Raw genomic sequence first — 72,089 nt, 5'->3', positions numbered from 1 at the left:
AAAATGCGCCTTACTTTGGTGCATTTTTGGTGCACAATGGCAAATCTCAGCTCTTGTGCCTTGCTTGCCACTTTTTTAGACAGTTGGCAGAGCAGACTGGAAATCTAGTTGGACTAGAATAGGGATGCCCTAGTCTGGGAGACTTACTATAACTCATGCTAGAAAACTGGCATAAGTTATACTAAAAATCTAAACCATTTCATGTCTGTTGTAGATTTGCGTTCAGGCACACCTACAAACACAAGAATTATTAAGAAGCCGGAGCCACTTAAAAATTCAAAAGCATCTTGGGCTTGTCAGGGAATAAAATAAGACTGGCATAAAAATCACTAGTGTTAAAAAAATTCTCCAGCCCCTTTTGTAAGAAACTTGTTATTGTTGATATATTGTCAGTATACAGTTATAACTATTCTATGATTGCGACATTTATTTACAGTGAACTGTTCCTGATCAGTTGGTGTGTAAGCCATGTATCGGGGTGGGCTCCCCAGGATACAGTTAAGTCATGAATAAAGGAAGTGAGTCCAACTCAATTTAGCAAAGACAATATTTTACTTAGTTTAGTAACCCTCTTTACCCAAAAGAACACTCCCAGATATTTACATTCACTCAGCCTGGAAGCTGAGATCCTGGTGCTGTACAGCGCGGTGCCCACTAGTGTGGCCTTCAATATGCTCCAAGCTTTTACCTATCTGCAGACTGCACCTATACAGCTGCCTGTTACCTTTTATTACCCTAATAAACAGGAACAATTCAGTGAGTGTGACACAGGTGCCGGCGGTGTAACACCAGGGTTTACAATCTTATTGCAATACTACTAATCCCCCCAAGCAAAGTACAACCAAGCAAATATAATAGCAAATTAGCTTGTAAGCCAAACAATGTGAAGTTAAACTGGATGTTGCTCCCAGACTTCCTTAGAAGTCCCTTTCTGAGAGATATAACTCTGTAGAATCCTCTGAGTCTTAGTCCTTTTACCAGACAAGTAGATATTTCACCAGTAATGCAGCCTGTGTTGCTGGTTATGCCTAACTATCTAACTACAGGCTCTTACTCAGTCCCAAACAATTTGGTGCCAAACTTGCAGTGTGGTGCGTGCACGGTTACCTCTGTTAGGTACCTTTTAGCCTTTGTTTGCAACAGTTGGAAGAGGGGTTCCTCAGACAGCATGCGGTCTCACTGTGTCACCTCTCAGCCAAGTCTCTGATAGCAATCTTCTCCTTAGGATGGTGTCTGGATAATCTCAGGAAGTCTCTAAGTCAGCTCCACTTGCTGTAGCTCCAGCCCTCCAAGGATCTTCTCTACACAAGGATGCCACTGCAGTCCTTCCTTCTACTTCAGATCAAAGCACACACTGCCCAAAATGGCTGCTGCACACTCTCCTCCTTCTGAGCCTACCTCCCCCCGAACAGGGTCTCCACGCCAGTACTCCAGGGGCATACAGCCTTTTCCCTTTGTCTTGTGGTCTTGTAACAGTGACCTCTTGTAGTCAAACAACAAAATGTCAGATTATGAAAAAACAAAAAACTTATTTACAGAAACAGGCACATTCACTACACAAGGGCTGTTTCACTCTCTTACAGGTGTGCGGTCAAAGCTGAGCTAGGACAGATATAAAGCTATTATACTAGCTGGATAAAGCAGTTAAATAACATATTTATTGTTTAGTTCTTAAAAAATATGAATGGTTTTCATCTACATGATGTTAAAATAGGATTTAATGAAAAGTAAAAGTAATATACGGCGCCACCCGTCATTTGAAGCTTATAGCAATGCAAACATCTACCTAATAATGAGCTCAGTCACTCTCTGCACAGCCAATTCTCTGCCTTCTGATCCTCTGCTCACTGCAAAACAGCAAATAACCTTCTGCTTTTTTTATTAGGGAGAGAGCAGAGCTTCTACAGTAGTATGGCACTAAGGCCGGTTACAGATGACTGTGCTGCAACCGGCCTCCCATGAGTTAAAAACACAGGCTGCATATGGGGGACGTGGGGATGTACCATATCGGGTAGCACCAATATAGTAGAGTACTTAGTGGTACAGTCCATATGTTTCCAAATGGTGAAGGTATGTTTTAAACATCTCTATTCATCTTGCTTTCCCCCTCTCTACATATAGTATATATACTGTAAGTACATTGACAAGTACACTGGGGAGGAGATTTATAGAAGCACCTCTTGGTGTGCCAGTAGTCTCTATAAGCTCCTTTTTCCAGCACTGAAGTTTGAGTAATTTGAATACTGTCCTTGTCAAGAAAAAGCACTTTTTAAACTTAGAAAGAAAAAAAAAAGGTGAAAATTTGTTAAAAATGCTGGTCTTGATATAACTTAATTTGTGTTGAGGTACACACTAGAGATGAGCGAACACTAAAATGTTCGAGGTTCGAAATTCGATTCGAACAGCCGCTCACTGTTCGAGTGTTCGAATGGGTTTCGAACCCCATTATAGTCTATGGGGAACATAAACTCGTTAAGGGGGAAACCCAAATTCGTGTCTGGAGGGTCACCAAGTCCACTATGACACCCCAGGAAATGATACCAACACCCTGGAATGACACTGGGACAGCAGGGGAAGCATGTCTGGGGGCATAAAAGTCACTTTATTTCATGGAAATCCCTGTCAGTTTGCGATTTTCGCAAGCTAACTTTTCCCCATAGAAATGCATTGGCCAGTGCTGATTGGCCAGAGTACGGAACTCGACCAATCAGCGCTGGCTCTGCTGGAGGAGGCGGAGTCTAAGATCGCTCCACACCAGTCTCCATTCAGGTCCGACCTTAGACTCCGCCTCCTCCGGCAGAGCCAGCGCTGATTGGCCGAATTCCGTACTCTGGCCAATCAGCACTGGCTAATGCATTGTATTGGCGTGATGAAGCAGTGCTGAATGTGTGTGCTTAGAACACACATTCAGCTCTACTTCATCGGGCTAATAGAATGCATTGGCCAATCAGCGCTGGCCAATGCATTCTATTAGCTTGATGAAGCAGAGTGTGCACAAGGGTTCAAGCGCACCCTCGGCTCTGATGTAGCAGAGCCGAGGGTGCACAAGGTGTAGTTGAGCTAAACACACACATTCAGCACTGCTTCATCACGCCAACAGAATGCATTGGCCAGCACTGATTGGCCAGAGTACGGAATTCGGCCAATCAGCGCTGGCCAATGCATCCCTATGGGAAAAAGTTTATCTCACAAAAATCACAATTACACACCCGATAGAGCCCCAAAAAGTTATTTTTAATAACATCCCCCCCTAAATAAAGGTTATCCCTAGCTATCCCTGCCTGTACAGCTATCCCTGTCTCATAGTCACAAAGTTCACATTCTCATATGACCCGGATTTGAAATCCACTATTCGTCTAAAATGGAGGTCACCTGATTTCGGCAGCCAATGACTTTTTCCAATTTTTTTCAATGCCCCCGGTGTCGTAGTTCCTGTCCCACCTCCCCTGCGCTGTTATTGGTGCAAAAAAGGCGCCAGGGAAGGTGGGAGGGGAATCGGATTTTGGCGCACTTTACCACGCGGTGTTCGATTCGATTCGAACATGGCGAACACCCTGATATCCGATCGAACATGTGTTCGATAGAACACTGTTCGCTCATCTCTAGTACACACGTATAAATTAAGCATATCCTCCAGGAGTCTGCTCTTAGCTGGTGTAGAATTAAGTTATCATTTAAGCCAGAAAGCACAGGACTGCATTGATACTGCTGGATGTGGAAAGTGAATAGCCTTTAAAAAGGTTATTCAGGCACTGCTAATCTTATTTTAAACCCCGGTCCAGTTTTAAAATAAAACTATAAAAACATATATGTAAATCATACTGGAATGTGCACGGTGGGCGGTCGTGCACGATCCGATGTCATCTTCTGGCACGCCTACCTCTTCTTTCTTCTTGCAGCGACACCCTCTGGTCCTGGCTCTTCCAAGCCTTCAGCGTCCTCTTCTTCCGGCGTGATGGCTTCAAATCCCACGCCTGCGTAGTAGTGCTTCCCTCCGGAGCGCTACTGCGCAGGCTTCGGCGCTAATTTTAGCAATGGCAGTTCGCGAGCGTACTGTGCATGCGCTTTCATGCGAGTGAGAATTATAGAAGTCATGCTAACCAAACAACCCTATTTAGGTATACAGAATAAAATTTAAGTCTTTCTCAAATATGTCAAACTTTTATGCAACTTAATCTTATCAATAAAGCAACTAACAATTCATAAACACATATGTGAATGTTTACGGTTGTTCAAGATGTAGTGATTACTAGAGAAGAAAGTCTTCCTATGCCAAGCATCAAATGGTTTGGGAAGAGATATAACATCTTCCTGCACAGCTAATATGATGGTCAATTTCTTCTTCTTATGCAAATTGTAGCTGGCAGCAGGCAAACAGACCCTGCCCTGTGTGACCTTATTCCTACCTGGCACATTACCTCATTTTCACATGTTTGACTTCCATGTATTTGCTTTCCCATTATTGCACTAGAGTGTACTGATATGGAATTGGCACTCGCTCAAGCTTTCTAAAATAAGCACAGAACACTATTTATTGATCCGCCTGCTGCTTAGCACTTTTCTCTCAATTGTTTGCAACATTCGTCATGTTTTCAAAGACATGGTTCCACTTAAATGAATGGAGTCAGGATTGAAACACTGCTTATTCTTAAAGCCCAGCTCGTGCTAAAATCAGCCTCAGAGGAATTTTCATATTCCGAAAGAAAGAAAATGAGTTAAAGTCTGCATTGTTTTACACCAAGAGAATGTCATCCTAAGAATATCACAGGTACTGATGGCATTATTATTCTCCCAGTACATAACATTTGTTGTATCGTGCCTATCATCTGTCTTCTCTCCGTCTCACAATAATAAAAGCATTGCCATGTATATCTAGTCTTTACCAAGGCCGAGACGCTTATTAAATATTTATATCTTTTGTGTGAGAACAGACCAGCACCAGGACATGCTCGGAGTATCTGTTAAAACAATTATATGAAACAAGGTGCTTGTAATGCATTATAAAAGGCATAGAAACAATTATAGAAATATAAATGTTATTTTGTCCATAATAGGTTTCAACATAATTGAATATGAGAAAATAAAGTTCTACTAATGTTCTGATGATGGAGAAACATTATAGATAATTTTCAACAAACAGAGCAGATGATAATACACAGTTGCAGTTGTGGCAGCCACACACTAAGGCGGTTTGTTCGAGATGCGCCGGAGGTATGCGAGACGCCATGTTCTTCTGTTTGCCGCCCGATGGCTAGCGCCGCCCACGCAGTACCGCCAGCCAACTGAGTGAAAGGCTGAGGGGCCTGGGATGACGTCATCTCAGGTCCTTCAGCGACTTATTCCGTGAAAATCACCAGTCGCGGCGGCAAAGTCCGGTGGTGTACATGGACTTAAAGTAGCCTATCTTTCAATCCCGGACCCAAGTAATGTGTGTGGGAAATTTCAAGCTAATCTGTTCGTCCGTGTACGCGTGATTGAGGAACAAACATCCAAACACACAAACCTGCAAACACACAAAATTAGTAGGATGTGAAAGTTTGTATGTTTGGATGTTTATGTGTTTGTTCCTCAATCACGCAAAAACGGCTGAATGGATTTGAATGAAATTTGGCACATGGATAGTTTGATAGTTTCCAACAACACACTCCCAACAACCTGCAGACGAAGTCGTGGGCAGAGGCTAGTAATAGACTATTACGAGGGAGTCTCTGAAAGCTGGAAGCATGGGAGACTTGGAAAATGTAGGGTACTGTAGACAAACGTAAGGTTATACTCTTTATAAAGGGACACTGACGGCAGGGGATTTTTATAAAGGGATCCATAACATCGGTGAAATACACTTTAACCAACCTCTATGCCCTGAACAAAGGACAAAATAATTGGCTTATACACTTTACAGGTTTTGAGATCATTTAAAGAGGGACATCCGATTATAAATGGAAATTTCAACATCACTTTCCATCACCTCACTGATTCTTCCTCTTCCTCCACCCCCTTTTCACAGAAGTTGTTGAGTAGATTAATGAGATCCCTCCAAGATTTGCAAGTCGTAGATGTTTGGAGGTCATTCTACTGGAAAATACTACACCTTCTACTTGCATGAGGGACATTCCTACCATTGGCTGGATTACATTTTTCTGTCGCAAGAACTCCTGCCTCTCTTCAGTGATTCCCGTATTGGCTCTATTACAGTTTCGAACGACACTCTGATCTCAGTGTCTGTTGAGGTGAAGGCACTTCCAAGGAGATAGTGGACTTGGAGTTTGAATGAATCCTTGCTGGATCTAGATGTCAACGTGGACACTCTTTCCAAACAATTATTAGAATTCTTCTCCATCAATACCACCCCAAATGAGTGCCCAAAAGTTATATGGGAGTCACATAAGGCCTATATGAGAGGAGTTTTAATGGCCTTAGTCTCCAAAATGAAGAATAGACAAAAAAACAATGGACTCCAAGCTGTCACGCATCGCGGAACTAGGGAGATTACACAAGCGATCATTGATGCTTCAAGTGCAAACAGAACTCACATCCCTGAGAGAACAATTACTGGATCTACTGGACGCAAAAATGGCCAAGCATTATCTTCACTTTAGGAAACTACTTTACGCCCATGGGGATAAAGTTAGCAGACTTATGACGTCACTGATCCAGAAGGCCAAGGCTCGCTCATTCATCCCATCTGTCAAAATAATATCTGGGGAACACAAAACTTAGTCTAAAGATATTGCTGCAGAATTTGTCTCCTTCTATTCCAAGTTTTATAACCTACGAGATGAGTCCACTCACTTACCAAACTTAGGAAGGGGAAATCTTATTGAGGACTTTCTATCCTGCCTTTCTTTGCCTACAGTCCCAGCAGATGCAGCCTCAGCTCTAATGGAACCTGTATCACTTTTAGAACTCAATACGGTCATTCATAGCTTTCCTCTGGGAAAAAGACCAGGACCAGATGGTTTTTCCCTGTTATACTACAAAAAAAATTTAACAACATTCTGCCTCTGTAACTCTTTCTAGTATTTGCCATTTTCATGGCCCAATACTGTGAAAGCCCTGTAAGGTCAAAGTACTCACTATACCTCTTGATAATTTCCTTGAGGGGTCTAGTTTCATTCAAAATGGGGTCACTTTTGTGGGGTTTCCACTGTTTAAGTACTTAGGGGGCTCTGCAAATGGGACATAGTACCGGAAAACTAATCCAGTAAAATCTGCCCTCTAAAAGCCAAATAACGCTCTTTCCGATCCAAGCCCTGCCATATGCAGTTTACCATCACATATGGGGTATTGCCATATCCAGGAGAAAAGTTAGCTGTCTTTAAACCTTTAACCCTTTGTGAAGATGAAAAATGTTTGGTTAAAGCAAAATGTTATTGGAAACAAAATTTTCATTTTTACATCCCAATGGTAATAAATTATATGAAAAACCTGTATGGTCAAAATACTCACTATACCTATTAATATATTCATTGAGGGGGTCTAGTTTCCAAAATGGGGTAAATATTGGCACCTGAAACTGATCAAAGCAAAATCTGCCCTCCCAAAGCTCATTAGTGCTCCTTCCGTTTTGCATCCTGTTTTGTGTCCATACATCAATTTACATAGAAATGTGGGGTATTTTGGTAGTTGGGAGAACTTGCTCAACTAATAATTGTGTATTTTCTCATTTAATCCCCTTGTGAATGTCTAAATTCTAGGGTTAAATGAACAAATTAGGAAAAGAAATTTAAATGTATAAATTTCACCTCCATTTTGTCTTAAATCCTGTTAAATGCTTATAGGGTTAAGATTAGAGATGAGCGAGTACTGTTCGGATCAGCCGATCCGAACAGCACGCTCCATAGAAATGAATGGATGCACCTGGTACTTCCGCTTTGACGGCGGCCGGCCGCTTAACCCCCCGCATGCTGTCTACGTCCATTCATTTCTATGCGAGCGTGCTGTTCGGATCGGCTGATCCGAACAGTACTCGCTCATCTCTAGTTAAGATAATTTGTATATGCTGTTTTGACTCATTTAACAGTGTAGTTTTGAAAATAGGGTGTTGTATGGGGGTTTCTAATTCAGAGGCCTTACAATACACCTTCAGAACTGAATTAGTTCCTTGAAAAATTGGTTTTGGAAATTTATTTGAAAAATTGCTGTTTGACTTATAAGCCACAATTTATGTGTTTTTGTTTTTCCACCTGCTTTTTCAGAATTGACCACAGGTTCTTAATGGAGATGAGCGAGTACTGTTCGGATCAGCCGATCCGAACAACACGCACCATAGAAATGAATGGATGCACCTGGTACTTCCGCTTTGACGCCGGCCAGCCGCTTATCCCCCCGCGTGCCGGCTACGTCCATTCATTTCTATGTGAGCGTGCTGTTCGGATCGGCTGATCCGAACAGTACTCGCTCATCTCTAGTTCTTAATAGGTTGAGGTCTAGGTTATCCTGGTCATGGACCCAAACATTTTGTTCACTGAGCAACTCAGCAACCAGTTTTGCTTTGTGATATTGTGTTCCATCATGCTGGAAAAAAGCAATGTTTTTCATCAAACTGCTCCGTTATGATTGGGAGAAGTTACTCTTGGAGGATGTCTAGATACCATTCTTTATTCATGGTAGTGTTGAGTGAGTCTATTGGTGATAGGTGTCAGAGACCTGTGGCACACATTTTTTTATTTTCTATATATTATTTTTTATACGTTTCAATTTTGCAATTAGTTAACACCATTCTTAAATTTTCTAGCCTTCTCATCATTGGTATCCCTATTTTTTTCTGAAAATTCAAAGCACATTACTTCCTCTGTATCAGATATGCATACATTCTGACTTACATGTGACCAAAACCTTAAAAACAAGCATAATATTTAAATTTCATGGAGTTTTCCTCATTATGACATTATGAAGTAGTGATTATATGTAACATTTACAAATTAGGATGTAGCCAAGCAAGAAATGCCAGTTATTCATCTAGATTATTTTAATATGCCATTGCATATGTTTAAGAATAGTATATGTAAATGATAGTTTTCCCATTTTCTTTTATAAAGATCAAGTGCCTTTCTGAAGATTTCTTTAACTTGATGTGGCTTTGCAAAACATATTAGTGTACTGCACTTAGAGTCTTCAAAAAAGACTTGTCGTTCACTCTTTGCCCCACTGCTGATTCTGCAGGGAACAACAGGCTCATTGAAATATTACATCACATAACCATAACAGCTAATCTATACATACCCATGGGCCATACCCATGATTGACTGTGATGATCAGGTGACATTAATTATTATTATTATAATATATTTATATAGTACCATTAATTCCATGGTGCTTTACATTTGGGGGTTACATACAATACACAAAATATACAGGTAGATATAATACTAACAGTGACCGACTGGCAAAGTGGGGTAGAGGGCCCTGCCCGCGAGGGCTTACAATCTATGGGGGAAGGGGAGAGAGACAGAAGGAGAGGGGGAGACTGTATAGATGGTGGTATGGTGATAGTGTTATTGGAGGTTGTAGGCCTTCCTGAATAGGTGAGTCTTCAGGGCCTTCTTGAATCCTGTGATTGTGGGGATCAGTCTTATGTATCTTGGTAGGGAGTTCCAGAGTATGGGAGATGCACCGGAGAAATCTTGGAGGCGGTTGTGTGAGGAGCGGATGAGAGAAGAGCGGAGTAGGAGGTCATTGGAGGATCTGAGGTTACGTGTGGGCAGGTAGCGGGAGATTAGGTCCGAGATATATGGAGGGGCCAGGTTGTGGATGGCTTTGTATGTTAACGTTAGTAGCTTGAACTCAATTCGTTGGGCTATAGGTAGCCAGTGGAGGGACTGGCAGAGGGGAGCAGCCGATGAAGATCAGGGGGAGAGGTGAATTAAGCGAGCAGCACAGTTTAAGCTGGACTGGAGGGGGGTAAGGGTGTTTTCTGGGAGTCCATGGAGAAGGGTGTTGCAGTAGTCTAAGCGGGAGATTATGAGGGCTTGGACAAGCATCTTGGTAGTTTCAGGGGTGAGGAAGGAGCAGGTTCGATGGATGTTCTTGAGCTGGAGGCGGCAGGAGGTGTTGAGGGTTTGAACGTGTGACTTGAAGGATAGGTCAGAGTCCAGGGTTACTCCAAGACATCCGGCCTGTGAGACAGGGGTAATTGTGATTCTGTTAACTTTCATAGATGGGTCAGGTGGAGGGGCCACATTGGGTGGGGTGAAAATGATGAACTCCTTTTTCTCCATGTTCAGTTTGAGAAAGCAGGAGGAGAGGAAGGAGGCTACGGCCGCTAAGCAATCAGGAACTCTGGCCAGCAGGGAGGTAATGTCTGGTCCAGAGATGTATATTTGGGTGTCATCGGGATAGCAATGGTATTGAAAACCATGAGATTCTATGAGTTGGCCTAGGCCAAGGGTGTAGATGGAGAACAGGAGGGGTCCTAGGACGGAGCCTTGGGGGACAGAGAGTGGGCACGGTGAGGAGGTGGTGTGCGAGTGGGAGACGCTGAATGTGCAGTCGGTGAGGTATAAGGAGATCCAAGAAAGGGCCAGGTCTGAGATACCAAGGGATGAAAGAATTTCTAACAAGAGGGAGTGGTCAACTGTGTCAAAGGCAGAGGAGAGGTCAAGGAGGAGGAGGACAGAGTAATGGCGCTTGGCTTTGGCGGTTAGAAGGTCATTGGTGACTTTTGTTGGTGCAGTTTCAGTGGAGTGCCGGGGTCTGAAGCCTGACTGAAGTCTGTCAAAGAGCAGGTTGGACGAGAGATAGGAGGAGAGACATGATGTGACATCACTGCCTGCAGGATTAGCGGTGCGGCATGCAATGGGCTTTAGTGCTAGAGTCTTTTACAAGACTGTAAGTACAAGAAATGTATACGTTTTTAATAAATACAAAACAATCTCTGAAAAGTGTTTTAAGGCAGTCTGTCACACTGGTAGTCCAATACACATGTATCATCCTAGAGAACAGAAGAAGCTGAATAGAATATGTCAGGATCTTGATTTGATTAACTCTTTGTGTTGCCAGTCTTGGTCCCTTAGTAAGATGGAGTTTTGTGTATTTTCTGTCTTTGGCCATCTTGGTTCCTGCCTGTTGATCATTTGATCTCCTGCACCTGATCACTCAGTGCCCGAGTATTGTTTGAATCTTCTATCAATCCTTGAGCTGGGATCGATTGTTCCTAATTGGTTCTATACTAATGCTACACCGCTAGTCCCAGCTACTAGAGATGAGCGAAAAGTGAAATATTCAATATTCGATTCGAATTGCCCCTCAATATTCAACTATTCGAACCAATATCGAATCCCATTATAGTCTATGGGGGAAAAATGCTCGTTTCAGGGGAAACAACTATTCGTCTCAGGAGGGTCACCAAGTCCATTATGACGCCTCAGCAAATGATGACAACACCTCAGGAATGCAACTGGGACAGCAGGGGAAGCATGCCTGGAGGCATCTAACATGCCCAAGTCACTGTATTACCCCACTATCACAACCTATCAACTACACACTTTCCACACTCAAAAAAACCTCTATGAAAGTGGAAAAATACTTGGAAACCTTCTTTCCTCCCCAATTGTATGGACTGAAACCCAAATTTTACGCTAATGAAACCTTAACAAGCACCCTTTTAAATCACGTTGCCCATGACAACCACAGATGGAATAGACAATGGAAAATCCAACAGTACCCACCCTGAACTGTCATTGTGGAGATGTGTGTGTGTGTGTGTGTGTGTGTGGAGTTCATCACAAGGCTGACAGAGACAACTCCAAAAGCTGCAGCACAAGCAACCAGCAGTCAGCCTAAGATTGTCTCTTCTTCAAGTAAGACACAAGATTCTTTGGAACCAGAACAGGAAAACCCAGTGATTGCCATTGCAGCAGTGCCTAAGCCATCTTTCTGTTACATTCATGTCTATGCCCAGACCCAGAATCTGGACTGCAGACTGCACTGCTAAGGGAACAGGGAAAGGAGACTTTCCCTGACACTACGACGGCTAGCTAGGCCCTGCCTGTGGGTGGTGGTCAGCTGTTCCCAAGCTAGCCTTGGCTCCGACAACTCCTGGCTCTCTAATACGAAGACCTAGCCGACAGATAGGGTGAGAGCTACCAGAGAGTTAGGGACTGGGGATACTAAGGTGGTCACCCCTACAGAAACCAAGGTGCAGCTGCAGACAACACAAACAGGATGGGAAGTGCTGGACAACAGACACGCAGCACAACACAATACGCAACAAGAGAATGAGGAGAGGGACAGTGGAGAGGTGAGGAAAGGGTTAACACAGGACTGGGGCAAAACAAACTGGAACCCAAACCTCACAAATAACGAGATAGTGCCAGGCAAACAGAACTGAAGGACAGGGTAGAGTAGAAGTGTGGAGAGACAAACCAGACTCACACATAAGCTAACACTCACACCACTTCCTAGTCAGTTGTAATGCCACAAATTCCAGTTGGTAACAACGAAAACCGGCAACGAGTGAAGCCAGCCCTCCTCCTAATAAAGGCCCCAGAATCGTCCCATAGGATAATCGTAACAACCAACACCTGAGGTTCGATCCAAAAAACCTCAAGTAAATTCTGAAGGCCGATGATCAATGCCAAACAGATGGCTCAATGGCAAGGAAACCACCAGAAAACCCCAGACCACCAGATCAAAACCCTGACCAAACCCCACCAGAAAAACACACAATTTTTTATACAAGTCTTCAGGTCGTGACACTTTCAGAGCAGTTCATTCAGAGACTGAATTGGAGAAAAATAAGAACATTTACTGTGATAGAGTCTTCATGCACATTAGTGGGCATGGGCAACCTAACGTACAAGAACGTCATGCTGAGCTGGTTTCATTACTGAACAAGATCAACCAGGATAATCAGGGCTGGAAACAGCCATCAGATCTTACCGAAAGGAATCACCCTCGGTTTGGAAAGAAGCCATCTAAACGTTGCACCTTTAATTGAGTTGAGCATTGCACCAGCAGAATGTTAGGCCCTTTGGGTGAGTTGAGCCTTTAACCAGCAGAGTGTTAGGCCCTTTGGGTGAGTTGAGCCTTTAACCAGCAGAATGTTAGGTCCTTTGGCTGAGTTGAGCCTTTAAACAGCAAAATGTTAGGCCCTTTGGGTGAGTTGAACCTCTAACCAGCTTAGTTTTTGGCCCTTGGGGTGAGTAGAGCCTTGCACCAGCAGTGTTTTATTGTTTTGGCCCTTGGGGTGAGTAGAGCCTTGCACCAGCAATGTTTTTGGCTCTTGAGGTGATTAGAGCCTTGCACAAGCAGTGGTTTTGGCCCTTGGGGTGAGTAGAGCCTTGCACCAGCAGAATGGTAGGCCCTTTGGGTGAGTTGAGCCTTTAACCAGCAGAGTGTTAGGCCCTTTGGCTGAGTTGAGCCTTTAAACAGCAAAATGTTAGGCCCTTTGGGTGAGTTGAACCTCTAACCAGCTTAGTTTTTGGCCCTTGGGGTGAGTAGAGCCTTGCACCAGCAGTGTTTTATTGTTTTGGCCCTTGGGGTGAGTAGAGCCTTGCACCAGCAATGTTTTTGGCTCTTGAGGTGATTAGAGCCTTGCACAAGCAGTGGTTTTGGCCCTTGGGGTGAGTAGAGCCTTGCACCAGCAGAATGGTAGGCCCTTATGGTGAATTGAGCCTTGTAGCAGCAGAGTGTTAGGCCCTTGGGGTGACCCCTAAAACAATAATTTGCAGGCACTTGGGGTGGAGCCCTAAAACATTGAATTGCAGTCCCTTGTGGGGAGCCCTAAAACATTAAATTGCAGGCCCTTAGGGGGGGAGCCCTAAAAAATTACTGAGGTTTTTTAAGTATTACATTAGGGTGAAGGGGCTGGGGTTGGAGGAGGATGAGTGAATTGAGTGCTGGCAGCCCCTCTCCAGTACCTGGACTGTGGACTGGATACGCTGCTGGATATCCACGTCCACGTCCTCGCCCCCTTCTGTTACTGACAAGGGGCACTGCTGGCAGCCCCTCTCCAGTACCTGGACTGGATACCCAGCTGGATATCCATGTCCACGTTCTCGCCCCCTTCTGCTACTGACAAGGGGCACTGCTGGCAGCCCCTCTCTAGTACCTGGACTGCGGACTGGATACCCAGCTGGATACCCACGACCATGTCCTCAACACCTTCTGCTATTTTCGAGGGGCACTGCTGGCAGCCCCTCTCTAGTACCTGGACTGTGAACTGGATACCCAGGTGGATATCCACGTCCTCGCCCTTTCTGCTATTTCCGAGGGGCACTGCTGGCAGCCCCTCTCTAGTACCTGGACTGTGGACTGGATGCCCACATGGATATCCACGTCCTCTCCCATGACCCCTGCTGCATGATTGGCAGGTTCACTGTATGTGTACAGTGTTCCTGCAGTATAGCTCTGAAAAGAGTTGTTTTATAAGAATGTTTTCCTGCCTAGAAAACTCTAAAATCTGTTTCTCACCATGAAAACAAGCTCTCCCTATCTCTCCAAAACGAAAATGAGACGAACATATCTGACACTATTCCTATGAATCAGAGGTCATCTGATTTCGGCAGCCAATGGCTTTTTCCTATTTTTTCAATGCCAACGTTGTCGTAGTTCCTGTCCCACCTCCCCTGCACAGTTATTGGTGCAAAAAAAGCGCCAGGGAAGGTGGGAGGGGATACAAATTTTTAGTGCGTTTGCCATGTGATATTCGATTGGAATCGAATATCTCGAACAGCCTAATATTCAATCAAATAGCTATTCGATCGAACGCTGTTCACTCATCTCTACCAGCTACCACTGCAAGGTTCTAGCTACCACTGCTGCACCACAAGTCCCAGCTGTACTACAGACCAAAGCCATTGTTCTCTGGAAGCCCAGCAATGCCCGGTTCACACATGCTGATGTGTTCCGTCTGTAAGGGTCCGCATGAGGACCCCTACGGACGAAACACAAGTGCAACTGCAAGTGCTGTGCAGTTCAAGCGCATGGGCCCCACAAACTATAATGGGGTCCGTGTGCTTGCCGCGCACTGCCCGCACAATGCTACCCATTGAAATCAATGGGAGGCTTTTTTACCTATTGCTTTCAATGTGATACACGCCTTATGAACTCTACAGACTATACTGCAGTCCACAGGGTTTTTGCCTCAATAATGTGTAAAAATACTTGCTGGATTTTTCTCTCTGCACTGCCGACTTACTCATTATGTGCCCTGGGGGAAGAGTTATCAGTGCATTTACCGATATCTCTTCACTGTCAGAAGAGAGTTCCAGACAGTCTATCTGGGAACGCCTTTCCTCATAGTCTGTCCATAGCCCTGTACTGTCAGAGGGGGCATTCCTTACTGCCTAACCATGAAGCTGAGCAGTGAGGAACACCGCACCAGTACTAATCTATGGACAAGTACTGTCAGGAGGAGGGGGCGTTGCTCACCGACACCTTCTTCCCTTAGGCTCTGTGTTTACCCGAGACTGCTTCATTCATCTGGTAGATCCGGCTCTGCACATCACCGCCATTCCTAACATTGTGCTGTACAGCGGCTGTTCTCACCATGATCTCTCCCAGAAAGCAGCAGACCGCCTTGGGCTGTAGCTGGACAAGGTGGTTGCCAAGAAGTTTAGAAACCAGGAAACAAGGTGAGTGGAAATGACTAGAGATGAGCGAGTACTGTTCGGATCAGCCGATCCGAACAGCACGCTCGCATAGAAATGAATGGACGTAGCCGGCACGCGGGGGGGTTAAGCGGCCAGCCGCCGTCAAAGCGGAAGTACCAGGTGCATCCATTCATTTCTACGGAGCATGCTGTTCAGATCGGCTGATCCGAACAGTACTCGCTCATCTCTAGAAATGACGCGTCAGGTCCATGTGTAGCTGCGACATCGCAATGGAAGTAGGCTTTATAGTGTTGCATCATCACTAATGTGAACTTGGCCATGCTGAGCCTGGGAGTCACATTGTCCTTATAGCTGCCAGTGTCTCCAGGGGAAGGTTCATTCATAAATATTGTACAGATCGTAAGCGCAGAAACCATCTAATAAGATGGAGGGCCCCTATATACTGTGCATTAAGTGGTGTGTACACACTGCATGGCCATCAGCAGCTCTATGGAGTGATGTGTTCATACTGCACGGCCAGCAGATCTATGGAGAGGTGTGTACACACTGCTTGTCCAGCTGCTCTATGGAGGCATGTGTACACACTACACAGCCAGCTGCTCTATGGAGGGATGTGTACACATTGCACAGCCAGCAGATCTATGGATGTATGTGTATACACTACATATCCAGCCCTGCCTCATCTAGCTATACCAGGGGTAGGGAACGTACGGCTCTCCAGCTGTTGCAAAACTACAACTCCCAGCATGCATACTTGCTCTGCTGTTCTTGGAACTCCCATGGAAGTGAATGGAGTATGCTGGGAGTTGTAGTTTCACAGCAGCTGGAGAGCCGAAGGTTCCCTACCCCTGAGCTATACTGTCCATGGTGCTCATGTGATCCTGTGTATGAGTGTATTGTGACTCTGTAAGGGCTAGTTCACACGTGGGCAAAGGGGAGGTTTTTGACAGCGGAATTCGCTTCAAAAACCTCTCCTTTAACATGGTGGTCTATGTAGACCACTAGCTTTTTTTTTCCTCCTAGCGTTTTCCGCCTGAAGAAGCGACATGACCTTTCTTCAGGCGGAAAACGCCTGAAGAATTGCATAGAAGTGAATGGGAGGCGAAAACCGCGCGGTAAAAAACCGCGCGGTTTTTTGCACACAAAACCGTGCGGTTTTCGCCTGCAGTTTCTATAGCACATATAGGGAAAAAAAACCCTAGCGAAAACCGCATCAAAAACCTCGTCAAAAACCGCGTGGAATGCAAAAAACAGCGTCAAAAAAACTCCCCGAGGTTTTTTACCTCGCACAAATAAGCTAGGCGGTTTTCACGTGTGAACTGACCCTAAGAGTTAATGGAGCCTATGCATGCCTCCTTATTGGATTACCATTCATTGCTGGGAGTCCTGATCAGACCATGCTTAACTGTTTGTTTCCTGATTAGAGCTGGCTAATGCTGGAATTCAGAGTCTACAGCCCCAGGGGATAGGGAGGAGGAGGGGGAGCTACTGAGCAGTTCAACTCTACTAACCTGCTCTGTCCAGTCCAGCCACCATTCAGTTAGATATATATATATATATATATATATATATATATATATATATATATATATATGGTACTATTCCGTTATCGGGCCAGCAGCAGCGCAGTTCAGCAGCAGCTTTCGGGACAGCAGTTCAGCAGCGGGAATTACAATGACATCCGAGGACTGCTGGCCCGATGCTTGTGCCCAGTAACCAGTACATCGATGACCCCCCTCCCCCATCCTTCTCCTCCTGCCAGTGCTGCCCCCCAGCTCTCCTTACATCTTCCCCGTACCCTCTCCCCGCCACACGACTAGGCCTCACCTCAGCGCTAGTACCGAGACCGAAAGGAAAGACACCGGGGCTCAATCCAGGCCCTGACAAGAAACACGCCGACTATAGGAACGGTGAGCTACAGCGAGCCGGAGGGACAAACTTTCTGCAGCGTCCGGCGGCTATCTAGTAGCATTCATTGCTCAAGATTTACGGTGAGGCCTATTACAGGGAGAGGGTACGGGGCAGATGTAAGAAGAGCTGGGGGGCAGCACTGGAAGGAAGAGGAGGATGAGGGCATCGATCGATGTACTGCCTACTACACACAAGCACGGCCTCTATCATCGGGCCAGCATCGGCTTAGTCATGTGGCGGGGAGAGGGTACGGGGTAGATGTAAGGAGAGCTGGGGGGCAGCACTGGAAGGAGGAGGAGATGGAGGGGGGGTCATTGATGTACTGGCTACTGGGCACAAGCATCGGGCCAGCAGTCCTCGGATGTCATTGTAATTCCCGCTGCTGAACTGAACTGCTGTCCCGAAAGCTGGTGCTGAAATGCGCTGCTGCTGGCCCGATAACGGAATAGTACCATATATATATATATATGTGTGTGTGTGTGTGTGTGTATTGTACACTATGTCCTTGGATAGCATACAACATACATATCTCATCTATGTAGGCTGGACAAGTCCTAGACAGCCAGTGTACCTAGAAACACCCTGCAGACAATAAACTTTTTGGTTCTGTTGACATCTAAGGACGTTCTTATAACGTGGGAAGGGAACAATATAATAATGTGATATATGTTACCTCATCCTATTTCACAGCACTATACACAGAGTATAAGCAGTCCTTGTCCTCAGAGCTGACTATCTAGTGCTTCCATGTCATATGTGCCCTCTACAAACCATCTACAGATGTAGCAGAGTAAACCTGAACTTCTGTAACTGGTGAAACTACTACAGCCTGATCTCTTATCACAGAAGACAACAAACCAACGTTAGAATAGCAGGAGTAACATGTATGACTAACCCCCCAGTGTACAATATGTGACACTATACAAGATGACATCCATCCGCCGTGGTAACCACACAATAAAGGTTACTACAGTAATGATACACACAGCAGACAGCCGGGCAATATGACGCTACTCCAGTCAGACATGGAGGCGGGAGAAGAGGAGGAAGGAGGTCCCTGCCTGACACAGGAGGACGCTCTGCCATCACTTCCTCTCCAGCTCCCCCTCCCTGCTGCCTCCACAGCAGCCACATGACAGTGAGCTCTGCACCGTGATAGCAGAGGGGAAGAGAGGACACCTCAGTAGGAGCCTCCGGCCGCAGGACCAAGGTCCTCTCCAGCACCCTCCGCTCTGGGGTTACCCGACACTGCTCCATTCATCTGGTAGATCCGGCTCTGCACGTCATCGCCATGCCTAACATCGTGCTGTTCAGTGGCAGTTCTCACCAAGATCTCTCCCAGAAAGTAGCAGACCGCCTTGGGCTGGAGCTGGGCAAGGTGGTGACCAAGAAGTTTAGTAACCAGGAAACAAGGTGAGTGGAAATGTCGCGTCCATGTGTAGCTGCGACATCGCAATGGAAGTAGGCTATATAGTGTTGCATCATCACTAATGTGAACTTGGCCATGCTGAGCCTGGGAGTCACATTGTCCTTATGGCTGCCAGTGTCTCCAGGGGCAGGCTCATTCATAAATATTGTACAGATAGGCAGGCAGCATAGAATCATCTGATAGGATGGAGGGCCCCTATATATTGTGCATGTAATGATGTGTGGCCACTGTATGGCCATCAGATCTATGCAGGGATGTGTACTCACTGTATGTCCAGCTGATCTATGGAGGGAAATATATTCACTGTATGGCCATCAGATCTATGCAGGGATGTGTACTCACTGTATGGCCAGCAGATCTATGGAGGGATGTGTACTCACTGTATGGCCAGCAGATCTATGGAGGGATGTGTACACACTGTATGGCCAGCAGATCTATGCAGGGATGTGTACTCACTGTATGGCCAGCAGATCTATGGAGGGATGTGTACTCACTGTATGGCCAGCAGATCTATGGAGGGATGTGTACTCACTGTATGGCCAGCAGATCTATGGAGGGATGTGTACTCACTGTATGGCCAGCAGATCTATGGAGGGATGTGTACTCACTGTATGGCCAGCAGATCTATGGAGGGATGTGTACTCACTGTATGGCCAGCAGATCTATGGAGGGATGTGTACTCACTGTATGGCCAGCAGATCTATGGAGGGATGTGTACTCACTGTATGGCCAGCAGATCTATGGAGGGATGTGTACACACTGTATGGCCAGCAGATCTATGGAGGGATGTGTACACACTGTATGGCCAGCAGATCTATGGAGGGATGTGTACACACTGTATGGCCAGCAGATCTATGGAGGGATGTGTACACACTGTATGGCCAGCAGATCTATGGAGGGATGTGTACACACTGTATGGCCAGCAGATCTATGGAGGGATGTGTACACACTGTATGGCCAGCAGATCTATGGAGGGATGTGTACACACTGTATGGCCAGCAGATCTATGGATGTGTGTGTACACACTGTATGGCCAGCAGATCTATGGATGTGTGTGTGTATACACTGGACAGCCAGCAGCCCTATGGAGGGATGTGTATACACTACATGTCCAGCCCTGCCTCATCTCCTAGCTATACTGTCCATGGTGCTCATGTGATCCTGTATATGAGTGTATTGTGACTCTGTAAGAGTTAATGGAGCCTATGCATGCCTCCTTATTGGATTACCATTCATTGCTGGGAGTCCTGATCAGACCATGCTTAACTGTTTGTTTCCTGATTAGAGCTGGCTAATGCTGGAATTCAGAGTCTACAGCCCCAGGGGATAGGGAGGAGGAGGGGAGTCTACTGAGCAGTTCAACTCTACTAACCTGCTCTGTCCAGTCCAGCCACCATTCAGTTGGATTTATATATATGTATTGTACACTATGTACTTGGATAGCATACAACATACATATCTCATCTATGTAGGCTGGACAAGTCCTAGACAGCCAGTGTACCTAGAAACACCCTGCAGACAATAAACTTTTTGGTTCTGTTGACATCTAAGGACTTTCTTATAACCTGGGAAGGGAACAATATAAATGGCATAAATAATCTGATATATTTGACATCATCCTATTTCACAGCAAAGTACACAGAGTATAACCAGTCCTTGTCCTCAGGGCTCACTATCTAGTGCTTCTATTTCATATGTGCCCTCCTTACTATTTCATAGAAAGTCAAGTCTACAAACCATCTACAGACATAGCAAAGTAAACCTGAACTTCTGTAACTGGTTAAATTACTACAGCCTGATCTCTTATCACAGAAGACAACAACAAAAAAAAAAAATCAAACTTGTTTTCATTAGAAAACATTTGCATTTATTTACTTTTTTTGTTGTTGTTGTTGTCTCCTGAGATACAATGTCACGCTACAGAAGTTTGGGTTAACTCTACTACAGCTGTATATTTGTCTTTTTATTTATTTATATATATTTTTTTTTTTAAATAGAGAAGTTCAACATAAACACACAGGAAAATACAAAGTGAAGGTTGATGTTTGGTTACAACCTAGCAACCTAGTGTAACACTATGCTAATCTATTCTTTATAGAAACACTCCAGTAAAAAACAAAAAATTTGGCCCCCTTTGAAAATAAGCCTGTGTGTAGTGGAATGAACCTGACTTAATGGGGGTCTGTCCTCAGAACTTGGCCTATAAACCCAGCCTACAGATTAGGTTACTGTCACCTGCATCAAACTGTGTTCTCACCTTGTGATTTGGTGCCTTCATTGTCAAGGTATCCTGGTTTTTGTCAATATGCAAATGAGCTCTTGAAATGGGAGCATTGGGTAATGACAACGCTTTCATTTCTCCAGATAAGTAATTTGCATATTGAGAAAAACCGACAATATCTTCAACAGAGGCACCAAGCACAAGTGAAAAAAACACTATTTGATTCATGTGCCCATAACCTATTTGCAGGGCTAGGTTCTGCTGACAGACTTTTTTTTTTTTTACTGGCAGCTTTATTTTGAAGTTATGTGCTCCCCTTTGGAGCACTAGCCTTAGCTCTGCTTCTCTGATGCATACAGTGACCCAATTTACTATGGTGAGTTTAAATAGACACTGGCATAAACATCTTGCATATTTAGGTCTGGCTCAATTAGCATTTCAATTAACATTTAGGTCTGGCTTGCTAGAGATTTGGAACAATCTAGCATATTTTCAGATTTCTTAAATTTACATTGTCTACCTATTAGTAAATCTAGACCAGTGTTTCCTGTATGAACAAGAGCTTACACTATCACTGCCGGTCTGTGGTCTTTGTACTGAGCCTCTGATAGACTTGCTTTGTGAGTTTGACCTTCTGTTCATTCAGGAAACACTGGAAGGACTTTACAAAACTTTCACCAGAAAACCGACTTAGAGTTTGTGTGTCTTTGTCAAATGACCCAAGTTTACGTTAAAGATGCATCACGTTGTCATTTTTTTTTCACTTTTTAATACAGTGGGCATATTGGAGATCTTGGTAGGTCAGGTGTGGAGGTCTGAATGGGTCTTGTAAAAGCAATGTGCTCTCTGCAGAAAACAAATTCATTCTGATGAATGGATCTGGTTTTCAGTTGTAGAAATGTCTGCAATAAACTTGTAGTTGGTAAAGTTACCTCCACTTATTAAAACTGTAGATCATAAGCAATTGCAGGTAAGGGCTCGTTCACATCTGCACCCGATCCCCGTCTGTTGGGTTTCCCTCTTCTGCAGACAGAAGACGGAAACCCGACAGATAGTGTCTGGGGAGCGTTTTGTGCTCTCCTGGGCGAAACCTTTTTTTTTAATCGGACACAAAGTACTACATGTCCAACTTTGTGTCCAGTTAAAAAAAAAAAACTTTCGCCGAAGAGAGCACAAAACACTCACCGGCACTCACAGCCCGACACTTTACAAACCCATTCAAATGAATGGCTTTGAAAAATGAATGCAGATTTCCGTCTCCTGTTCAGTTTCAGGCAGGAAACGGAAACCTGCATAACGGAGACCGGGACACAGATGTGAACCCGGCCTAAGGCTTCTGCATCCTATGTTTGCCTTGCCGTTTGCACACTCTGCAGTGTGTCCCACTACTGTTCTAAAATTAAAGAGGTATTCTATATAGATGCACTCATCACCTGTCCACTGGCTATACGACAAATGCTAGTTTGGTGGGAGTATAACTGCTGGGGACCCCCACTAAATCCAGTAATGGGAGATTTTGGTACTCTGCTCTCCAGCACTGTGCTTGCTTGTTTCCATCAGTTTCATAGACTTTGACAGACACATTGTTTTTATAAAAATCTGTTTTAGGGCAAATAAACGCTCTAAAACATTCAGATCTAGATTTATTAACAATGTTAATACAAAAAGACCCTTATATTTCCAAATGAGAGCTGTTTACATGATTTCATCCATAGGTCATTGCACTGTATTATACTTTATAGGCAGAGGTGTAACCTGAAGTTCCTGGACCCCAATGCAAAGTCAATAATGGGGTGCCCGCCTACCTTGTGCTATTTAGAATAGTGGTGATATATTTTATGTGGCAGAGGGACTTTTGGGGCACTCTCAGAGTTGATGGCCCCATAATGACTGCTGCTGCTGCACCCCCTTTAGCTACATCCATGTGTATGTTATTACAGTGTTATCCGTGAGAATATTTTATATTGGCAGCTATCATATTTGTGTGACCTATTGTTTATTTCAAACAAACATTTTATTTAGGAATATAAAATGCTACAACCATATTAACATTATCCAAAGACTTTACTGACACAGGATGGTTACCGTATTTTTCGGACTATAAGACGCACTTTTTTCCCCCCAAATTTGGGGGGAAAAGAAGGGTGCGTCTTATAGGCCGAATGTGGCGCCTGGCACCCGCCGTAATAGAGAGGCGGAAGCCGGCAAGTGATAGACGCCATTACAGGTGCCGGGGCCTGCGACATCGCTGCCCTGCCCTGCATGAAGCCAGCAGCGGGAGGAGTGATGCTATTCCGCTCCTCCGTGCCCCCGCCGCTGGCTTCATGCAGGGCAGGGCAGCGATGTCTCAGGCCCCGGCGTCTATCCCTCCCCGGCATCCGCCTCTCTAGTACAGCGGATGCCGGGTCAGTATCAGCGGCCCCTTCTCCCCCGAACCTGTGCCTCCCCCGTACCTGTAAAGTTGCAGGCCGGCTCCTGCGCGGCGATATCGCAGGAGCCGACCTGTTCGGGTGACAGCCGGGAGCCTAATGAGGCTCCCAGGCCTGTCACTGCTGTATTAGTATTGCGGCTGGTCTCTATGACCAGCCGTAATACTAATAGACAGAATCTCCCATAGACGGCAATACAGTTGTATTGCCGTCTATGGGACTTGCAATCAAGTGACCGCAGGTTCAAGCCCCGGGGGTGGGGGAATAAAATAGTAAAAAAAAAAAAAAAAAAAGCTTTAAAAATATATAATAAAAATATGAAATAAATAAAAGTTCTAAATCACCTCCTGTCCCTAGAATATATATATATATATAAAAGTAGAAAATTATATATCATAAACCACCGGTTTTTTTTTTTTTCAATAAAAGGTGATCTAAGCAATAGATATTCCCCAAAATGGTATAACTAAAAAGTACTTCTGGCCCCGCAAAAAAAACACCCTATGCATCCCCGTACAGCTTCAGGGTCACCTGTCAATGTGGCCTTGCAGCTGTTGCAAAACTACAACTCCCATATATTAAATATTTTACCAGTTTTTGCTTCAAAAATTTTTTTCCCTATTTTCCTCCTCTAAAACCTCAGTGCGTCTTATAGTCCGAAAAATACGGTACTTTGTTTTCTTCAGATATAGATCTCAGGCCTGGTTAACATCTGCGTTAGGTATTCCGTTCGGAGAATCTGCATGAGGACCCCCTGAATGCATTGACAAGCGGCGAGCTTATGAAAGCACACAGACCCCTAGACTATAATGGGGTTCGCGTGTTTTCCAAGTGCTGTCCGCATGAGTCATGCGGAGAGAAAAGTAGTTCATGAAGTACTTTCCTCTCTGCATAACTTGTGTGGACAGTGTGCGAAAAACACACGGACCCCATTATAGTCTATGGGTAGAGATGAGCGAGTAGTGAAATATTCGAAAATTCAATTCGAGGAGACCTCAATATTCGACTATTCGTTCGAATATCGAATCCCATTATAGTCTATGGGAAAAACATGCTTGTTTCAGGGAAACCAAAATTCGACCAATTGGAGTCACCAAGTCCACTATGACACCTCAGGAAATGATGCCAACACCTCTGGAATGACACTGGGACAGCAGGGGAAGCATGCCTGGGGGCATCTAACACGCCCAAGTCCCAGTATTATTATTATTATTATTATTATTATTATTATTATTATTATTGCTGCTGATTTAGCCAGCCAATGACTGTATACGTTTCTTTTCCAATGCCTACGTTGTCCTAGTTCCTGTCCCACCTCCCCTGCATAGTTATTGGTGTAAAAAAAGCGCCAGGGAAGATGGGAGGGGAATCGAATTTTTACTGCGTTTACTGTGTGGTATTCGACAGAGTACTAGTATTTCGAATTCCGTCGTATTCGATCAAATACTACTCTCTCTTTTTTTATCTATGGGGTCTGTGTGCTTTCATAAGCTCACCGCTTGTCAATGCGTTTGATATTCCGTTCGGGGGATCCCCATGCGGATTCTCTGAACGGAATACTGAACGCAGATGTGAACCAGGCCTCATGCGAAAACTTATTTATTTTTTTATAATCAAGCAATAACAACATCCCTTAGAAGCCAGGGATTTATTCTCACACCATGCACTTAGGGCACCAGTCTCTTCTGTGGTCTTTAGAATTGGAAAGTAAAGGACACTTCTTTGATGCTGTGGTCCTCATGTATCAGGACTGTTCAGCTATCATCATAAAGCAGGACACAAAACTAAATCCTTGAAATGAAAGGGAAACTTTGATTGTCCAGACTGCAATTTCCTCCACCCCCAGACACCCCAACCATTGCTAATGTTATAGTAACTCATGTGACTGGCGTTTAGCAGTGCGCTTATGGTGCTTAATAAATTGACATGTGTTAAGGCAGCTATGAATGTAAACCTTGTATGAATACTAGATGTCTGCTTAGTATAATTTCAGTCATATCCACTAGCTGTTGGATCCTTTTTTGGCTTTTTTAGTGCTGAACTGCCCATGTACTTTTTGCAAATTTGTGGATGCAAAGAATAGTAACTTGTGGTGCTTTTCCATGATGGCAAACTTGGGTTTGTAAATCTTCTGTATACCGTAAACTCCTGAGATTTTTTTTTTTCTACTGCATGTACATGGAATTTTGATTTTCCTACTTGTGTATTGTACCATAAATCTTTAAATGCACCATAGGGGGTGTTCACATATGCGCCGCTGTCTGCCCACCGTGATTCGGCCAAAACTGCTGAAAAAACAGCTTGGGGACGGTTTGCTGGTGGTCAGTTTAATAACCCATTAATGGGTTCCCATCAAACTGGTAGTGTCCATATGCAGCTTCTCCGCCATGAAACCGTTTTTTTTCTTTTGCATGGACACAAAATTCTGCATGTCCAACTTTGTGTCCGTACAAAAGAAAAAAAAAACGGTTTCATGGCGGAGAGACTTGATATGGACACCAGTGGTTTACTTTAAAAACCCATTGAAATGAATGGGTTGTTAAACTGACAGTCAGCAAGCCGTCCCCAAGCCGTTTTTCATGCAATTTTGGCAGAATCACGGTGGGCAGACAGCAGCGCAAATGGGAATGCCCCCTCCTTACCAAGACATAATCTTATCTGCTCCACTTCTTCCAATCTGCAGAAAGATAGGGTAGGTGTGTAAGACAGGAGATGTAATTTTATGTGACTGGCAAAAAATCAACAGTGTAGCTTGGTACTTAATTACATTTGACAGTTAATATTCTTAGGGCCTGTTCACACAACAGAATTTGGCACTGATTTTGATGCGTATTCCATCCCCAAATTAGTGTCGGTGGAATCCGCCCTAATTCTCATTGCTTTCAATGGTAGGCAGACATCAAAGCAGGATGCTGAAAAAATAGGGATCCTGCTCAATCTTGTCACAAAGTCCATGGCACAAGGCACCTGCTGATTAGGTTCATTCATCTGTGCCAAATTCTACTTTGTGAACATACCCTAAGATGAGGAAATTGACTTTTGCCTTTTGGGCGTTTTTTGCCTTCCTTTGTATCAAGAATGTAGGATATTAGTGTGAACTTCTTTAATATGTCATTTTACATTCTTAATTCCTCCACTGGTGTGGGATATGGCAGAATTGTTAAATGAATTGTCTGGGGTAAACTGATATCTCTAATCTAAGCGAAACATGCCCCTGCCTACGTTCTAAATTACTTGCGTACCAAAAAAATCTCTGATTTTTGTGACAGTGACCACCCCAGGCACATTTTCTGATGACATTCATTTACTATATCATGAAAGATTACTAAAAACAATAATAAACTATAATAGTGCAGAACAAAAAATAATGCACAGTAAGGGTATATTACATTACACTGGTTTGAAGAGGGATGGTGGGGGGAAATGTATATGCTGCCAGGACCCAGAGTGGGATTGCACTAATCTCAAAACTTTTCTTTGTGACATATTGAGCACTAAGCAAGACCCCTAACCAAAGAGTTTATCAGCAAAATGCAAAAGGCTGACCTGGCAAGAGCATGATGTGGTCAACTAAAACCTCCTTTCCTCAAGAGATTAGTGAGTCATGTCTACTGTCCTGAGATAAGATAAAATCCTGGAAACAAGGAAACCTTGCGTAAACAATGAGAGAAATAGTTTTACATAGTAAGTATACAAAGCAGCATTTCTAAAGCAATGTATTTAGGAAAACTCTTGAAATTATATGAGCTATCAGTTTAGATAGGACCCCTGAGATGAGAATACCCCTTTAGGCTAATGCCCCACGTTGCGGAAACCCAGCTTTTTTTGTTGCAGATTTTGTTGCATTTTTTTTTTTTTTAGCCAAAGCCAGGAGTGGATTGAGCAGAAGGGAAAAGTATAAGAACTTCCTATTTACGGTAGTTCCCATTCCTTTAGAAGCCATTCTTGGCTTTGGCTCAAAAAAACGCAACAAAATTTGAAACAAAAAAGCTGTGTTTCCACAACATGGGGCCGCAGCCTTAAGCGGACTGAAATGTTCAACCCAATGCATTGCTTTTATCTATCTTGCTACATTTGCTTATGAGATGCTGTGAATTTGCGCCATGGCACAGTCTCATTATAAGTTAAGAGCGCTCTCCACTGATGCAGGGAACATTAAGATTGGTGTTTGGGGAGGTGGGGGGACAGTCTTGATGAATTCCCCAGTGTGTATCCAGCTATTAATAACTTCATATTGAATAAATGTATAAAATGAGTTGGATTAGAATAAATTAAATGCTGTTATCCTCTTAGATTTATGAGTGAGGCTTTAAAGGGTTATCTGGTTTCTAACATTGATAGCAGGGTCTGACACCTGGGACTCTCACAGATCACCAACACCAAGAAAGCATGTGTGGGTATTGCAGCGTTGTCCTGTTGAAATCTTCGCAGCAGCGCTGAAATATCTACACACTCTGCTACAGTTTGTACGGCGAGTGAGCAGCGCGGTTTGCGGTATGTAAACAATACCTGCCTTGGTACCTGGTGAACTGGGGGGTCCTGGGTGTTGGATCCACACAGATCTAAAATTGATGGCCTTTAATGATAGAAAATAGATAGCCGGGGGCAACACGGTGGCCCAGTGGTTAGCACTGCAGCCTTGCAGTGCTGGAGTTCGAATCCCGCCAGGACCAACATCTGCAAGGAGTTTGTATGTTCTCCCCGTGTTTGCATGGATTTCCTCCCATTCTATAAAAAACATACTGATAGGAAAGAAAAAAAAAACAGCCCCTTAAAAGTGAAACAAAGTGGAAAAGCAGTAAAATAAATAAATAAAACAAAGCTTATTGCCTGTCTAGGGTTCAGTAAAGGTAATCAGTTGAAGTGTTGGGACAAGTAATTCATGTGAATTTACAATCTGGTGCACGTCACTAAAGCTATGGATGTGACGTTAGCCAGAGCTCAGAGTCAGAACAGTGGGTCAGATTTCACAATGTCACAAGCAACCATTTTCTATTTATTTTTCTGGTATGAGGGCAAACCATTAGAGATGAGCGAACAGTGTTCTATCGAACACATGTTTGATCGGATATCAGGGTGTTCGCCATGTTCGAATCGAATCGAACACCGCGTGGTAAAGTGCGCCAAAATTCGATTCCCCTCCCACCTTCCCTGGCGCCTTTTTTGCACCAATAACAGCGCAGGGGAGGTGGGACAGGAACTACGACACCGGGGGCATTGAAAAAAATTGGAAAAAGTCATTGGCTGCCGAAATCAGGTGACCTCCATTTTAGACGAATAGTGGATTTCAAATCCGGGTCATATGAGAATGTGAACTTTGTGACTATGAGACAGGGATAGCTGTACAGGCAGGGATAGCTAGGGATAACCTTTATTTAGGGGGGAATGTTATTAAAAATAACTTTTTGGGGCTCTATCGGGTGTGTAATTGTGATTTTTGTGAGATAAACTTTTTCCCATAGCGATGCATTGGCCAGCGCTGATTGGCCGAATTCCGTACTCTGGCCAATCAGTGCTGGCCAATGCATTCTATTAGCTTGATGAAGCAGAGTGTGCACAAGGGTTCAAGCGCACCCTCGGCTCTGATGTAGCAGAGCCGAGGCTGCACAAGGGTTCAAGCGCACCCTCGGCTCTGATGTAGCAGAGCCGAGGGTGCACTTGAACCCTTGTGCACCCTCGGCTCTGCTACATCAGAGCCGAGGGTGCGCTTGAACCCTTGTGCACACTCTGCTTCATCAAGCTAATAGAATGCATTGGCCAGCGCTGATTGGCCAATGCATTCTATTAGCCCGATGAAGTAGAGCTGAATGTGTGTGCTAAGCACACACATTCAGCACTGCTTCATCACGCCAATACAATGCATTAGCCAGTGCTGATTGGCCAGAGTACGGAATTCGGCCAATCAGCGCTGGCTCTGCTGGAGGAGGCGGAGTCTAAGATCGCTCCACACCAGTCTCCATTCAGGTCCGACCTTAGACTCCGCCTCCTCCAGCAGAGCCAGCGCTGATTGGTCGAGTTCCGTACTCTGGCCAATCAGCGCTGGCTCTGCTGGAGGAGGCGGAGTCTAAGATCGCTCCACACCAGTCTCCATTCAGGTCCGACCTTAGACTCCGCCTCCTCCAGCAGAGCCAGCGCTGATTGGTCGAGTTCCGTACTCTGGCCAATCAGCGCTGGCTCTGCTGGAGGAGGCGGAGTCTAAGATCGCTCCACACCAGTCTCCATTCAGGTCCGACCTTAGACTCCGCCTCCTCCAGCAGAGCCAGCGCTGATTGGTCGAGTTCCGTACTCTGGCCAATCAGCGCTGGCCAATGCATTCTATTAGCCCGATGAAGTAGAGCTGAATGTGTGTGCTTAGCACACACATTCAGCTCTACTTCATCGGGCTAATAGAATGCATTGGCCAATCAGCGCTGGCCAATGCATTCTATTAGCGTGAACTGAGTTTGCACAGGGGTTCTAGTGCACCCTCGGCTCTGCTACATCAGATTGCTACATCTGATGTAGCAGTGCCGAGTGTGCATCAGATGTGTAGTTGAGCAAAACTGACTCAGCACTGCTAAGTCTCTGCATTCGCATAGGAATGCATTGGCCAGCCTTCGGCCAATCAGCGCTGGCTCTGCCGGAGGAGGCGGAGTCTAAGGTCGGACCTGAATGGAGACTGGTGTGGAGCGATCTTAGACTCCGCCTCCTCCAGCAGAGCCAGCGCTGATTGGTCGAGTTCCGTACTCTGGCCAATCAGCACTGGCCAATGCATTTCTATGGGGAAAAGTTAGCTTGCGAAAATCGCAAACTGACAGGGATTTCCATGAAATAAAGTGACTTTTATGCCCCCAGACATGCTTCCCCTGCTGTCCCAGTGTCATTCCAGGGTGTTGGTATCATTTCCTGGGGTGTCATAGTGGACTTGGTGACCCTCCAGACACGAATTTGGGTTTCCCCCTTAACGAGTTTATGTTCCCCATAGACTATAATGGGGTTCGAAACCCATTCGAACACTCGAACAGTGAGCGGCTGTTCGAATCGAATTTCGAACCTCGAACATTTTAGTGTTCGCTCATCTCTACAAACCATATTTATTTTTCTACTTTGCTAAAACTACAATTAAGACCTGAGTTAAAACCTTATTCTTCATTAGACCATAGTCTGCCGACCGTACAGAATTGCTTTAAAACCTGCTTGTGACTGGTTGCTTTGGCATAAACTCCCAGGAGCATGTACATGAAGAGTAAGGCTGGATTCACACCAGAGCTTGCACTCCTTTTGGGGATTCTGCTCCTGAATCCATTTGAAAAATTTGGAGAGAAAAATCCTGTAGGCAGGACTTTTCTCTCATCATTTTTCTGTTCAAAAGACCCGTCATAATCTATGGGGAACGGGGGTAACTTCTTTTTAAGCAAGACTGAGTTTCTGTTTTTCAAACCTAGCGTAGCGTTATTTTTGGTTATTATAGGACTTATACTTTACATTATTTTGCAGTGTTTACCTCTGCATCTGTAGTTTGCACCCCTCTTTGAGTTGGTGGGTGAAGACTAGTTGTCAATTTTTCTGAAAAGTAGGGGAGATTTATTAAGGCTGGCGTTTCACACACGCACATTAACCCCATTCCCCTCATATTCACGGAAAGTGGTGAGCGAAACACAGAACGAGGGATGTAGCACACATTTGGCTTAAGGAAAGGCAACACTATCACCCATCTACACCAGAAGCTGGCATAGATGGTGTAATAAATTTCTCTGTTTCTCTCACTCAGAGCTTCAGGACCATGCAGGACCTACGGGATGGGGGATAAGTTGTATTTATGGGATAAATATTTTTTGTTTATTCCTAATATTATCATGAGACAGAGCAAATATTGTGTATTGCCCTTTTTTTGCACCAAAGATGTTCCACATTGTTGTCTCTGTGCTCTGCTTACAACTCTTAAGAAATCGATTGAAGCAGGGCAGCCTTGGCCCGTAAAAACTTTACTCCAACTTATGCCAGAAAAGTGTCATGAGTAATATCTGAAATAGGTTTAACTTCTGGTGCACCAGAATTGTTGAGGAGCCAGAGGCTCTTACAGAGCACCTTTCATGACCTCAGGGCACATACAGTTTTATATACCGCTAGAAAGCAGACAGTGCGCCGAATTCAGCACACTGTCGGCTTTCCTGTTATATGCCCTGGGGAAGAGATATTGGTGCCATTAGTGATAGATCTTCACTGTCAGGAGGACGTTTCTGACAGTCTGTGAGGAATGCCCCTCCTGACAGTAGTGTCCGTAGTGCTATACAATCAGAGGGAGAATTCCTTACCGCCCAGTGATGATGCTGAGCGGTAAGGAACACCTGAATACAGCACACTGAATTCTGCTTTCTAGCAGTATATAAAACCGCATGTGCCCGAGGACATGAAAGGTCCTCTTTAATATATCTGGTGCATCTTGTGCCAGTGTGGAGAGTAGAGTAAGACTTGCAGAAAATGCTTAGACTTCAGATCTTAAGGTCTCCTCCATACATATTAGTCAGCTGATGTTGCCAACGTGTATGGGCTAGCTGGTCCTTGGTGAAGGAGATTGGGAACAGTTGGAACAACTCCTAATTTCTCTTCCAGGTTTTTTTCAAATATATTTCAGCAACTTGCTGATAGTTTTACAGACTGACACATTTGTTGTGTTTTTTTGGGTTTTTTTACCGTAATTTATCTCTAGGGTTTAGTTTGCCTTTAAAGAGGTTCCCTAGGAAGGATTAGTATCTTACCCCTTGTTCACATATAATGGTGTCCATCTGCTTGCCACGGGATCTCCGCAGGGATCTTGCGGACAGGAAAGTAGTTCACCATCTACTTTCCTGTCCGCATGATTCATGCCGACAGCGCGGCAAGTACACATTATAGTGTATGGGGTCCATGTGCTTTTATAGCACAGTGCTTGCAATTGCATTTGTAATCCGTTTGGTGGGTCCCCATGCTGACTCCCCCGGACAGAATCCAAACGCTGATGTGAATGAGGGCTTATCCGGATTGAATTACAGACGAACCATAGTTTTCCAGACTTGCTCTGACCCCGAGTCATCTGATGAGAACCTGCACCCAGCCACTGAATTGCTCTTCCTCCTCCTCCTCCTCCTCCTTTTAAGGGTGCCCAAGAGAGAACTAATTTGCTTTTAAAGGGGAAAATAATGAAACCTCAGATTTTACTTCTAACTGTAGCATAGGGGGTCTTGCTAGTTTTGGTCATTACAATTGCCAAAACTTACTTAGGAATACATTGTTATAATGACAGGTACTTTTATTATGTTAGTTGGGTAAACTGTTTTGTTTTTTTAATATTAAATACTTGATAGTTTTCAGATTCTAGAGGAGAGTACAGTTGTAATACAGTGCCATATGGGACACCATATGGAGGCATACAAAATGCCTATGGCTTTTTAGAAGAAAACTGCAGGGGACACTCAGTGCTTCCTTTTTTCCCTCATTTGCTGCTGCTTTGTTGGTGGATGATTATCTACTAAATATTAATTGGGTTAATAAGGTTATGTTTCAAGCATACTTTTTTGTTTTTGTACCAATAACACTACATCTTTCATGTTTATTCAGTCCTACATTTGAGTTAAGAAAATAATTTCCTTATCTGTCCTATTTGAACATCTTCAATTTTGCTCTGATTCCAAGGTATTTTGTCGTGATAAAACCTATAACTGTGCAGACCTGCTCATCTGAAGTAAGGTGAATGGGAAAATAATGCACACACACGAAAAAGGTTAAATATGTATTCTGTCATACAAAGTACGGCCTCATGCACACGACCATGTGCGCAGTCAGTACGTTAGTCATGCATGGCCGGAGAACTGGTGACATCCATGTGCCTTTCAATCATGGGCTGCTGACATGAATGTCGCCTAAAGGCATACTGTAGGAATATGCCATTATATTATGAATAGCGGGGTGGTCTGCTGGAACACCTTACTGATATTGTAATCAAAAAGACCTTCGCCTATTTAGGGGGAAATCTGAAGGGCCCACAAAGTAAAGTAGAGCAATGCCCTCTTCAGTTGCTGGATTGTAGGTGCCCTGTTGGTCGGATCCCCAATGACTTATCTAACTGCTACATAAAGACGACAATCTTATGTCATAAATCTCATAAATATTCCTTAAAATAGCCTTTTTTTAAAAAAATATAATTTCTGTGTGACATTGCTAGCCTGCTCCTATATGAGCAAATGAATGCAAATGCTGAACTGCTAAAACTGGCATTTTGTGTTTGCTGGCCTAATTTGTCAGTGAAATTGTATTCATCAAGGTGATAATGTCCAGTTTACACTCAGCACATATGACACAGCATAAGTACCTGCTGTTGTCTGCAGTCCTAGTATGTAAGGGTGGGGGGATACAATGTACTGGATGGGACTATTTACATGTTCAGTCCCACTATGTAAGGGTGGTGGGATACGATGTACTGGATGGGAGTGCAAGCCAATTTTCCCGTAACGGGGGTGGGGTTTGAGCCATGGTTTTCAGTGTCTGGTTAGGTTTGGAGCAACTGAGCAGCTCATAAGAAAACATAATAAAGTGCATTTTTAATAATTACTTTTACCTATATTTTATTGAGGGGGCAACAACTCTCCATATCTTGGTGGCATGGACAACTCCCTTAATAAAAGTATAGGTAGAGTGAGGGCCCTCACTCAATTACGGGTGATGGGGAAAGAGCTTTCTTAATAAATTATAGGTAGGGCAGGAGGACAATCACTCAGTGGGCATCATTATTGTAATAGTGCCCCCCACTGGCAATAACACCTATGTGTATGTGGGGGGGGGGACTATTACATGTGGGAGGCACTACTATTGCAATAGTACCCCCCTCACAGTTAATAGCATTACCTGTATGGGGGGCATGGCTGTTAGTAATTGGGGGGGGGACTTTAACTGTAATAGTGAACCCCACCGATAAGTGTCCCATAAACACACAGGTAATCCTATTAACTGTGGGTAGAACGATTACTTGAATAGCGCCCCTCACCCCCACATATTGTTACTATAATTATAATTACATTTATACTTGCCTTGTTCTAAAGGCGGTTCCCGGGACCTGCTCTTGCATACAGGATGGGTGCACCTTCTGTTCTGCTCTCCTATCACAGCAGTGCCATATCAATGGTTAGAAGATGCATACATGCTCTGTACAAGAGCAGGTCTCAGAGCATTAGTAACCTGCTAAGTGGGAAGTGAACTGCTGCAGCCTACACTAGCAAATCACTAGAAAAAAAATGGATCCAGTGTCCAGTTGTTGGGCGATTCTCATATGCTGTGTGTATTGCCGGATATTACGTTTGGCATAGGAGCATCAACTGACACCTAGTAGCCTACAGAGGTACCCAATGACCAGGCTGGCCTGGTATGAAGTGATGCACGGCCCAGTCATTGGGGACCTCAGTTCTAGAGTAGGGAAAATCAAATTGTTTTACCATCTCTACCTTTATCCTTGTTTTATTTTAGTGGAGGAATAAGAATAAGCCACCCATCATTGACTTAAGTCCCAGGGGTGTAAAGAACTGTGCACACCCAACGTAATTTCTGAAAGTTGGCCTTGAAAGAAAGAATTAAAAGTTGATTCCTGCAGTATTCTAATGCTTCTATTCCATGCTTCTCCACTACTGGTGTGTTTCTGTAAGCTGTAATACTCTTTATTCATAGCATAACGTGCAAGCTGTAACTGATGACCTTACATCAAGGTCAGCTCTTCTGTTTCCTCCTTGACTGCAGAAAGTTGCCAAGGAAAGTCTAGACTAGTTTTACAATTACCGACCTGTAACTAGATTCCATTACAGGCATACATTAGTACAACATTACGTTAAATATACGAGTATATACTTTCATATATAAACTGAATAAACAGTTTTGCAGGATTTTTATATTTGGTATAATGTATTCTAATGTTCCTATTTCTCATTGCTGATTTTAAATTACTTCTGTATGTTTTGGCTAGGCTAGGGACCTCCCTACAGTGTTCATTCTAGAAATGGAATGGTTGCTAAAGACTGATCTGTTCAAGGAGACTTCAGTGAAGCCCAACAGATCCCATTGACTGTGCTTTGTCGGGGTTCCGTTTCAAAGTAATTTTCCCAAAAGACAAAAACTTAATTTGCAACGTAAAGATAACATACACCTTATTAGGGGTAATGCACATGACCTTTGTAAGTTGGGGGATTGTGCATCGGATGTGCTTCTGCGGCCGCTAAACTGGAAAGAACCAGAATTGTGAAATCGTTCATAATCCTGCAATGGTGTCTGATATTTTCTTTTCAGCTTTGTCCTTCCTGCTCCAAACCGTGATACTTGTGTTCACATGGCAGAAAAAGAAGAGGTAGTTGAGGCAGACATCCTCAGGCTCAGATACCCTTTGTTTTCCAGTCCCTGCAGCAGAGCATTGGGGTTCAACTGTTGGTTAACCACAAATGGATGGGCTTATCCAGTGGGGAGTCTTGAGCCAAGTAATCCACTACAATATAGGGTGGGATGCTTGATTCCAACTCTACAACCCTGGAGTAGTCATGGAAGTAGATTCATAATGTTACTGTTGATGCTGTCACCAATCTGTATCCAAGTCTAGTATTTGTAGCCACGTGTTTCCTGTGTCTGCAAAACACAGTAGAGTGGGGTGCTTATAGAGAGTGGATTATGAGAGGTATTGGGGGAACAGGGAGGCATTATCGCAGAAGAGAGAGGGGCTTAGACTTTGATGAATCTCAGATCACATGGTAGCTTTCAATATCAGCAGGGTTCAGAGAGAGAGCTCATGTTTTCACAGCCACCAATGCTAGAAAAAGAAGGTACACTGTGGCCATGTGACACATTGAAGAACATGAAAGCAGAATAATGAGACCACTATTACTATTAAAGGGGTGGTCTTTCAGACTGTCAAAACAAATTACCAGTGTGCCCTTTGTTACAATGTATTCAGTTGGGTGTGTTAGGTTCACTTATAGTTGTGTTCTGGAACAATCCAATATATGCCCATATTTACAGTGTACCCTGGTAACTTTGCCGATTGTTGCCTACTGTATATAATAATACAGCGGTGCTTTAATCCGCTGGATCACGCCTCTTCCCTAGTATAAACTGTGGACTAATCCACTTTTGCCAGTTAACAGTTTTAGAATGTTTTTTGCACATAAGCATTTCCTTTTGAAAAGGGAATTAGTACATTACGATTGCGCTGAATGAGCTGATGGAATGCTGGCTGTGGCTCATGCATGAGTAACATTTGCTGTGCCAACCTCAGAATGGGCTGTTTGCCTGGCAAAGCATGTCACTGTGAACTAATGCAAGCTTAAAAAGGAAGTATTTCTGAGCAGCACAATCCAAGCATTCCTTTCCTGTAAAGGTGCTTTCCCTCTAAATACTATAAAGGTGCTGGATGTGCTGAGAAAGAAGGGGTGAATGGAGCTAATGTTTGGTGCCTATAGCAAATGATTTCACTGAAGATACTAATGGACACCTTTTAAAATGACTGATGAAATTTGCTAAAACTTTCAACTTTATTACTTGTCCCTTCAAAATTTATGTAGAATGATCTTGCCGTGTCATACAACAGATCAGAGATATAAGATTGTGAGAAAGGAGAAACGCAGGCCAACTAAGCCTGGCTTCACATCTACACCAGAGTCTCCATTGGAGCCGTTAACCTTTTTTTTTTTTTTTTTTTTTTTTGCAATTAAATGATGCATGAGTAGTCAGGGAATATTCACATGGGATAAAATAGAAGCTTATCAGGGCAATACAGAGGCAGTCTTGCATTTGGTGGTAGAGTGGAACCTGTGACAGTAATATTGGAGACAGGTCAAAGCTCCATATTGGGAATCAATTTAATACTCTAAGACAGGGGTCAGCAACCTTCGGCACTCCAACTGCTGTAAAACTACAACTCCCAATGTGCCCATTTCACTTCCATGAGAGTTCCAAGAACAGCAGAGCCAGTATGCATGCTGGGAGTTGTAGTTTTGAAACAGCTGAAGTGCTGAAGGTTGCCCACTCCTGCTCTAGAATGCCTACAAAATATTGGAGAGGCCCCGTCATCACTCCTATGCACCAATGAGTCTAGTTCTACTCAGGGTACATGTTATTGCTAGAAATGACAGGATGCATATGACTATAGGGATTTAGATATACAAAAAGAGGTTGTCCAGGATAATTTTAATTTTTTTTTTATATTGGGCCACAGAAGGTGGTGTTGGTGGGGGAAAATTGCCTGTCCTCAGTGCGGGCTGTTCCTGCTACTCCGATGTTTTCTTGTGTTATGGAAGGAGGGGCTGAGTCTGAGTCAGAAGAAAACACTGGAGTTGCAGGACTAGGCCGCACATACCAGAGCAATGAGGGCAGATGAGTATGTGGTGGCTTTTTTTAAAAATTTTTTTTAATAATTAATAAGTCTTGGATTGCCTCATTAGGTTCCTTAATAAAACCAGTACCCAAGCCGCCAGAACTGCACATGCCCGAATTAGGCCCAGCGTTGTTTATATGACTGGTACTGCTTTCTAACAGCAGTTGTGGACTGTATAGTTATACAAGTATCTGAGATACTACTGCAATAGTGATGTGGTTGTGAAGAGTAACCTGTAGGAAGGTGGCAAGGGTCAAAGTTTAAGTCAAGAGGAAAGCTGAGGAAGGGCAAATCTTTCTATTCATCCTGTATCCTTCACAAGTGTTAATAAGGACAAACTACAAAGAGGAAGGCTGATCGTTGACCTCTGACCTAGGTACAAGGGACTATTTACATAAGTTGACTTTTGTAGCAGACAACAACTTGAGGTGTTTAATGTCCTAGATAGGTATCTTCTTTTCCTGAAAAAAGTGCCATCAACATTGCTGGCGAAGTCCTACTTTCTAGCTGTTATCAGCATGTGAAATGGCAAACTGAAAACATTTGGCTGTTGAGTAATATTTGCTTTGTATTATCTCCCATCCTCTTTCATGATCATGTGTGTACAGGGTTGTGCGCTGCACTCCGCAGGTAACACTGGTTAAAGTACTGTGAACTAGCTGATACTAATATTCTATATGGGAATATAAATGGTGGTTTTTTATTTATTTATTTTTTTTACTGATTTACTCCAAAATATAGTTATTGGCCCTCTATTGTTGCATGAATAGTTTTTATAGAACTATTGTTGGCCTTATACGCGTGTATCACATTTAAAGCAATAGGCAAAAAGGCCTCCCATTGATTTCAATGGGTACCACGCGTATGCCGGCACCCATTGAAGTCAATGGGATCTGTTTTTTACGCCGCTCACTCTGAACGAGTTCAGAATGAGCGGAGCGTAAACTCCATGTGAAGGCTCCCGAAGACTACTATAGTTGCAAGAAGCAGTATTTTGTCGCCAAAATAGTGGTTTAGATTTGTAACGCCTGTGCCACAGTGTGTTTTTCAGTTTAAGCGAAGTACCATTAAAAATAGGTATAAAATATGTAACCTATTTGCAAAGAAATGATTATAATAAATGTTGTAAGCCTACCAGAGCATGTGCAGTATACATATTTCCTGCAGAGAAAGCATTAAATATTAGCATACACTAAAATAGTATAACGAACTGCTAGCCACAATAAGTGCCATTTTATTGGTGCACATCCACATTTAGTCCAAAGTCCATACTTTTGGGCAGTCATAGGAACAGAAGAACAGACTAAACCATAGTAAAGACTGTCTAGTGACTGACCTCAACTGATCTTGAGGAATCTGGGACTCAGCCTTCAACACAGCTGTGAACTTCTATTAATTTGGTCTCCTTTCACACTGTGTCCGTCTCACACAGGTTTTTTTTTTTTCCTCTCCTAGAAGCCTATGCACTATGCTTATTGCAAAGAAGTGAAAACTCCAAATCGAGACAATAGGGAGAATTTATTAAGATTGGTGTTCTCTATACCAGTCTTGATGAAGTCCTTAGCTGGTGCTCGCTACACCTAAATTTTGAAGAGGCTCTGACCTGGTAATAATTCAGGCACAATCCCATGTGCCAGATTAATAATTTATCAGGCTGGAGCATCCTTGCCTTGATCTCCACTGACTTTTTTAAAAAGTGGTAAACGGGTTGTAAAATGGAGAAAGCCCTGTGCCAAAATAAGACCTGTGTTAGTAAATTTTCCCCCCAAAGAATACACAGTTAGTCTTTATCTGGTGTGTATGGGACTATGGATCTGTATAGTGTGTGCACTGGGAGCTTTCCTGGTGCATATAGTAAATGTTCATTGCAGATACAGTGTGAGAAGAGCCTAAATTACCAAAAACCCTTGAATCCACCATTTTAAGTATGCATGTCAGTTATGTTTCACAATTCCTCTCTAAGGGATAGTTCACATGGTTGGAAATAAAGGGGAATTCCTTATTTTCTGCCACGGTCTACCTGTGACTGGATGCTAATGCAGGGTATCGGCATTCAGTCTCTGCTTTCTGCTGTTGATTAGACCCATTCATCTGAGTGTCTTGAGCTGCGGCACGCGTGGCAAGATCGAGCAATTCTCTTTTTTTTTTTTTTTTAAATTTTTGTTCAGGGTCCTGCTGCAATCTCTGCCTCCTATTGGAAAGAATGGGAGGTGGAAACTGCTGCAAATTCCTCCATGTGTCTTACCCTAGATGTGCGACTCACAAGTGCACATTAAATCCTTGAGGCCAAATTTTTATTTACTGTACATAACTTGCTGTTTTGGCCACAGTTCTCACTGTTTGCTGTTTAAGTAGAAGCAGTCTAAAAGCTTTGTGATGCTTAATATGATGTGTATTAACTCATAAAGGGGGTGTTTCCATCTTGGCACTTTTAACTCGCTAGTGCTCTGTGATATTTCCACTTTTATTTCCACTTTCTCACACATAATACATTCATGTAGGGTTTTTTATTATCATGTCTATAACCAACTGAACTGAGGGCAGCATACAGATGCAGTGTTTCCTTATTTACGTCCTGGGAAACACATTTGTATATTCTTCCCATAATCTCCCACAGTGGAGTGAAAATGGCTTTATAAGACTCCACACACCTACATGGTGGTCTCTCCCTAAGGAGTGACAATATCACCTTAATCTGGTCTAGAGGGCTCTCACCTCTACCAAGTCCGTTCTCCCTAGACTGTGCTGATGAGATCCAATCAGATCGAAACAGCACTGATCACAGTTGGGATGATACTGACTTGGCAAAATCCAGCATCATTGCAATTAAAGGCTTGTTGGGAAGTCAGGCATGATGTTCAAGGGAGCTGCTTCCAATAGAGGGCAGCATACAGAGGCAGTGTTTCCCTATTTACATCCTGGGAAACACATTTGCATATTCTTTCCATAATCCCCCACAGTGGAGCGAAAATGGCTTTATAAGACTCCACACACCTACATGGTGGTCTCTCCCTAATGAGTGACAATATCCCCTTGCATGTAACCTGAAAAGGTACCAATTTAAAAACTACAACTTTTGGTGAACTAAAAAAATTAAAAAGTTATGGCTCTCAACATATGATTAAAAACAATATGATGGCTCTCAACAATATGATTAAAAAGGGGTATTATAGTGCAAGCATATTAAAATGTAAAGAAAAAATATCAATAGGGTATTTCTGTAAAACCTACTGCACAAAAGTTGAAACGGGTAAGAAAATATGTAAAAACTTAAAGGGAGTCTGTCAGCATTGCCACTCCATTTCCAGGAAAATCAACATCTTATTCTTATGCAAATTAGCTGCAAGGGCGTTAGGGGTGATTCTTCTGCTGGGGGTTCGCGCAACACTCTCGGTAACCACCCCTAACTGCAACAAAATGTGACAGTGGCAGATATCAGTCCGCCGCACCCGATTGCTTGAGTTGGGTGGCAATTAACTGCTACCCAATTTCGCTCACCCATTGCTTGAACGAAATCTGTCCTCAAGTTGGGGGGAGACTTGAGAAATTTTTCCTAGCATGGCAGAGAATTACAGGAAGTCTCCTCCTCCTCGATGAATTTGTACCATAAAGGTATCTCCCGCATTCGTTGCAACTCACCTCAGATGATCTTAATTGCTCCTTTTTTGGCTCCGAAGGTCCTTATTTCCTCTCCTCCTAAAGCTTTCCAGAGACCAGTATTGAACCGTTCCAGTGTTACCAGATCTTCTCACCCAAGGGGAAGCTCTTTAACTGGAGGTCCATCATCTGTATCTTATGTTATGTCTTCTGAACTGCTCCTGTTTCTTGGACAGTCATCTCCAATCTCTGCCTGTCCAGAAAACCCATTACTTCTAAAATCTATTTTAGGGCTATTTTAGTGGGATCTCTTAATCTCCCCTTCCTCCTTCATCATAGAGTCTTTAAAATCAGCACCATCAAGATCCAGATTGTTGCTCTCAGCACTGATTTGGATTTCACATTGGTGGATCTTCCCGTGTTCAAAAGGTTTGTCAAAGGGGCCTCCAGGTTGCATCCCTTTTTGTTGTTCTTTGCCTCCCCTGGGACCTAAATTTTGCCCTGTCTGTTTTAGCTGTTCTTCTGTTTGAGGCCCTCTGAGACCTCTCAATCTATTCTTATGATTTTAAAACAACGATCCTGCTATAAACATGGCTAGGCATAAGGGTGAGATTCAGCCCTCCTTTTGCAAGGCCCCTTTTTGACGATTCTAGATGACCTTATTGTTCTTAATCCTCATCCTTTTTGATTCTTCCCAAAGTCTTCTACAAATTTCATCGTGTCCAAGAAATGGTCCTGCTGTTATACTGTCGCAACCCTTTATCCAGCAGAGCAGGAATTTCATAGCCTCGATGACAGATGTGTATTGGTCTACGTCCAGCAAACTGAGGACTTCAGATGCTCAGATCATGATCTAGTGCAATACCAGAGCAGAAATAAAGGGGCATCTACTAGCAAAGTTTCTATTGCCCGATGGATTTGACTAGCCATTTCCTCCTGTTATGACAGGAAGAAGCAGATTCCGGGCCCCTCTTGACTTCAATCTCATTTTACTCGTGGGGTAGCCTCCTTTTGAGCTAAAGGTGCCTTGGCTTCCATTGAACAAACTTTCAAGCACCTTACTTGGGCAAACCCTTGTACCTTTCATAAATTCGATATTATTTTTAAGAGAATTGACTTTTGGTCGCAAAGTTTTGTCTGCTGTAGCCCCTCCCTTAATACTTTTTGTTGTTTCTCCTTTTGGTGCCAGTTTTGGGAAAAGATATTTACCGTACTCCTATTGGTAATTGGATTTCCCCTTAACCTCCACAATGACATGTTTTTTCCCACTCTTGTTTTTGTTATGGTGTTTGGGGGTTTTTTCACCATTTTCACATATGTTGTAATTGTATGGTTTCAAGTCCTTTGTTAATACTGGAGTGAAAGAGGAGGAGGGACCTTTTAAAGAGGTGATTTCCAGCTTCCTGTCCCTGGGGGCGTGAAACTCTGCTGTCGGTACCATTGTGGAGGGAAATTCAATTACTGGTAAGTGTATTCTTTTCATGAAAATGGAGCTGCAATGCAGAATCTTTGGAAAGTTTGGAAGTCACCCTACAAGGTGTGACAGACTCCCTTTAAGAAAAACAAATAAGTACAGTAAACAGAAGTACAATAAACAGTGCAAAGTGCAAAATGCTCAGTTGCTTGACATTATATTATACTGGTTTAATAGTAAATATACAATCCTGCTGTTATAACATGTGATCCATATCTCTTAAGATTACTAGAGTTAAAGGGGTATTCCCATGTGCATAGTTATTTTTAAATTTATAGATAATTAAATTAAAAGTTAAACATTTTTGTGAATATAACTAAACCTTTTGCAGCGTTTTAAAGCTTTTCTCTACATATCTTGTGGTCACAAGTTGTTGTCTTGATTGGTTGCCAGTGGATATGACCATAAATGAAGGAAGTTTGTAAGGTCAGATATGGTTTCCTTTTTGCGGCCAGGATATCTTCTGATACATGTAGTGTCTCTGCCTGATAACTCATCTACAATAAGAAAATCATGTCTGGGTTCCTAACAAGTTCCAGACCATAGAAAGTTTCTGCGTTTGTAGTCGTATCTAATGGCAACAGACAAATCAACAGACTGTCACCACTAAGATGGTTACAGAAAATCTTTAAAAACTCTGCAGAATTTTTAACTACTTATACTTGCAAAAATGTTTAACTTTCAATTCTCTACAAATATAGATATGATTATGTTCATGGGAATACCCCTTTAACTCCGTGGTAACAAAGCAAAAGGGCACTCTAGCTTTTATAAACAAGGTCACTTGATTGGAACCGTGTAATGAAGCTGCCGAGTGGTATCAGGAATACACTCTGTGAAACACATCACAGCACAGGTTATCTTTGGACGAGTTGCATGTATAATAGGGAATTGCAGAATTGCACAGTTCCTTGTTATATTCTGGACAAGAAATGAGAGATTTGCACTTGTCTAGTTTTGATGAGAAAAGTGATACATGCAGACTTTTTTTTTCTTTTTTTTTTTTTTTGAAAACTTAAGGATGAGACTTCACAGATTGGTGCACGTTCCGAGCATGAACTGACCAAACGCTCAATAGAATTAATTGTAGAAGATCACCATTCCACATCTGACTTCATCTTCTCTCCAATCCAATGTCTTTTGTCTGATAAAGGGTCTTGCCAAAAATGTTGCATTATTAGATATACCTAAATTGTGATGTGTCTTGTGATGTGACTTTGTACAACTGATGTGAATAATAGTAAACCATATGCAGATATTTCTTTGGAGTGCCATCCCATCTTCTATAATTTTTGTTTTTATTAAACGTCTGTAGACGTTATCACCATTAAATATGTTCCTTTCTTACAGCGTAGAGATCGGTGAGAGCGTAAGAGGGGAGGATGTGTATATCATACAGAGTGGCTGCGGTGAGATCAATGACAACCTGATGGAATTGCTGATCATGATAAACGCCTGCAAGATTGCCTCTTCATCACGAGTTACCGCTGTCATTCCATGTTTTCCATATGCTAGACAAGACAAAAAAGACAAGGTATTTTGAATTTTGTTGTGGGTTTGTTTTTTTGGGGGGGTTTGTTACACATTAGAATGCTAAACAGCAAATGGTAAAGACTTTAAAGGGAAAAATTAAATAGTTAAACAATGGGGTTTTTTTTTTTTTTAAACACTGCCATGTGTATAAGGCCTTAATTGTCCCTGTTGTATTGATTAGCATTGTTACCCTGACTGAGAATATTAGTTCTTACATCCCCAGCTGACTGGTGTGGGCACCTTTAGTGAATGCCCACACTAAAAACCTGTAAATGTTTATAGCACTGTAAATACAGGGGGGGAAAAAAGTATTTAGTCAGTCACCAATAGTGCAAGTTCCACCACTTAAAAAGGAGAGGCGTCTGTAATTTACAGCATAGGTAGACCTCAACTATGAGAGACAAAATGAGAAAACAAATCCAGAAAATCACATTGTCTGATTTTGTTAGAATTTTTTTTGCAAATTATGGTGGAAAATAAGTATTTGGTCAGTAACAAAATTTCATCTCAATACTTTGTTATATATCCTTTGTTGGCAATGACAGAGGTCAAACGTTTTCTGTAAGTCTTCACAAGGTTGGCACACACTGTTGTTGGTATGTTGGCCCATTCCTCCATGCAGATCTCCTCTAGAGCAGTGATGTTTTGGGGCTGTCGCTTGGCAACACGGACTTTCAACTCCCTCCAAAGGTTTTCTATAGGGTTGAGATCTGGAGACTGGCTAGGCCACTCCAGGACCTTGAAATGCTTCTTACAAAGCCACTCCTTCGTTGCCCTGGCGGTGTGCTTTGGATCATTGTCATGTTGAAAGACCCAGCCACGTTTCATCTTCAATGCCCTTGCTGATGGAAGGAGGTTTGCACTTAAAATCTCACGATACATGGCCCCATTCATTCTTTCATGTACCCGGATTAGTCGTCCTGGCCCCTTTGCAGAGAAACAGCCCCAAAGCATGATGTTTCCACCCCCATGCTTTACAGTAGGTATGGTGTTTGATGGATGCAACTCAGTATTCTTTTTCCTCCAAACACGAAAAGTTGTGTTTCTACCAAACAGTTCCAGTTTGGTTTCATCAGACCATAGGACATTCTCCCAATACTCTTCTGGATCATCCAAATGCTCTCTAGCAAACTTCAGACGGGCCCGGACATGTACTGGCTTAAGCAGTGGGACACGTCTGGCACTGCAGGATCTGAGTCCCTGGCGGCGTAGTGTGTTACTGATGGTAGGCTTTGTAACATTGGTCTCAGCTCTCTGCAGTTCATTCACTAGGTCCCCCCGCGTGGTTCTGGGATTTTTGCTCACCGTCCTTGTGATCATTTTGACCCCACGGGGTGAGATTTTGCGTGGAGCCCCAGATCGAGGGAGATTATCAGTGGTCTTGTATGTCTTCCATCTTCTAATTATTGCTCCCACAGTTGATTTCTTCAATCCAAGCTGGTTGCCTATTGCAGATTCAGTCTTCCCAGCCTGGTGCAGGGCTACAATTTTATTTCTGGTGTCCTTTGACAGCTCTTTGGTCTTCACCATAGTGGAGTTTGGAGTCTGACTGTTTGAGGGTGTGCACAGGTGTCTTTTTATACTGATAACAAGTTTAAACAGGTGCCATTACTACAGGTAATGAGTGGAGGAAAGAGGAGACTCTTAAAGAAGAAGTTACAGGTCTGTGAGAGTCAGAAATCTTGATTGTTTGTAGGTGACCAAATACTTATTTTCCACCATAATTTGCAAATAAATTCTTACAAAATCATACAATGTGATTTTCTGGATTTGTTTTCTCATTTTGTCTCTCATAGTTGAGGTCTACCTATGATGTAAATTACAGACGCCTTTCATCTTTTTAAGTGGTGGAACTTGCACTATTGGTGACTGACTAAATACTTTTTTGCCCCACTGTAATACTATTGTAATTTGGTATTAGTCTATATAGAAATTGCTGATTTGTAGATTTTTACTGTAAATGGATATGAGTAAATAAATACCCCCACCTCCATACAGAAGATGACCCCAGTACCTATAGTCCTCCTGGGTTTTGCTCCATACATTCTTGCAGTCTAGTACATGCTCCATGCAGTAAGGGCTCGTTCACTCAGGGCAAGAGGGGGCGGATGTTGGTGCTGAATCCACCTCAAAATCTGTCCCCTCACAATAGAGGTCTATGCAGACCGCTAGCTTCCTTTTTTCCATGAATGGTATGTTCAAAAAGAAGCGAGCCGCCCTTTCTTCAGGTGGATTCATGGCAACTCATGGCAGCACCCTCCGGACTAGGCCCATTCATTTGGGCCTACTCCGGAGCGGGAAGCCGCAACTGTCGGAAGCCGCGGTTGGCGCATTTTGGTCCTATTCTGACGCAGCTTCCTGCGTCAAAAAAGGATCAACGCCATTCTGTGCCCCGTGTGAACAAGCCCTAACTGCTATTTTTAATTATTTATAATTTTGGATGGGGCTCTGTCACAGCTAGGGTAGCCACTACTGGTAGGACTACTGTCTGTTGTGTGGGAGGGTAATGACTTTAAATAGTGAGAGGGTAGCTGCTGTGAATCCTCTAATGGAGGCTGCTGCCATGACTGTGGGTGTGATGTATGTCATAAAGGGTAGAAGAGGAGAGGGGTATTGTGACTACTGGGGAAGCTGTGAGGGTCAAACTGCATTGATGACTAGGGAATTTGGAAAGGGAGCCTGGAGTAACTGGGAAATTGAAATGTAGAATTTTAGGCTGGGTTCACACCAGCGTTTGAACTACATTCAGGGTTTCAGTCCCCAAGTCCAGTTGAAAAATGTGAAGAAAAGTCTCTGCATTTTTCAGGCAGAAACCCAGCGAACCCCATTACAACCTATGGTTTCCGTGGGTTACTGCTCTTTAATCGGACTAGCTTTCCGTTTTTCGGGTCCCCTAGTGGATCCGAAGAACAGAAAGCCGAATGCTAGTGTAAACCAAGCGTCAGAACACCATTTTAGCACAGTGTGGTTTATTTTGTGATTATTTATTTTCAATGTGTGGACTTGACCTTGCAGAATGACATTTCTAACCACTTGACTAGATTCTTCCCAAAAGTAGAAGCGTTCAGTGGTTATAGGAGGAGCACTGCTTGCTTGACTCTCATCTATGTCTGCTATCTCAAATTAACTACTGGAAGGTTAAAGAGTGGCCACCATCACTAAAAGTAAACTTTAAAAATGAATCACAAACCCCTTTAAACCACTGGAACTAGTGTGAACTGTCTACAGGATAAAGTCTTTGGTATCCATTTTTCATTCTCTTTTGTAATTGGGGAAACTGATGGCCCTATCTGTTGAGACCTGGTTGATACATACTCTCTTCCAGTTAGTTGTTGCAGAATATGGATTGTCCTCGTGCAGTGCTGAGCTCAGCAATTTGTAACCTGACTCACTTGGTAATTCTGAATGTCTAATAAGCATCACTGAGTTAACGATTAATTTAGTTTCCTGCCAAACGAAGAGAGAGCGAGTGTGGTGACACTGACAGTAAATACTCAAATTAAGAGCTATAGCTGCTTTTCTCTGAATAAACTCACATGATGTGCTGCGTCTGGGTACACAGTGTCTTGGTAATAATTCAAGGCTTTTATTAGAACCCTGTTCTTAACTCTAGCTGTTCTGTTCATAGAATGACAAAACGAAACCACCTTGAAGGTCTTTCCCAGTTTTTCCAGTTTTTTTTCTTAACATACAGTTGTTTTTTGTTTTTTTTTTAAGTGGTTATGCTGCAAAACATTCAAAAATGTCAAAAGTGCTTATACCAAAAACCCCAAAAATTTGTCTGTGAACCAAAGAATATGGCCTAGTTATGTAATGGTTAACACATTGTCATATTTTATTTTATTATATATATATTTTTTAAGTATGTGGAGCTTTAATAAGGATACATACATTTACATATGACTTTTATACAAAATAAAGTAGTTGTCTTGATCCTCCCTATGTGAGCCCGAACAGACAACCTGTCCATCATTTTATGGACATCTATTCATTTGAATGACTGGCTGATATAATGTTACTTATCTGGCTGTATAAGGCTTCACCAATAACAACCAATTATCTAAGCAAACTCCCCCCTGCTTCAAGTCATGGCAAACCAATAAACTATGTAACCATTGGATAGTTGGTGGGGTTATGATTTCTAGGACCACTACCAATCTTCAGTATGAAGTTGTTGTATCACTAGTTAATGGAGTTGTCAGTTCATCACATACAAATCATATTAACCAACCTGCAGTTTTTCAGTATGAAAGATCTTTAAAAAACTTTTCACTCCTGTGACACTCCTAGCCCTCCAAAGCACCCCATTCCTGAAACCCTACTAATATTAGGGATACCTACAGAGGATGCAGTAATGCTTGTATAGATATCATAGGCCCCTGTAAAAGGAAATTCAAGGGGAAAAATAAGATCATGCGTATAACATTTGAGACTTTTCGTCTGTAGAAGGATCCAGTCGCAAGCGGCAACAACCTCCTTAGACTGCCCCAAATTTAACTTTGTGGTGGTTATGAAGCCTTGTACAAGTTTAGTTGATTACATAAGGTATGTGCGCCGAGGTCATGGTCCCCATTCGGCTCTCCCTCCTCTGCCCTATTCTTGATGAACAATGGGATGGCTGCTGCTGGGGGAGATGAGAAGATTGATGCATAGGTTTTTGGGAAAAGATTCAGTAGAACTTGACATTTACCTATTGAAATCTCTTCTGTTTTGATCTGCACATCTCCTCCTGTTGTTGCAGATTCAAGAGGATTTTCCATGTAACAGGTTCTCTGTAAATACCTGCCACATGCAATATAAATCTTATTTTGGGGAAAAAACTTAGCAGCTTGGTGCTCGATAAATATGAACACAAGCTAAACTCCTATTTGATATGAAGCTTGTCAGAGTAGTGTCTAGCACTGATATCATGTCACTTGAACCAGATTGTTTACCAGTGATTCTTGGCTTGATGCATGTCCGCTTGTGGTTGGGGTCCTAGGTTTAAAGAAATCATTAGTAAGAGCTTTCTTATGTCTATTGATGTATTTACGCGATTAGATTGTATATATGCCAATGCAATTTCCCCATCTCCTTAAAGGGGTTGCCTTGATATATTGTGAGGTGGGAAACACCTTGCACATGCATTGATTAGTTCTCTGTGACAGAAAGCAGACAGCTCTTTTCTCTGGGTAATGGCTGAACAGAGTTGCTTCTTCTTGGGTCCTATCAGTGGAATAACATCTAGTCTGCAGCAACCTCTGTGTCCTGATCTAGTTGTTAGACTTTATGTGCTTCCTATTCCATTCTGTGTATCAACTACAGAGAACAGCTGATTCACTGTGGGGTTCAAAACCTTGCATCCCTAGTATGGTATTGATGTATTCTTAGGTCACCAATATTGAAAATCCCTTTAACTCTTAATTATTAGAGATGAGCGAGTACTGTTCGGCTCAGCCGATCCGAACAGCACGCTCGCATAGAAATGAATGGACGTAGCCGGCACGTGGGGGGTTAAGCGGCCGGCATCAAAGCGGAAGTACCACGTGCTTCCATTCATTTCTATGGAGCGTGCTGTTCGGATCGGCTGATCCGAACAGTACTCGCTCATCTCTATTAATTATATTTGTGGAGTAAACCAAGGCTGGGTTCACACCAGCGTTTTAACTCCATTTGGTGTTTCCATCCCCAAACCCGCTTAATAAATCCGGAGAGAAAAGTGCTGCAAGCATGACTTTTCTCTCTGCATTTTTCGCCCCTTTCGAATGGAAACCCGGCGGACTCCATTGTAGTGTTATGGGTCTGTGTGTTTCTGCGGGTAAGCACTTTTTTAAGCAGTGCAGGTGTGAACCTAGTGTCAGTTATATTTTTATTGTGGGGCATTTTTAGATATCTTTGTACCTTGACAAATGAGTCATTTATAAATGACGTGTAGTCGAACTTGCCCCTTGAGAAATGGCTCAAACATGCTTTCCATTACAGTTCCTGCCTGTCCTTTAAAGATTGCTTACTCACGTACTACTCGCTCACTTCCTCGGGGAGAGCAGCTACTGATACCTGCATTTACAGTGTGTGTAATGGTTCTTGTGCAGTTCTGCAGACCTTCCCCCCCCATGTCACAAATTGCTTGCAGGGAGCCATTTGTCTCATAGTGACATGTTGGTAATTGGTAGAACAGTCTTTTTAATAAAACACTTATAACTTTTATGGTGTCATGACTTATTTATCAATAGTAATTTTGTGTGATGATAAAAAAAAAAAAAAAAGCTACGAGTTGCACTAAATTTAGCACCATGTAGCATTTGGAACGGTAAATTTGATGCAACTATTTAGACATGTTTCTATTTCATTTTGAAACCTTGTAATTGGTATATCCAACACTAATATTTTGCACTGTGCGCCATTTTTCTTGGTAAATACCTTTCATTGTTTGATCATGTTGGGGTTTTTTTTGCCGCACCCTGACGATTTTTTCCCACACTTCCCAAGGACATTGAACTGCTACCTCTACATTGCAGAGCACATTACAGTGAAACAAAACCTTTGTTTTTCACTTTTGTAGGTAGTTGCTGCTTAAGTAGGAGGGGTAATGTCTTGGCTGTTGGTGGATAAACTGCATGGGTGGGTGACACAGGCAGGGGAGCATAGGGATCTGAGTGGCAAGAGAAGTGTTCCAGGGAACAAAGGTCCCACCCCCAGTGCACCAACTGCCACATTGGCATCAGACATCAAAGTTGTAATTTTACAAATCTGCAAAAGGGACATATATAAGAGAGGTATGTTATCACTGTAACATTGCTGGAACAGGGAGATGATGGTTTTACCCCTTCATGCCACAGCCAATATTCGTTTTTGCATTTCCGTTTTTCCGTCCCCTTATTCTAAAAGCCTTTTTTTCTTTTTTTTTTTCTTTTTTCAGTTCAGAGTCATATGATGGGTTATTGTTTGCAAAACACATTGCACTTTGTAAAAGCTCCATTCAATATCTTGTACAATGTATTAAGAAGTTGGAAAAAAAATTCAGAATGAGATGGAATTGGGAGAAAAAAAAATTTAAGGAGTTTAACTGTAACAGCATTCACTATGTGGTAAAAATTACATGTTACCTGTATTCTGTGGGTCAGTGTGATCACAGCGATACCAAATTTATATAGCATTTCTAATTTCTACCTTTTAAAAAATTAGGGGGCGTTCACACTACCGTTGGTGTCCGATTGCAGTGTCCGTTGCTACTGTCCGTTCAAGATTTTAGCAACGGACACTAGCTGTGTCCGTTATAATTTCCATTCATTTCAATGGGATTTCATCTGTTGTCAGTTTGTGTCCGTTTGTGTCCTTAAGGGTCCGTTAACAACCATGTCCGTTTTTTCAAGCGGACAGAGAAATCACACATGCAGGATTTTTTTGTCCGTTTGAAAAAACGGACAGAAAGTGTCCGGTTTTTTATTACATTGAGGTCTATGGGCAACGGACATATAATGGACAGTAACTGAAGGCCATCAGTTACAGTCCGTTTTTTTCTGTCCGTTTATTTTCTGCACATGCTCAGAAAGCATAAACAGCAAAAAAGAAAAAACGGACAGTATAAAAAACGGACACCAACTGATGCTAATGTGTCCGTTTTTTTTTAACTGATCCATTAAATGGATCAGTTAAAAAAACGGACACATTAACATCAGTTAGCATCAGTTAGTGTCTGTTAATGTCCGTTTTGATAGGTGTCCGTTTTTTTTCTTTTAAACGGACACCAACGGTAGTGTGAACGCGCCCCCTTAAAGACTTTGCAAATGGGAAAAAAAGGGGTTAAATACTTTGTGAAATAATTCTAGAGCAGCTTTACATATAATTCTGGCTTGTACAGTTACTCTATTTCCTTTGAAAATTTAATGTAAATTGACAGCTGTGTATTAGGAATCCCTTCATTGCCAAACATTGTCCTCTCCAACGCTATAGGGATATACACATTTACAAGGTGCTTAGTAACTCCCAGTTGATGATGATTACTCCAAAAAAAGGGGGGGGGAAGGAAGAGGAATTCTCTAAAATTACTTTTTCATAGGTAATGCAATTAGTTACTAACATGGGCATATCCTCTTTATAGAGGGCCTGTCACCAAGGCTCAAAAGCTCAGTGGCATACTTCATCTGATAGTTGCTATCGCCCTGTGCATTTTTGTGTGTATTTATCCAAATCCATTCGGCCATTCTAATGAATCTCTTGATGTTTATGCAATTTCTGGTACTTTAGTGGGCAGTAACATTGGACAGACTTCGCCCCTAGAGATATCTGTGATACGACCTGCTTGACTATAGGCCCTAATTTGCATAAACACTAACTGGGCTTATATGTTGGTAACAATTGATTGGATTTGGATAAATAAAACTCCAAAATGGTTAAGGATATGATGTTTATCAGATTAGCCATGTCATTAGGCTTTTGAGACCTGGAGGAAGGTGTTTCCTTACCTATTTTTATCCCGGCAGAATCTTAAAGGGAGTCTGTCAATTCTAATCAATGTAAACTCTTTAAACAATTTCTAAATGTGCCTTTGCTAGTCAGCATTGCAGCTCCTTTGTGAAAATCACTTTCTTATTGATATGCAAATTACGCGTAGGTGAAAAGGGCTTTAGGGGCATGTCTTTTCTTCCCCAGGCTTCTGTCTGTGCTTTAAATTACTTCACTAACTGCCACCCAGCTCAACCCACCATCCTTTGCTTTTGAAATAAAACAGCAATTTTCTCGATAATGGCGCTGCAATGCTGAATAACAAAGGCGTATTTGGAAAATGTAAAAGCAAGCCTTCAGGGTACTGTGGTTACGTTGATTACAATTTTGCTGCTGACAGACTCTCTTTTAAAGGTGAACATGAAGGAAAGTTTTAATGATGTGTCTTCTCTCTGTTCAGGCCTATGATCTTTGTTGCCCACACATGGGTGTGTCATGCTCTGAGAGCACATGTAGGCCAAAGGTCAGGAGCACCAGGGACTCTGAATAGACTGTTTATTCCCCAGTTCAACAGAGGACAGCAGGGCTGGACAGTTAATTGAAAAGTAACCAAACCGACATGAAAATCCAGAAACCAGAAATGATTTTTTTTTTTTTTTTACACCTTGGTTATTTCGGTTTGGTCATTATAATATTCTCGAGCTTTTAGTGGTACCCTCACTAAAAAGAAAATATAAAATTGAGTAGTCATATAGTCCTGATATAGATGCAGCTGGCAAAATATTCTTTTATACAAGTATTTTTCACATGGGAAGAAATTTGATGTTTCAAGTATTTTACTTGAGCGTGGGATGTTTACCGACGTTATAAGTAATATTTGGTCAAGTCATTTGCTGCTGTTTAAAGAAACAAGATAGCCGTTCTCAAGGTCCCTTTTAACAAAGGCAAATAGTAGTGTTAGAGGAATGTTTCATTTAGTGGAGCAAAATCGCCATCTACTCCTTCTCAGACGGCAGCATTGTTTTATAGGAGTCTGCACCTGCAAACTATGTAGGTGTACATGAGAAGAGCTCCTCTATTTTGTAAACTGAGTGCCCGCCAATTTTGTTTTTTGGAACAATAGCATTCTTTTCATTTATAGACTCCGTTGCAGTGTCCACTTGCAAATTGGAGAAAATTCTACTTAGATGACTTTTTCCTTGCCAGTTTGTTTTAAAACAATAAACTCTTGAGTAAAGTTGAGCCAACACTGTTCGGATCAGCCGATCCGAACAGCACACACCCATAGAAATGAATGGAAGCACCTGTGACGCTGACTTTGCCGGCCACCACCAACATTTTCGCCGCAGTCTATCTGTGTATGGGATGCTGTTGCAGTACATCAGCATTCCGTCGCGGCATCCTGCTCCTGATAAGGCCCTGATGAATGGGCCTAGTCAGCAGGGAGTCTGGAGCTATAGAATCCCCGGCAAGATTTGAGCAGGATACTTCTTTTATTCTGCTTCCTGCTACGATCTCTGCCTATCATTGAAAACAATGGGAGACAGGTTCCAGGAGGAATCTGATCTGGATTTGGGGGCGAGATCTGCCCCCAAATCAGTGGCAAATTCCTCTGTGGGAACACAGCCTGACAAATACAGTGTGTAACCAATATTTTAGTGGTCCACCTCTCTATTTTTATGGGCCTCCAATGGACCAGAACAATGGGAGATGCAATGCTAGTGGGAATCGAGCATAAGCAAACTGTGGAATCGATAGGCCAAACCACCAACTTATTTTTTCCAGAATAGACTCTGACTACTTTGGAAATGGCTGGTGGCCAGTCTCAGACAAAAGCATTAAACTTTTTTCTAGTCATGAAAAAAATCTAGGCGAATTGTTGAGAAAGTAAGTTGGCAAGAAACTACATACCAGATTAATTCTACATTATAATTTAATATTTTAAATAACGAATCATTTAGTTTGTTCCCAAACTCTAAATCTGTCCCTGGCGCCAATGGCATAGCCCTGATTTAAGTGCAAGAACACATGGTTTGAATGTTTCATGTGGCCCAAATCCTGCTGACATTTGTTGCCAGTAAACACACAATTTTAGCGTTAATACCTTATTGGTATCCCACTCAATCATGTGGACATTGGCCATTGTGCTTGGGCATAATTTTGGCTGCATACACTAGACGGATTGTGTGTTCTTACCTTTAATGATGCTATTAAACGTTTACAGTTATGCCACAGGTACCTCCTGTACCTACTGCTTATTGCCACAACGCACCTGAACTTGCTGCCTGTACCATTGGTTCATTGTTGGTAATCCACATGCGGTACCTTTTGCCTCAACCACACTTGTAATCACACCCTTAAAGGGGGGTTTGTCCATGAACCTTATCCTATTTGCATTTGCAAATACTCAAGATTTGCAGAGTTTTAAAGATTTTCTCTTTCTATCAGTAAGTTTGACAACGACAGTTACCAGTGGTTATGACCATGAATCAGGAATTTTACTATGGTCTAGGACACGTGTAGGCAACCTTTTTTTGTTCCGTGTGCTGATTTATATTAAAAAAGATGAGGTCCTCGGAGTGCCGAGCAATAATTGTAAGGCTGCCGACACCTACGCTAAAGTAAAATAGCACAAACCGTAACATAGAGTAGCTGTCATACTGCGCTCCCAGACATATGCGTTTACCGCTATTTGCCTGGATACTCCTGTAGTTTTCCATGAGAAGCAATGTAAGTACACGTGTAACCCACAATTAGAGGTAAATGTATATGACTGGGGGCAGAGTGAGTAGGGTGGCAGCACTCTATGTATCTGAATGCTGCATCCATTCCCCAACAGCCAGTACTTACACTTTTCTGTAAGTGAAACGCGGATTAATTTCAGGCATTCATTCCTGGCGGTGCAGTAACAGAAAAACCACAGCCAGGAATAAATGGGTGTCACACCTACCCCAAAGTGACATCACTGGTGCCTGGAAACTAGATTTGGCTATAGCCGCATCTGGGTACACTGTGTGTCACTACCTGAAAAGAAACACCCTAAGGATGAGGCCCCATGTTGCGGAAACACAGCTTTTTTTTTTGTTGTTGTTGCCTTTTGTAGTCACAGCAAAACCTGCAACAAAGACGCTGCTTTTCCGCAAAGTGGAGCCTCAGGCTTAGGCCTCTTGCAGACGACCGTGACTGAGATCAGTGTGATATTCGTGTTTTTCCTGGTTAGCCCACTAACCCATTTCAGTTATGGATTTTGACAAGTGCCAAACCATAGAAAGGTCCTGCATTTCTGGTCGTATCTATTGCCAGTTTATCACGATAAAAGATTGTTGCTGCTAAAGTAGTTAACGAAAATCTTTAAAACTCTTCAAAATATTGAACTACTTATATTTGTATAATATCAGGTAGGTGCCAGGTAGTTATGCCTGGGTTCCCGACTGTCACCTGGCACCAGAGTCAGGAGGTGCTAGCCCCCAACCTGATGGAAGTTGTAGGCATTCACAAAGTTATTAATTTCTCTTGGCTCAGCTGTATATCAGAAAAGTTAAGCTCTGACTGCCATAAATTTCTATTTACTTGAAGAAACATTCATGGCACTCACATATATGCCATGAGAGCTAGCATTGTATACTTTCCTGAGTTTCTATTAAATTCAGTACAGAAAAGAGCTGATAAACATGGATAGACAAAAAAAAAAAAATGTATCTGAGACGCTGCAAAACCACAGCATGCCCATAGATTTTCTTTTTAACACCTAGGATTTTCTTTTCCTTAACTATGCCAAACCTTTGTGTTTCTGCCTATTCTATCCAGGTACAGAAAGCAGGAAGAATAGCTGAGCCAAATTGGTATGAGTTTTGTCCACAAGATGGCAGTGGCTGACGACAAAACTGTTTCTCTAGCCAGTTCAGTGTGTGGGGGTTTTTTTGTTTTTTTGATACAGTATATCTAAAAAGTGTACATATAGATAGATATGTATATAGCGATATATAGATATAGATTTTTTTTTATTTTTAATGATATGCTCATTTTATTTATGACATAGATGGGAATCCTGCTTTGTTCATAATACGTGTTTGTGCAGCCATGTTACAGGATCTGTTGCCCACAGTTTTTTTGTGCACTTAAAGGGGTTGTCCAGGATAACACGATTGTTCTGGTGTCTCCCAGAGTGGCACTGTCCTGCTGCTATGATGATTTTGCTTCTGGCAGAAGCTCCTGCCGCACCAGACTGATGAGGCCAAACAGCAGCAGGATCGGACAGCGCTGGTTGACACTGGAGCACTGAAGACAGCTGTGTGTGTGTGTGTGTGTGTGTGTTTTGTTTTTTTTGTTTGTTTTTTCTTCTTTTTTTTGGGGGGGGGGGGGAGGGGGGATCTCTTCACCTTTCCCAGGTTAATATATGAATAAAAGGCAAAATTTAAAAAAAAATCTCATATATATATCTTATTAATATTATAAATGTGAAATGTTTGTGAGTTTGTGACTTTGGATGTTCGGCTGTTTGGCGGTCAATCACGCAAAAACCGCTCCACCGATTTGGCTGAAATTTTCCACAAACATAGTCACTACACTCGATTGTGCAATAGGCTACTTTTTGTCACAATAGCGCACATATGTTTTTCCCAGGACCCCCACAAAATCCAAACTCACATCACTATCTCTGCAATCTCACACACTTTGGACCCCGATTTGGCTGAAATTTTCCACAAACATAGTCCCTACACTCGATTGCGCAATAGGCTACTTTTCGTCACAATAGCGCACATACGTTTTTCCCAGGACCCCCACAAAACCCAAACTCACATCACTATCTCTGCAATCTCACACACTTTGGACCATAGCAAGCCACAAAATTCATATTACCCTCTACAGCAGAGGTCAGCTACCCCTGGCACACATGCCAAGAGTGGCACTTCTGCCATATTTCACTGGCACACCAGCAGCACAGGACGTGCAAGAGTTAAATGAAGTCCGAGTCTCTTCAGTGCTGTGCTAGAGCTGAGCCATAAGGACACTCCCCTTTGAGAGGGGTGCAGGAAACCCAGGGGGTGGAGCTTAATCGCTCAAGTCTCTGCCTGCCTGCTATAGTGATAGCTCCTGCCGAAGCTGCTAGCAAACTGAAAGTAAGAAACACACAGCTCCCTTCCTTTACTTCCTGTTCTCATTAATGTCAGGCATTTGGGGTTATTAGTTTAGTGTTAGTAACTCCATGTGCCTCACATTAATAGGAATAAACCCCATCATGTCCCTCATATTAACCCCTGTGTGCCTCATATAAAGGTTACTACTATGTGAGACATATGGAGGGACTAATAAAAGACCTCAGTAATGAAGATACTTAATTATTACCTCCAAGTCTCTCACATATCAGTAACTAGAGATGAGCGAGTACTGTTGGGATCAGCCGATCCGAACAGCACGCTCCATAGAAATGAATGGATGCACCTGGTACTTCCGCTTGGACGTAGCCGGCGCGCTTAACCCCCCGCGTGTCGGCTACGTCCATTCATTTCTATGCGAGCGTGCTGTTCGGATCGGCTGATCCGAACAGTACTCGCTCATCTCTATCAGTAACTCTTACACAGGGGTTAATGTGAGGGACATGATGGGGTTAATTGCTATTAATAAGAGGCACATGGAGTTACTAAACTGTCATGCACAGGGCCAGACTGTATGTGGCTGCTCAAGAGTATCCTGTGCCCAAAACTTACATGTACTGGCGCAAAATAACAACTCATACAACGTCGTATATCGAAGTATATTAACCTGAAATACCTCTGTCCCAAAGACACTATGTACAGTTTATACCAACACCGTATAGCGGCTGAAATACAAATTACATTCAACACAAAAGTCTCATGTGCTCTCAGAATTACAGCAACAACAAGATACACAGTTACATTTTATATCCCATACCTTATACACAGTACGAAAACCTTACCCGGGCCTGTATATACCCACTTCTACAATCACCGCAGATGAAGTCGTGGGTACCAGCTAGTAAGCTCATATATATAAAATCTTATATACCGGTATATATAAGCAACAAGTTTGACATGTTCTCAATTTACCAGGAAAACACCGCACTGATGTATTGTAAAACCGGCCAAGCTGTTGTGTTACTACGTGAGCCAGCAGCCAGCACGTGTACAACTCATTGTTCATTGATTTATCAAGATGTACTTTATTTCTTCAGAACTTCCTGTTCTGGCTGTGATTTGCTGCAGTAGACATTGTCTTCTAGTGAATGGGATTTATAAAAGCCTTTTCACTTTTTGAGAGCATATTTTGGTTGTAGTACTTTTAAAGGCTTTTTCTGTTGGAGTTATTGAAAGCAACTTATATTTGTTGATATGCAGCTCCCTGGCTGCTAAAGCTTTTCTTGATCAGCTCTTGGAACATTCTTAGAGAAGTGTTTTTTTGTTTTGCGGATTAAAATTTGCATGTTTAGTGTGTGTGTGTGTGTGTGTGTGTGTGTGTGTGTGTGTGTGTGTGTAAATATACATATAGTCTCTACAGTAGAACTTCTGAATCAACACAAAAAAATAAAACCCAACTGTGCAATGCTGCTTGTAGCAAAAATAAACAGCGTTTCATGGGCAGGATTTTCAGAAATAAACTTATAGCAGCGTTATAAGAAAGACCCTGTTCACTATCATGTAAGATACTGTCATGTCATATTATTGCTGACACATTTGACTACCATACTGTTCATCTGAAAGAATTTGTCTCCTCCACTATAAACCTTTTTCTTTCTTTTTCATGTTAATTCTGTTTTTTTCTTTAAACAGAGCCGTGCACCGATATCCGCCAAGCTGGTGGCAAACATGCTTTCTGTTGCTGGAGCTGATCACATTATCACCATGGATCTTCATGCCTCTCAGATACAGGTATCAAATGTATAGAAGTAAATAGAGCCTCCATTTCTTCTTGATGGATATTATCTAATAGATCCATGATGGCGAACCTATGGCACGGGTGCCAGAGATGGCACTCTGAGCACTCTCTGTGGGCACCCATCAGTGGAATAGATTATACTGTGTGATGGCCACTGTGAAGGAAATTGTACTGTGTGGGGGGTCACTGTGGATAAGATTTTACTGTGTGGGAGCCACTGTGGAGCAGATTGTACTGTGTGGGAGCCACTGTGGAGCTGATTGTACTGTGTAAAGGTCACTGTGGAGCAGATTGTACTGCGTAAAAGTCACTGTGGAGCAGATTGTACTGTGTGTAGGGTCACTGTGGAGAAGATTGTACTGTGTGGGGTCACTGTGGAGAAGATTGTACTGTGTGGGGTCACTGTGGAGAAGATTGTACTGTGTATGGGGTCAATCTGGAGAAGATTGTACTGTGTGTGGAGTCACTGTGGAGCAGATTATACTGTGTGGTGGTCACTGTGGAGCAGAATGGACTGTGTGGGGACCCTTTACTATTTATATCACACAGTATTTTATAACAGACATGTGATATTATTACAGGTCATAATAACATTGCATGGTCCTATAAAACAGATCTGTATGATATAAATAGTGAACATTAATTGTTCAAAATTATACCAAATGCAGTACAAAGTTGTTTGTATAATTGAAAGCTCTGTAAAGCCCCATGCACACGACCGTATTTTGCGAGTCCGTAATGGTCCGAAATTGTGGATCTGCACAGTAATAAGGTTAAATTGCCTTTTGGCAATTAGTGACAATTTAGTGGGTTTTGGGTTGCAGTTTGTGCACTTGGTCTCTAAAAGGTTCGCCATCCCTGTATTAGATTATAGTATAATATAGAATAAGGTCCTATAAACTGGGTGGTTGTACTGCTGAATCATGCATGTTTATTTAGACTATATTGTAGGTAGAACATTTTATAACTGGCAACCTAAATCCTATGTTCTACTATCCCTGATCCTCTTGTGTGGTTCCACTAGATTTCAGATAAGGTCTCTGAAACAAGACAAAGCTATCTAGTGCATCCTGCAGTGTGCCCACCAGTGTCAGCAAGCAGAAGTGAAAGAACTGACATGTGACCAGTCATTTGTAGAAAAATGAATATGCAAGAACCGTTTTATTTCCCACTGCATATTAGAACGCACAGCTGTAAAAGACTCTTCCAACTTTCATACAGTAAATAGTATTAGCTAAATGTGGTTTCAGTCAAAGGGAACCTTTACAGTTTTAGAATTAAATGCATTTATTTCAAAGCTTGAACACACACATGAGAATTTCCGCTTAAAGGGTTTTTCCCATTCATGACTTATAAATATCTGATCATTGAGGGTCTGATATCCAGGGTGGCAGAATGCATAAAGAAGGGGCCCTTCAGTTCCATATATGGATGGAATGGCTTAGCCACTGCTTCATTTACTTCTGTAGGTTTGAAAGATGTCAATCCATTTATATTGGGCACATGGGGCAAATCCCTGCTCTTATTGCTCACAGTCCAAGTAGTTGGACACAGTGATCATCTCTTCCCTATCTCCAGGAAGTGTTTAGTGGGAAAGAACCCTTTCATGAGCAGAAGCTCAGTAAAACCCCAAGATTCCTTGGCATCTAAACTTCAACCTCAAGTATTAAGAGAGAGTCAAATTTCCGTTTCAGTGACAAATTATTCTTCAGAATTCAGGTATCAGTGAATAGTAATGGTTATAAGGTTTTATAATATATGGGTAATTATCTACAGAAACCGTGAATTTTGTTATTTTATTTAACCACTTCCGGACCACCCTCTGGGTACATTCGTCCGGAAGGTGGCTGCGTTGTTCTGCAAGGATGTACCGGTACGTCCAAGTAGAATTCAGCAACTGCATGAGTTCGTGCAGCTGCTGAAACTGGGAGCCGGCTGTAACTTCATCTGGAGCTCCCAGAGAGAAGGCAGGGAAGGTTTGTTACCTTCCCTGCCTTCTCAATAGCTGTGTATACAGCATGGCTTCCACATGAAACATGCGGAGAGAAAAGTACTGCTTGCAGGACTTTCTCTCTGCATGTTTTGTGAGGAAACCACACGGACCCCATTATAGTCTATGGGGTTAACAGGTTTTCCAGGTAACCATTTTTTAATGTGTATAGGTTTCCATTTGGGGAGGTCCCCAAGCGGACAACCCGAACGCAGATGTAAATAGGGCCTGAAGTTAAACAGATGTGCTCTGTAGGTTCTCTTTTCAGGCTATTCTCGCTTATGTGTTTTTTTATTTTCTAGGGGTTTTTTGACATTCCTGTAGATAACCTGTATGCTGAACCTGCGGTTCTTCAGTGGGTTAAAGAGAACATCCCTGAATGGAAGAATAGTATCATTGTGTCCCCTGATGCTGGTGGTGCCAAGAGGTACTATGATTATTTTAACATTAAAAATGAGATTTTATGATTTATTAAGTGATCACTAACTTTCCTGACAACTTAACCTCATTTAATAGAGTATGGGCTTCTGAGCCAAAATGTAAAGCACTTTCATTAAAAAAAATGTTGCTGCTTTTTGCCTGAAAAACCACACTAAAATTCCTGGTCCTCAGTGTCTCCTTTCTAGCTAATTTACTGTTCACTCTTTGTTAGTAAGCTAGATTAGTCTCCATAGATGTGAGGCGGATCTTGGTAAGTGGAAGGGGGGAGGGGTTGGTCTCTTCACATAGTGAATGCAGATGGGAAGGACTGATTCTCCTCACAGCATGTCTGAAAATTGCTTAAACTGAACATTCTGCACATTTCACAGCTTACAATGTAAGAAAAGTGTTCTATGTACTTCTGGATAATTGTGTGGTTACACATGGGATATCCAAACAGCAAGCAGCTTTACTGACTGCTCATAAATTACACTTTTTTTTCTGTACCATGCTTGCATGGTAGATGCTGGAATGAAGTAGGTACCTGTGTGGATCTTCCCTATATTTTCAGTTCAGTAATCCTAAATATCCTATGATATGGTCATTTTGTCATTTTTTCAGATATTTATTTGCTCTTGGACAGTTACTCCTGGCAGAATTACATGTAAATAAATCAAATGATTTGTAATTGAGAAGGAAGGGGGGTAGAATGCTCCTTTTTTGTACATGGCCACACCCTGAATGGCAAAGAACTTCTCCAGAAGCTATCTGATCATATATAGGTATTTCCAGTGTCCTCTCTATACTACCATCCAAAGTATTTGTTTGGAGAGGATGTGGGGCAGACTCCTCTCACTCCTCGTATTTGGAACATATAGCTAGAATTGGGGTCCGAGTATTTGGAGATCTAGTAGTAGCTACATCATTGAACGTTTTCTTTTCTCTCACAGATTATTGAGGCTACCTAGGGATAGGCATGTGAGTTTTGTGGGACGAGGTAAGATAGTGACTGATTGGGAAAGGCTCAGAGTACAAACCATCCTGTCACAGTCCAATGTTACACAACTGAATTTGAGATGAGTGTGAGATATATAAGAGTCCCCATAGAAGAGGTCGGACATAGCAAATAGTGATGCAGGTCAATGAATCATATCATTGGTGTGCCTGAGGTCTGTCTCTTCTGAGGTCCGGTACACACATATTTGCCTATACCCAGGGCCTATTTTTCTGTGATTAGCTCGCACTTTTGGTGGTATATCCACTTTTTATCAGAATTAATAAACGCTAAGGTTTTTTTTTGTTGTTTTTTTTCGACCATTCCAGTCTGTAATCTACATTTGAATAGGGGAATGGGTACACACCCTCTGATTTTTCAGAATATGATTATTAGTAGCAGAAGACTATGGAGGAGATTACGTATGGAGGCTCATACAGTCATAGAACAGACATCCCAGTTACACCTTGCATGTATTTCAACTTTTCATGAAAACATGGATATCCTTTGAAAATAACAAATTAATGTAGAAGCCCCACACAAATGTTTATTCTCCGATTCATTATAAAGATGCATAATGTAAATTTCAGTGAAGGTAATCTTCTTACCAGTGGTTGGATTTGTAATTTAGCCACTCTTTTCTGGCCCTCAACTGTATCATGTGACCAGCAATCCAGCAGTGACTATCCAGCTGACACAGCATCTTATATGTAAACACCAAGTCACTCTTTGTGACTAGGAAATCCTGAGTCTGTTGTGGGGAATAATAAACTGATTCCCTGTCCACATATAAGATGCCGTGTTAGATGGAGAGTTACAGCTGAGGACCAGAATCAAGTGAATAACTCACAAATTCAGCGACTAGTATAAAGATAGCCACTTCACATTATGTAGAATGACAGAACTGATACTAGATTAAAACTTGAAGCAAAGGAATGTAATACAGACTGTAATACAGAAGGAAATTTTACCTTCTTCATCTCCTTTTCTGTCCAATTGAGGGCACCAGTTTCTCCAATATTGTATGTTTGACTTTTTTTCCTTCTTTTTTTCTTTGCCTTACACGTTTCATGGGTACTTCAGTGGCGTGTCACTATCACAGGAAACGGGTTTATTTATATGTAATATGTTTTAAGCAGATTGTCTTATCTGGTTTGCAGGGTAACGTCAATCGCGGACCGACTTAATGTTGAATTTGCACTAATCCACAAGGAGAGGAAGAAGGCCAATGAGGTGGACAGGATGGTGTTGGTTGGAGATGTAAAAGATCGGATTGCTATTTTAGTGGATGATATGGCTGACACATGTGGCACTATATGCCATGCTGCTGACAAGTGAGTTGGTAATATGCATTATGAATCACACAGTCATAATCTCGGTTTTAAATTTCACAAAATTATTAACCACTTCCAGACCACCCATTGGAATTTTACATCTGGATAGTGGTTTTCTTGTTCTGCAAGGACGTACCGGTACATCCTTACAGTTGTAAGCAGATGCACGAAATTGTACAGCTGTGGAAGCAGGGAGATGGCTGTTCCTAAATTCAGAGCTCTCCTAGAGATGGTAGGGATGGTTTCTTACTGTCCCTGCCTACCCGATTGCGAACGAATGAACTGCAGATCACATAACTCCTTGCTGATTCTCTGTTTCAAGCAGTTTATCTCCCCACCACCACACACACACCCACACACACACACCCACACCCACACACACACACACACACACACACACACACACACACACACACACACACACACTACTTAATGATGGTTATTTCACAGTTTTACAAAATTGCAGCAAAAAATAATCTGAATGTCAGTTTGTTGCAAGCTGTGTAAGGGCTTAGTTCTCAGGGCGGAAACCTTTTCCGGTGTGTGATTTTTATTTTTATTTTCCCCGCGTGGCCAGTTGTGCATCAGCATCTCGCCGTGGCATCCTGCTCCTGGTTAGGCCCGAATTAATGGGCCTAATCAGGAGTGAGTCTTGCACCGTAGATGCCGCACCTGAGTCAGCTGCGGAATCCACGGGAAGATAGGGCATGTAGCTTCTTTTTAGCGGGGGAAAAAAGAAAGCATCTCCCATTGAAATGGATGGGAGCTTTTTTTTGCAGGCGGATTCTACTTCATAATCCGCCTGGTAAAAACTCTGTGTGAATATACCCTAAAAGGCATCAATGATCAGATTAAATAAAATGTTAAAGTACAATTGTGTTCTGTAGCTAACCCATGTCTATGGAGATTGCACAGTTCAATTCAAGTTCTTTTTACATACTTTTGGGTTAACAAAAGGAATTATAGCATACTTTTTATTATGTTTCTTTTTTTACTTTTATATTAAGTATAGTTTTGCTATAAAATAACTTTCAACCATGAGACCTTTTCTAAGCCACATCTGGATTCTCTATTTACACGATAATATATGCAATATAGTTGGTAATGTGGTGTGCTTTTCTTTTTAAAGGTTACTTTCTGCTGGTGCCACAAAAGTTTATGCAATTTTAACGCATGGCATTTTCTCTGGACCTGCAATTTCACGGATCAATAATGCAGCATTTGAGGCTGTAGTCGTCACCAACACAATCCCACAAGAAGATAAAATGAAACACTGCTCCAAGATCCAGGTACTTACTGTATTCACATGTAGCATTTATTAAAGGGGATTTCCTACAATTGACTTTTATCCACAGGATTAGTGATAAGTCTCTGAGACCCAGAGCTTTGACTAGAATGGAGGTCCCCAAGTGCCCGAAAACAGAGTATGCTATTTGGAAGTCCCATAGAGGTGAAGTGGTGGTCAGACATATGCACCACTGCGCTACTCTAAGGGCGTTTGAGGACCAGTGCTCTCATGACCGCTGGGATCTATGTTTTAAGAGCCAAGGTATACAGCATATGATCTTCTTCACCAAAGAGAAGATTGTGGATATTGAAGCTGGCCAGTTGCACAAAAAAAAAAAAAAATCACTGATATGGGGGAAAAACCCATTTTGTATTGTTCTATTCTTTTGTTAGCACAAAGTGATATAATTGAAGTTATGCATTTTATGTACTGCAATTTATTGTTAAATTGGCGCAAGACTGACTATTACACATAACAGGTTCCTCTATTTTGCTAAAAAAAGTGTAATGAGCAAAGGATAAATATTGCTCATGGCATAACTTCTTTAATTTATTTGTGTGTGCAAGAGAAAGGAGAAAGGGAAGGAGGGTTTTGTGGTGTGTGGTTGACCAAACTTCTTCTCCAGAATTCCACTTTCCATTCTTGCAGCTGCCGGGCTGTTTCTCTGCCCAGCAGTGCTGAGTTGGACCGCAGCAGGAACATTGAGGGCAGAGTGAGTGAGATGCTTTTATCTAGCAGACGTGTCCATCGGTTGCTTGTTGTTGCAGTGGCAGGTCTAGTCGCAAATGCCAACAAGACGTCATCTCTAGTTTCTTGGTCACCACTTGGAGCCCTGCATAGTGGTTGGGCAGGGTGTTTATCACTAGGTGCCTATTTAATGGAGATGAACAAGGTAATTTTTTACTTGCACAGTGTAGGAGCATAAAGAGGTCTTCTGGTTACATTGTGAGAACCACTTTGGAGTGGCCAGTTGTTTTAAGAAGATCATTCACACAATTACTTCTATGGTATTTCTAATTGTAGTCTAATTTAGATAGTAAAGTTTGCTATAATGCTGTTTATACTTTTACTAACTGCGGTTTTTTTTTTTTCTTTCTTAGGTCATTGACATATCCATGATTTTAGCGGAGGCGATTAGAAGGACTCACAATGGTGAATCAGTATCATACCTCTTCAGCCATGTCCCATTATAAAAGATTTATTCCTTGCATGCAGCAATCTTAATTTTTTTTTAAAGCAGATTTAACCAAAAGCCAGATAATAAAATGCCTGTTAGCATTTTAAAGAAACTGTACCTTACTCCCCATCCTTGGAAGTGTGTGGCTTAGCAGGAATTTTGAATGCTTTCTTCCTATGGCAGTGCCGAAAGCAACCCCTGGGTTCAAACTGGTCATACCTTTTTGTTTTATATTTAATAAAACCTTTTATGGATGTTTTGGATACATTTATGGCTGTGTACTTGCACAAGATGAGTTTCTGGTGAATATTTCCAGCTAGTTTTGACACTTTGAATGTTACCTTTTCCAGTGAAAAGTTATGGGGAGGGGTAGGGTTGATTGGGAACAGTAGGGACATGCTATAAGGCAATAAATCTTATTTTGTACTGTATGCAGTTATCTAGTAACTAGATTGTCTTTACGAGACTGTGGGTAGTTTTATAGTAGAATATTCATGTTAAAGTTTTAACTTCTAAATCCTATTCAGAATAATAAAATATCAGTTTGTGGAGTTAATGGAGATTATTTGGCATGATGTTTGGATGGGCATTTTGCAGGACTCCGCTTCAAAATTTGGTCTCCTGCACAACATTTCCTTTGTACAAAAAAAACCACTTTCTTGCCATATGGAAGTGATCATGGCAGATCTTGCAGTGGGACATTAGTCTTATAAAATAAAGCAATACCATGCATCCTATGGCTCACAATGTTATGTGCAGCTGATCGTTCTACACTAGAGAGAAGTGAGGCTTGGTACAAGTCCAGCTCTTTTGTAGTTTATAAGAGCAGAATATTTAGCTGTCCCATAACTACTATAAGCTACAAATGAGAGAGCCGTGCTTAAAAAGCGACCGCCTCAGTGACCACCAAACAGGGGACACCCTATTACCTGATAAGCCCTAGAAGTGGAACACATCTTTTAGATATTTGACGCATACTACTGATATGCTAGAATGAATATCATTGGTATAGGCAATTAACATTGGACGACTCCATTAGGGATGGTACAATTTGACAATCTGGCCCACAAACCAAAATACAAGTTATACATATTTGGCAGCTATTTATTATAGTTTGACAAGATACCTGTGGGATTCCATGAGAATAAACTAGTCCGCTTTGGGGATCAATCAGTTTGTAGAACAGAGGTTCTTTAGTCATCTTATGAACACTGTTCTAGTCCTTCACTTTCATTAACGTAAGAATCAGAACTAAGTTTGAACTTCTATTGTAATAGTAGGTCACTTAAATGTTGACTTGCATTTTTGGATACATTCAGTTATCTATGTTAGTTAAGTAAATAAATAGCCCTTCTTTTCCAGTTAAAAATGACAATAGAGTGAAGGATGGGGCTAATGCTACCAATGGACACAAGCCCGTAGGTGCATTAGAACATGGCGAATCGCTGAAGTACCTATGTAGATTAGTAGCTAGGAGTAGTTTCACACATGGAAAAAAAATACAAGTTTGTGCCAGTTTTTCTCCTTTTCCTTGCGCTAAATCAGTATAGGATTAAAAAGGAATGGGAAATACAAAGCAATAGTAAGCTTTCCCTTTGGTTGTTGTAGTTTATTTTATTTTGTTCCCAAAAAATGCAGAATGTGAAACTAAGCTTCTTCACCCCAATTTATTTCTCAGTCCTTTTTTATATATTGGTGGCATTAGCTGTTAAAGGAACTCTATCATTAGATTTTAGAGTTTTGAGATAGATATGCATGAATAGCCTTTAAAACCCCCCGTTTTTAATTACCTTTGAAATGGATATGCAAATCAGTCCATGCACGGTGGGCGTTCCATGCATCTTGATTGTGCTGCAAGTGCAATGCATGCACTCCTCCTCCTCCTTCTTATTCATCGCCTTCAGCGTTGTCCTTCCGGCGGTTTCTATTGAAATTTCACACGTGCGCAGTAGCGCTCTCTCCGGAGCAATACAGCGCACACTCCAGCGCCATTTTCCTGTAGAGAAAATAGTGAGCTGATGCGGGAGCATTTACAGTAGCGCTCCCTTCGGAGCACTATTGCGCACGCGCAAAATTTCAATAGAAACCACCGGGAAGGACATCGCTGGAGGAGGTGAAGGAGGAAGAGGAGTTTTGCAGCACAAGCAAGAGGGTGCACGGAGAGACTGATTTGCATATCCATTTCAAAGGTAATTAACAAAAACGGGGAGGTCTTTTTAAAAATGACTAGTAGCACCTGAATAGCCTTTTTAAAGGTTATTCAGCATATCTTTATCTCAAAACCCTAAAATCTAACGATAGATCCCTTTAAGTTTCAGCAGATCTGGCGTGCGAGTCCCACATATCTTCTTCCCCAATTCTAGTATGATTTCCGTATTGAATATCTATTGACACTTGTGCTGTTGCAGATGAGATGCCCAGCTTTTTCATGCAGTATATACCTGTATTCACTAATCGCTTTATACATAGCAGTGCAGGTTCCTGCAATGTTCACCAAAAATGGTTAGACAGGCAAAAATAGTCCTCTCTAAACTGCATGCAGGACACATACCATCTACAGACATGAAGGGAGGGAGGTATTTTTTATTTTTTTTTTACTTTGTTTTTAAATCAAAAGAATCTTGCCATTTGCTGCCTTTTGTTTCCAGTGTATATCACTACTGTTTACTGCTTGGTTACGTGGCTATGTTCTAAAAAACAAAGACACGTAAAACGTTTTCCTGATTGCCTCTTCTGCTGCTGATTTGCTCATTTATGAAAAGCAATATTTTTCTCAAATGAGATGCATTTTCCATTAAAGTGGCAATTTGATTATAATGATGTGTATTGACAATGCATCTGACATGAGATGTAATCTATTCATTGCTCATTCAATAGACTAAAATATGTATTGCACCAAAGCTGAAGCGAGTCAGAGTTGCACAATGCATTACTTCTGGTTTTCTTTGTAAATGTATGTAGGGTTTTTTTTGTTTGTGTTTTTTTTTCTCCATCTGAGTCTCTTGCAATTCAATTCAGATTATTTTTGCTTATACATCAATAAATTGTAAGTTGTATGTTGATCAATTTGTTTGTCTTTTTTTTTTTTTCATTTGAGTCTTACTATGACTTTATTTTGTGCTTTTATCTTGTACTAGAGAATGTCTTTTATGCCTTTAAGGTTGAGGCTACACGTTGCAGAAGTACTTATACTTCAGTCTTGTCCTCAGTCCACTTCTGACCTTGACTCAAAAAAACTGCAGCAAAATCTGCAACAAAAATGCTGCATTTCCACAATGTGGGGCTTCAGCCTTAGGCCAGATTCACACGTGAGTTTTTTGGACTGGAATTTGATGTGGAGGCTGCCTCAGATTCTGACAAAAATGAATAGGCCTAGTCAGGAGGGAGGTGTCGCGAGGTGGACGTTCTGCGGCTGAATCAGCTGCAGAATCCGCCTGAAGAAAGGGTAGGTCGCTTCTTTTTTCTGCGAGCAGAAACGGGAAATGACCGGCTCCCATTGATTTCAATGGGAGGTGGTTTTTTGAGCCGGATTCTGACGTGGTCCCACGTCAAAATCCGGCCCAAAAACCAAGTGTGAACTCAGAGCCTTAGAGTAGTTCTTCTGGCCAGACAGGATGAGAAATGTGTGCTAAGCAAATGATTTTAGTCCTAAATCTGTCCTTAGGCCATGGTCACATAAGTAGTAACTCGCTGGTGACAAACCCCCTGCAAACTAAAGCTGTAGGATTTGATTTAAACATACACTATGTGATCAAAAGTATCCAGACACCCCCAAAAACATACGTTTTTCATATTAGGTGCATTTCGCTGCCACCTACTGCCAGGTACTCCATATCAGCGACCTCAGTAGACATTAGACATCGTGAGAGAGCAGAATGGGGCGCTCCGCGGAACTCACGGACTTCGAATGTGGTGAGGTGATTGGGTGCCACACATCATGCAGGTCAAGGCCACACAACGCCACAGAGCTGAGCACACTAGAGGGTGTAGATGTGTCAGGACCAGTCTCTCTAGGACCTTTGTCAGGTGGGATGTCAGTGCTACAGGTCAGTAATCATTGTAGCCCATTGGGTTGGGTTTCTTTGGGACTGGTACCCCGCAAGATCTTTTCCACAGTTGAGGTTCCACTCCCAGATAATACTATCTGTAAAAAAGCTGAAATTGAAGAGAGGATGGCTTCTACAAATGGATAATGATCCTAAACACACGTCAAAATCCACCATAGACACACCCTCACAGTCCCCTGTTCTAAAAATAATTGAAAATCTGTGGATAGACCTCAAAAGAGCAGAGAATGCAAGACAACCCGAGAGTCTCACACAACTGGAAGACGTTTCCAAGGAAGAATGGATGCAAATCCCTCAAACAAGAATTGAAAGACTCTTGGCTGGCTACAAAAAGCGTTTACAAGCTGTGATACTTAACCAAAACCACAATAGATAATTTGTTGGTGGGTACATTATACACATACAAAACAAATTCCCACACAGCTCATGTAAATCTTAAAATCCAATTAAGATCTTAAAGTTAAATGCAAAAAAGTAGAGAAAAAAAAGGCAGAACACAGAGCCCCACTCACAGAAAGCAATCAGCAGAAAGGTAAGTATGCAATACATAAAATCAGAAAGGTGGTAATATATGCAATATAAAACAGGAGGATACTATACAATATAGGAAGGATCAACACAATATATAGCACAAAAAAAATAGCTAATATAACAAGTAGAAGAGCCAAAATTGGAATAAATAGTACAAATGAAAACCGCTAAACTATATGTAAAGGGGAGACCACCACAGTAATCCACAAACAAACCACCAGTAGAACAATAATGGAGCAATACAGACCAAATCTAGCTGATGCACCCCAGCGCATGTTTTGCCTAGATGGTTTCTTCAGGGGGGATGCCAAACATATGCAGTTGTGATGTATATAAAGGGGAATCGTGAATAGAGAATTAAAAATCACCTGTATACAAGAAGACCAAGATGAACTGGGCGTGTGTGATGTAATGAAGTTATGTGATGAAAATCAGGAAGAGGGCAGAAACACCCCTCACCAGC

General features: G+C 42.3%; 1 protein-coding gene across 1 annotated transcript; it reads left to right on the top strand.

Moving 5' to 3' along the window:
* The first annotated feature begins 18,554 nt into the window (after positions 1-18,554).
* Positions 18,555-69,878, top strand: PRPS2 (phosphoribosyl pyrophosphate synthetase 2). The gene is made up of 7 exons (XM_075265051.1): positions 18,555-18,878; positions 44,325-44,508; positions 59,720-59,818; positions 62,118-62,242; positions 64,390-64,563; positions 65,693-65,852; positions 66,952-69,878. Exons 1-7 carry the CDS (start codon positions 18,757-18,759, stop codon positions 67,042-67,044), a joined length of 957 nt encoding a protein of 318 aa, XP_075121152.1. The 5' UTR covers positions 18,555-18,756; the 3' UTR covers positions 67,045-69,878.
* The last annotated feature ends 2,211 nt before the right edge of the window (positions 69,879-72,089 follow it).

This window comes from Leptodactylus fuscus, chromosome 2, assembly GCF_031893055.1.
Source record: "Leptodactylus fuscus isolate aLepFus1 chromosome 2, aLepFus1.hap2, whole genome shotgun sequence".
In the NCBI taxonomy this organism is placed as follows: domain Eukaryota; kingdom Metazoa; phylum Chordata; class Amphibia; order Anura; family Leptodactylidae; genus Leptodactylus; species Leptodactylus fuscus.
This window is presented reverse-complemented; position numbering and strand designations above follow the sequence as displayed.

Coding starts and splice junctions, on each gene's coding strand:
- PRPS2 (XM_075265051.1), top strand. CDS start 18,757: ATGCCTAACATCGTGCTGTTCAGTGGCAGTTCTCACCAAGATCTCTCC. Junction 59,819..62,117: donor TTCATGCCTCTCAGATACAG/GTATCAAATGTA, acceptor TTTATTTTCTAG/GGGTTTTTTGACATTCCTGT. Junction 62,243..64,389: donor GATGCTGGTGGTGCCAAGAG/GTACTATGATTA, acceptor TCTGGTTTGCAG/GGTAACGTCAATCGCGGACC.